This window comes from Alexandromys fortis, unplaced genomic scaffold, assembly GCF_014885135.2.
Source record: "Alexandromys fortis isolate MF-2015 unplaced genomic scaffold, M_Fortis_MF-2015_v1.1 scaffold_94, whole genome shotgun sequence".
Taxonomy (NCBI): domain Eukaryota; kingdom Metazoa; phylum Chordata; class Mammalia; order Rodentia; family Cricetidae; genus Alexandromys; species Alexandromys fortis.
Window position 1 is genome coordinate 3,735,708 of NW_026067979.1, and position 70,580 is coordinate 3,806,287.

Sequence of the window (70,580 nt, forward strand, 5' to 3'; positions counted from 1 at the left end):
ATATAGTGAATAAGTGCAAATAAAATAGGAGCAAAGGCAGTTCCTGGCATAGGTGGCCATCAATGCTCCCATTCAGGAATACAGGCACAGTGACTTTGATTCAAACTCCAGAAGGGACCAGTAAATGCTGTGTAACACTCCTAGGTCCCTCTTGAAGTCAGTCAAGATCATCCCTTACTCAACTTAGAGCATAGTGGGTGCACAGAAAACTTGAAAAGAATGAAGAAACTGTTCAGAACCTCAGAACCATGCCATTATCAGGGAAAGTATGTGGTTCCGTGTGGTGCTCGTGTACAAGGGATGGGATGCAGCTAAGAATGTAGACTGTGAACCCGGTGCTGGGTGGTGGGGGCAGGGCGATTACAGACCTGAAGGTATTTTCTTTAAAAGCCAGTTTAGCCAGAGCCTGTTTGTGTGCTGGGATGTGAACCCTATGAATGTATCATCAGCAGGGCCTTAGATGGACCTCCTGAGATTTGCTTTGGGCAGAAACAGGTTCCTACTTCCCAAATTCCCTGGGGGCAGAGAGACCACAAGACCACCTGCCACTCTGATGATCCACCCTCTGCCCACAACTGATGCCAGAGATATTTTGATTTTTAAAGGTATAGCACCAGCTTGCTCTCAAGGTGGAATGTCTAAAGCGCCAGTCCCTGGTCCCATCTGACCATCCGCACTGCTGAAATGGTAGCTAGTCCAAGTTCAAGTGTGCTGCGAGGGTACAACACAGACCACCAAATATTAAAGGTTTGGTGGAACAAAAGAAAACAAAGAACCATGTTATTAATTTTGTATTGATCACGTGCTGACAGGATAATGTTGGAATATACTGGAGTAAAACTAAGATTATATATATGGATCATATTATATTTCTACTGTGTAGTTATTCTAAAAGACACCTTATCCTGAGCTATAATCTCAGAAAGCCTGTTAAATTTAGATCTGGAAGGACCTATAAACTTGGATACATAGGACAATGGAATTTGGCAGGAAGGAAAGTGCAGACATGTGACATCACATGATACATAGAACCAGACAGTTGTCCAGTTGCCCATAAACCCACCAAACTCTCCTGTATTTGATTTAATTATTTGAGGACTCTGATGACAATTTCACAATATCTCAATATTCCGGCAAAGCAATTACTATAATGATAACTAACAGAGGCTGACAACTTGCTGTGTACCAGGGGCTATGCTAACTGCTTTATATACAATTTATATTGTAAATATATGTCTGTAGGCCCCCGACTATCCTCAGATGGTATGCAAGGCAAATCGTATGGGAGTCACTGGCCATGGGAGGTGAGGGGCAGGGAATAGGCACAGGTGTTGCCTCAGTTCCCTGCTTGAGAAGTAAAACAGCTGAGCCCACCCCCTGGTTAGGGCTGGCAGGAGACTCAATGTGCTGCGCATCCTTGCAGCGCACACCGGCCAGCGTGCCTCGTGTGTGACGTGTTCATTACACATTGCTTTATTGCCTGGTCCTTCTCCTTTCCCCTTGCTTCAGTCTTGGCCCCTTTCTCATTTCCATCACTGCTTCCCAGAAACGCTCCGCCATTTACGGCTACGTGCTGGACAAGCAATGATCGTTAGCCTCAGATGGACTTTGGTGTGGCGCCAAATGCCACTCAGTGACTGAGGAACTTACGAAGGGAGGTGATAATGCCCACTCCTAGGCTTGTCATGGGGGTTAAGGCCACGTGGGATGCAGCGGCTCTCCGGGGAGAAAGTGAGTAATAAAAGCTAGCCAGTGCTGCTGCTGCTGCTTCTTTTGACGCAGTTTCCCTTGTTTGTTCTCTGTTGTTTGTTTGCTTTTACGATATATTTTCTCTTATTCCTTATTACGCTGTCTTATTCTAGAGCTCAGGATGGCTTAGTTCTTGGAATCTTTTTATATCAGCCTGGGAAGTACTGGAATTGTAGGTATGTGCACTACGCCTGGCTCTGCTTTTCGGACTTCTAAATCTCAGTTTCAAAAATTACGGGTGTCTAGAGGCTAAGAATTGAACCGGGGCAATCTCTCCTCTAAGAGTTTCCCCCACCCCTACCTCAGGATAATTCCTGCCTTATGTCTCTGTAATTGCCTTAGGCTCTAAAAAGAGAAAATCTAGAAAAAAAAAACTTAGAGGCAGTTTAGAAAAAGTATAAGGGCACCATGTGGGGAGCAACAGAGGGGACTAGAAAAATGCAAAGATTTGAAGGGGGAAATAGGAAAAACAGAGGGAAAGGAGATGAATACAGAAGAAGGAAGTTAGAACAACACTAAGGATGTCTGGAAAACTAATAAAGAGCATATTATTATCTATCTATATAAAAATCACATATAATGCAATAAGTCTATGTATACGTAAACATATATCAATTAAATAAAACTCCTTCTATCTGGGCTGACATTGGTCCTCCCGAGAGCCATAGACTGTCAAATGAAAATCCCAACACCAGGCATGAGAAGCCCTCCTTTGAGTTGTTGCTTAGGGTTGTACAAGTGTTTTCCCAAACATAGGTCCTATTGGTGCTGTCCTTTCTTACTTCTCAGAGGAGGAAGTTAAGTCCCTATTGTTTAAGAAACCATGTACTTTGGGTGCAGGACCTAGAAGCCCCTTTCTTGGAACTGATAAATACTGATTTTCATGATATCAGAAGATGCCATATAAGCCTCCAAAGAAGGGAGGCAAACACCAATCCTACCCAGATGTGAAACCAACGAATCACAATAACCAGCAGTAGCATACTCTGTCAGTGACCTACAGCTCTCGAATTGGTCTCTGCGTCTGCTCAGTAAAAGGGAAACCATGCCCGGTACTGGACACCTAGTCTACTCACTGGCAGTGAAATCATAGATCTTGGAGGAGAACCTACAACCTCTGCCTCACTAAACCAGCTTAATTACTAACAATATGCTAAATATTTAGGTTGACATCAATGGACATGCTAACATGGAATAGGGGAAATTTGTGGTGCCTCAACCCTAGACAAAGAATTACGAGTAACTGGGGAATGCTGAAAGAGGGGGGGATAGGCACTTCCCCAGAAAAGAGCCCTTCCCAGTTGGTTATCTAACACCGAGCAGTCAGTCCTGAGACTATATATATATATATATATATATATATATGAGACCACACACACACACACATGTAAGTGAGAAGGTTCTATTTATGTATTTAAAAAAATCTATATGTAACAACTAAAGAAAGAGGACCCAGGTTTAATATAGAGCAAGGATGGTGCGTGGGAGGAGGTGGAGGGAGGAAAGAGAAGGGAGAATGAAATAATTGCATTATAATTTCAAAACCTAAAAACATTATTATGAAAAGTCAAATTTTGAAAAGATGTTAAGAAGCAACACCATCTTTAAAAGAGAGGCCATGATTTCTTTAAGTAGCATCCCTTACTAACTGATTGTTTTGCTTACGGTGAGGCCTTTCTGCAACCTATGTTGGCAAGAAGAAAAACCTTTCTCACTGTTTATCAATTGTTAGTAAAAAAAAATCTTAATTTTTTTTTACAAGTGAATCTTCTGGCCTCTACTAGATTCATCTGTTCTATATCAGAAAAGCCAGGGACTGTTTAACTGTTTCTTTACTCAGAATTTTTATATGTTACTTATAGATATATGTTTATTTAATTATACATTCTTCCAGCAGAATATATTCTTATGTTAGAAAAAAAGATTTTTTTCTCAAGCAATTTCTATAAATATTTGGAGGCCATTTTTGTTTTTGAAATTCCTATATGTCCCTGAAAGCCCAAAAGGATTTGGAGAGCTACTTTACCTCTACCTGTAGCAAATAAAGCCAAAGCTCCCTGAGCATCATCGTTCTCCGATGGGAGCTTCCCGGTGTCTCTGTTGTTTGTCTAGCCATTACCGTAGCTCCAGGAAAACTCAACAAGGGGAACCAGAGAGCAGCAGGCCCTGATACCATCTAGCCTGCTGCTGGCAGACATGGGTTTCTGTCCCAGCTCAGATGTTTAAGGTGACATATCTAAGGTGAGGCCACCTTTCTCCTCTTTGGATATCAGTGTTCATGTCTAAGAGGGAGCTAAGTTAAGTGTCAGTTCTGAAGACCTTTGCTGGAAAGTCTGAGAGGCACAGGCAGTGCTATATTCCTTCTAGCTGCATCTTCAGTGTCTAACAGGTACTTGGTACCCGATGAGGATGGGTACTTACTGAGTCAATGGGCTCCCTTAGCTTTGGCTATGGCCCCTGTGTGATAGCTGCTGCTGTGCCTAAACCACCTCTTGAGAGAGAGGAGGAATAAGAGGAATAGCAGGTGGACAGAACTGTACTGGGAAAGTGAAGAGGTTCTGGACACTTTTTTTCATCTGTTTTATTCCTAGACCTTGTATACACTCAGCCTGAACCTATTTATAGCACAAGATAATAAGAAGATAGATCACTTAATTCAGGTTCCTTAGTATACGGGAAAAGCAGTAATAGAATATGCATACTTAGTGTCTCTCCTTGCTTAATAAATTAAGACTACTTTATTTAGACTCCAGAGAAGGACCTAAGCCAATGCTTAGCTAGTCATACTAGTTAAGAGATTGTCATTGGCTGAAAATATTTATTTGGTACAAGTCTGCCAAGTGTTTGTCTTATCCAGGAAGGAAGGCGACACTGAAACAATCTGGCAGACCTTCTTAATAAAACTCCACTTCCTCAAGTCCTTTAAGAAAACCAATGTCTTCAGTCCATTCCTATGGCCATTAGTAGTTAGGGAGCACACGGAATCTCCTGCCTTGCAGAAGAAATGATATCCATTTGAGCATTTGATCCAGGGGGTTACTCAGGATATTTGGTACTTGGAAACCAGCAAACAGTAACCAATGACCTATTCAAAGGGTTGTTCAAGAGACTCCGCTCTGGGAAGGCAGGGGTTACTGCAGAAGTTTTTCAAGCCAGCTTCTTTGGTTCTAATGATATCCAAATCCCTGTCTTGAGCTTAAGGAGATGGGTATCTAAAGCTGTGAGGTTTTCATCATCATGAATTCTGTAACTAGATTTTCAGAAAATATTTGAATTTGCTAGAGAAAGGAAAGGTAGATTTGCGGCTGGCTCCCTCATAACAACCTGTGTGGACGCACAGATCCAGGCTTAGTATATGCTTTCTCATCTTTATGTGAGAAGGATAGTCCTAGCCATGCCATATTCCATCCTAGAATGCCCCATGAGTTTGTGGTTCTCAATCCATCTAGTTGGCAGTGCTGTCTGTTCTAGTATCAAAAATCAAAAGAATATTTGATTTTGTTTTCATGGTATAGTAGCTTTTTTTAAGCTTTTCAGATAGCTTGCCAAACATGTGATGTTGACATCCTTTTTTTTTTTTTTTTCAGATGAGGTACAAAGAGGTGAAGTGATGGGCCCAAGACTCTACAGCCAGTGAGAGAAGAAGCTGAGGTTTAGGGCCAGATAAACTTGCATGAGAATCTGGACTCTTGATCACTGTACCACTCTTTATGCATATATATGATAGGTAGGCTGGGCTCTAAGGAGTTTTTTTTTTTTAATCAAACAAATAGCTATCTTCAAGCAATTGTGAGCACAGGGCCCTCAGGAAGCAGGGGATTGGGCTAAAAGTGGAGTCTTGTCACGCATAGCTGGGTTCATCTTCCCTTTTATTTTCAGTCAGTGTATCCTTGGATAGGTGCCCAAACTCTTTTTTTTTTCAAGACAGGGTTTCTCCGTAGCTTTTTGGTTCCTGTCCTGGAACTAGCTCTTGTAGTCCAGGCTGGCCTCGAACTCACAGAGATCTGCCTGCCTCTGCCTCCCGAGTGCTGGGATTAAAGGCGTGCGCCACCACCGCCTGGCCCAAACTCTTTAAGCATCAGTTTTCTCAGGCATGAAATGGGGATGGGGAAGATTAAAAAGACAAAGTAAGACATGTCTTTAAATAGTGGTTAGCATATTGACATATTGTACAAATATCAAATTTGACGATATATAGTAAATAAGGGTTGACATTGGTATCTATTGGCATGCCATGTGAACGTCATTAATATAGTAATATGTAATAGTGAGGTATACTGTACACACACAATACACACACACACACACACAGGACCAATAAGAAGACTGTAGCACTAATTTCCTGAGACACACTTTAGGGAGTATTTGTGTAACCGTGTCAAAAGTCTTTTATTTCCCTCTTCTTCTCAATTCATGCCTACTTTTGAATTATAAAGTTGCCATGACTTGTTAAATAATATGTTAGCTTCCTATAGGGAAAGGGTACATATTTACAAGATATTGCATCTGGGGAGGGGCTTAGGGGTTGTGGTGTCACACGTACTGGTGTCAGAGCCTGGTTGGTGGCTCTGGTGACATGCTAAGGGCTACCCTTCCTGTACTACTAGCGTAAACAAAGTAGGACTAAGGGTTGGCTCAGTGGCGGTGTGTGCAAAGGCCCTGGGTTCTATCCTCTGTACTGAAAAACAGACACACAAATCAAAAGATGAAGCCCTGGCTAGAGAAACCTGTAAGAAAGCACCCCATTAGTGCTCTTGATTTGGGGTACAGCGGGACTTAGAGTTAATATCCACAAGGGGTAGGAGGATCCACACTACCCTGGAACTCTTTCTGTGGAATCTCAGAAGGCAGCTGAGGGCGCATCCAGAGCCTCAGCCACAACTGACTCCTCTTGCTCTTTTCTTGATTGGTATCAGCCACATGAACATTATCTAACATCTGAGATACATTGAGGAAGGGGTCACACACTCTAGGACCTTCTTGACCAAGCCTACAACACACATGGATGTGGGGCCCTGCAGGAGACAGTGAACGGTTGTAAGTGGGGGACCCCAAGCCTTAAAGCAGACCCTGGGTGGAGCTTCCTAGGATGGTGTGGGGGAGGACTTAGAAGCTTGGTTGAGGTCTTGGTTTCACCCTTGGTGTTCATGTCTCTTTTTTTCTTCCCAACCTGGATCGTGTTCATCCGTGTTAGTCGCTGAGTGTGCCAGCATCATTGTTTCCCTGCAACTCTGCATCCTGCTCTGCATAGGTCCCTGTTTATTGTGGCTGCCCTTCCAGAAACTTTCATAGGCTGACCTACTGGGTACCACCAGGTCCTTTATTTATCTAGGTGGGGCCATATACTTACTTTAGGCCAAGGATAGCTGTGAAAAGGGATGCAAGTTGCTGGCATGCCTGGACCACATAAGCATCCTTCTGAGACTCTAGGCCATCTTCCTTCTATTTGCTGGCATTATGCTGAAGCCCGAGGTGGCCTTGAAGAATATGTATTAAAGACAGTAGGAGCCATGGCAGCTAGGACCCTGAGCAACTGCGTGGAGAGGGGAACCCAGCCTGTAGCCTCACTGCTCTGTCAGAATGGCGTTTGAGCATGTAGCAGTTAGTATCCTTCTTAATACACGCCTATTTCTTCAACAAACAGTGTTTCCTTCCCTTGATTCCAGCTGATGTCTGACTCTTTTCCAAAACCCCCCTGGCCTCGCTGCCCTCAGGTTCTCTGCATTTCCCTAGCTCACATCGCTCCATCCACACATCTCCCGCTTTGCTACCCTCGGGCTTGTGGTGCTAATTGAGGAGGACAGAGCGTTCATGGCGCATCTCCCCAAATGCCTAGCACGAAGCCCAGCAAACAGTCAGCACACAGTCAATACTCAGTGATCGATCTGAGAGGCTGGACCGATCCATATCAAACTCCAAGCATCATCTGGGAGCTTTCTGATTAAACGAATGAGTCTGGCAACCCCTCACAAACACTACCCCTCAGCAAAGGCTGAGGGGGAGCCCCAGGTCCCAGCCTCCCGGCTGCAGAGTCCAGCTTGCTGGCCAGCTGTTGTCTGGGTTCCCGGGGTTCAAGGGGCTCCGGGCCACTCTCCAATGACTCAGGCATCAAATGACAAGCTGCCTTAAGACAAGTCTGTGTTCTTCCTATACCCAGGCTTTAAAAAATTCATGAAAATAAAAAGCCCCTCAAATAAAGTACAGATTCTCCCTCTTTTATTACCCAGGAAAGATGGAGCAGAAGAGTGAAATAGATGTGTCTTCCAATAACTGTGCCAGTATTTTTAAAATATCATAAGTTGTGGAAGCTTCGGCCCATCACTAGGGATCTCCAGTGTTAGCCGCATGCGTGGAGCTGGTGGTTCCCCTTCAGGAAGCTCTTCCTAATGCCAAGCAGCTGATATGGTAGTGAGTGATTCTGCCATAGTGGGGAGTGGGCAGCCCAACAGTCAGAATGATCTTAGAGATGGAAAATTCAGTTTAGCTTTTTTCTTTCATTTTTTCATAATTTTTGAGGCACCAATATTTTGTTTAATGAAAATAATTTAGATAACATTGATAAGCAACTGGCATTCATGTCGCATGTGTTTCCATGTGTGAACACGCTTGTCTTGCCAGACCTTTCCTGATGTTGACATACAGACTTCTGTAATGCTTACATCCTTGGCATCCTATTTCAACAACCGGTTTTTGCTTGACTTTCTGTGTTAACGTCGCCCCCTTTACTGACTTCACATTATTTCTTCTTAGAGAAGTGCGCCATTGCTCAGAAAACTATGCTTACTTGTTAATAGCTACTTTTCTGTTTGCTTTATTCTGCCACTATATAGTCCCTGTATACGAACATTTGCACATGTGTGTGACTATTCCAGAGGCTCTGTCTCTTCAGAGAGTCAAATTACCTCGTCATAGGCGATATAAAATTTTAAAATAGGGCAACAGCTTTTGATCTGAAAGGTTATAGCATTTGTCCTCTAGCTTAACATGCCGGGTGTTTTTTAAGTTCATTCAAGTTAATTTTTATAAGTGGATACAAACAAGACAAAGATAGGATGGGAGGGGGAATTTAAATAGTACATTTCTAAGGTGGAATGGTTTAGTCCAATCTATTCTGACTGAGCTTCTACTACTCTTTAGAAAAAAGACCTGTAGAACTCACTCTGGAGACTGGCCCGGCCTCAAATACCCACCTGCCTCTGCCTCCCAAGTGCTTTGACTCTCTGGCTTGTTCTTGGGGCCCCTTTTCCTCCTGCTGGGTTGACTTGTTCAGTGTTGACATGAGGGTTTGTGCCTAGTGCTACTGTAACTCATTATGCCATGTTTGGTTGATGGCCCTGGGAGGACTGCTCTTTGCCAAAGGGAAACAAGGAACCTATCTGGGGGAGAGGGGGGGCGGGGGTGGGGCAGGGAGCTGTGAGAAGTGAAGGGAGAGGAAACTGTGGTTGGGATACATTGTATTAGAGAAGAATAAATGAATTAATGAATGAATGAATGAATGAATACAAACAGATAGATAAACTTACTTTGGGGCTTAGAACCAGTTTCCACACAACGAAGACATGGCTGAGCGTCTTAATATGTATACTTGCATGGTGCAGAGGAGATAAGTTTGTTATTAGCATCTCCCAAAGTGGCAAAAGTAGAGTGTTCTGGAAGCAGTGTGAGTAAGGATATGTAATGGTGTGTATGTGTGTGTTTGTGCATGTGCGCGTGTTTGTGCATGTATGTGTTCGTGCGTGTGTGTGTGTGTATGTGTGTGTGCTTGTCTTTGTGTGTGTGTGTGTGTTTGTGAGTATGTCTGGCATCTACAATCATTGTGTAACTTGAAAGCCCCATGAACCATGTCTTGGTTGTTTGAATAGGAAAAAAAAAAAAAGAAGAAGAAATCTGTTTTTAAGCTGCTCAGTGGAGAGAAAGGGCAGGGTAAAGAGTGAGCCATTTTCTCACCAAGAAGCACCCAGAGCAGGGAAGAGCTGCATTAGGAAAGCTGTTTTCCCCCTGTGTGCTAATGTATTAAAATTCTTTTACTTAACGTGTCAAAAAATCTCTTTTCATAGTAAAAAATAGAAACTGTTAATATCTTTCCTCCTCTACCCCCTATCCTGCTCCATTTTCTTGTCTGCCTGCTAACTCCCACGCTGCCAGCTTGCTCTCAGATGACGAGGTCAGTCAGCCTTGGTGCAGGCTCAGAGGCTGCTGCATGGGCTGTCTATGGACCAGACCTTTGTTCAACCAAGGGTCACATGTTCCAAATTGCCTGACCCGTGTGGAAGAACTAGGATTGCCTTGCTCATGAATCCCGGACTGTGATTCCTTCTGGAAGAGGAGCACCAGCTGTTTGATGGAGAGGTGGCTACTGGTTAACCCTTCCCTTCCCAGACCATTGAGGTCTTATAGGTCATGGCGTGGGTGCGGGGGCGGGGGGGGGGGGGTGGAAGGGGGGAGGAATTTGCCCTGTAGTAAGTAGGAACCAGACTGGATCAGGAGGCCTGGCTCTGTTCGTGATCAGTGGGATGACATTGTCCAAGTCATGAACCCTCTCTGAACATCATTCCATCGGTCACAGGGAAATCCAGGGATGCTGGCATAATCCTGGAGAGAGAGGGGGGGGGAGAGAAAGAGAGAGAGATGCAGGGAGGGAGGGAGAGGGAAAACATGAAGTTGGGTGGGAGGGAGGTGAGTAGGATCTGGGAAAGGACTGGGGTGGGGAGAAAGAATATGAACAGAATGTATTATATAAAAAATTTCAAAATATATAATTAAAAAATAAACAAAATGGCTAAGAGATATCTTAGAAAGGGTTAAGAATACCCAAGAAAAATAGCAATGGGTTTTTGATCCTACTGCACGCACTGGCTTTGTGGGAGCCTAGGCAGTTTGGATGCTCACCTTACTAGACCTGGATGGAGGTGGGTGGTCCTTGGACTTCCCACAGGGCAGGGAACCCTGATTGCTCTTTGAGCTGACAAGGGAGGGGGACTTGATTGAGGGAGGGGGAGGGAAATGGGAGGCGGTGGCGGGGAAGAGACAGAAATCTTTAATAAATAAATAAATAAAAAAAAGAATTCTTAGTAATCAAAGACATGCAAATTAAAACTGCTTTGAGATTTTATCTTTCCCCATAGGAATGGCTAAGATCAAGAAAACAGCTGGCAGAAAATACCAGGGAGGATGCTGGGAAGAGGCACCCTCTTTCACTATTGGTAGCACTGCAAAGCACAGCATCCATGGCCATCAATGTGGAGAAAAGCTAATGTGAATCTACCATGCACACCAGCTATAACCCTGCTTAGCCTCTACCCAAAGGACTCAACAGCCTACTCCACAGATATGCTCAACCATATTCACAGTTGCTGGAAAACAGAAACAATCAAAATGTCCTTCAGTTGATCAGTGGATTATATTCATGCACAGTGAATTCTGTTTAACTGTAAAGAAAATGAAATAATTAAATTTGCAAGTAAATGGATAAAACTAGAAAATATCGTACTGAGTGGACTAACCCAGACCCCGAAAAACAAATGTCACTTGTTCTATTTCTCTTCTTTATGGAACTTAGCTCCAAATCTTAGATGTGAGTATATAACCTTCAGTAACCACAGAATTCATAAACATGGAAAAGAATCATGGAGAGAGGAGTAGAGGTGACTGTGGTGGGGGGTGAATGGGGACAGTAGAGGAGTGGCTGGGGACTGTAGAGGGGTGGGTGGAGACTGTAATAAAGTGGTATTAGTACGACACAGGTATTTTGAAGGGAGAAATGTAAGAACTTTGAACCTTTAATTGGGGAGAGAGAAATGAGGGTAATACAGAGGAAGAGGAGGCTGGAGAGATAATAACACTAAGGATGTTTGAAAAAGACACCGGGAAACATTATTTTATAAATGTAAATATATATTTAACTATGGATATATAAATTTACACACAAACACACATGAATAGAGTTACATCACATGGGATAATATATGTTTTACCCAAGAGCTGTAGACTATCTAACAGAAATACAGTGTTAGGCATGGGAAGCCTATTTTCAAATTGTTGGTCTAGGGAGTCCAAGAGACTCCTAAACCAATACAAGACATTGCCATCGTCCTTGTTGTTTTCCAGAACCTGAAGGTAAAACAGTATTATTCAGATACAGGGCTTAGAACACATGTTCTCAACCTTTCTAGTGTTGTGACCTCTTACTATACTTCCTTGTGTTCTGGTGACCCAAACTGTTGCAGGGTCCCAATGACTTCCTGGGGGGGGCGGGTAAGAAGGCGTGATATCAACAGCATAGACATTTGGGGTCAGGTAAAAAAAAGGCAAACATCAGACTCCTTCATTCAGCAATGGGGAAAAGCTTATACACCCTCCTCCCAGCACCCAGCCTGAGGTCCAGTTTGTTGACATTGTGTGGTTGCCCCTCATTGGCTAGGCACAATCAGGACCTCTGACAGAGCCTGTTACTAGGCCCTCAGGCAGACTCCAGGTTGGCTCATCTCTCAGCCTTGTAAGTCTTATCTTCCTACACCCAACCATAAAATTATTTTCATTGCTACTTCATAACTGTAATTTTGCTACTGTTATGAATCATAATATAGATATCTGTTTTCTGAAGGTCTTGGGTGGCTGCCTTGAAAGTGTTGTTTGACCCCCCAAAGAGGTCATGACCCACAGATTAAGCACCACCGGCTTAGAAGAATTGAGCTGGAAATAACCTTAAGGTCTTCTCCATGAAGATGAGCTTTCATCCAAAGGTGCTCTACAAGCCGCCAATGGATAAAAGTAATCAATAGTCCTACCCAGGTGTAATGTTCATGAACCTCAAAAATACCCGGCCTCAGGAGATATGCCCAGTGGTGCAATAGTGGTATTTTTATCTCAGGAGTAACAGCTGCCTACATGGACTTCAGGTGCATTCAATGGAAGGGAATTCATGCCTGGTACTGTAAACCCAGCCAACTACATGTTGTCAGTGGGAGAGAATTCACGCCTGATATCATAAATTCTGCTGAGTACCTGTAATAGACCCTATAAGGAGAATACTGCCATTTTATTAAACCAATAAATTTTCCACTGAATTCTAAATAATAACCCTTATACCTACAGGTAAGTGTAACCCTCATCCCTCATCAAAGAGGCTTCATTTGCAGCAGATGGAGACCATTACAAAGACAATTGGTCAAAATTCAGAGAATCAGTGAACGTGGGCTGCCGAACCCTAGTTAGTATCTGTAAGGCTACCCTCCCGTCTAAGATTGTAAGAGCCAGGGTGCATGTCAGTATATAGTTTCTTTTAGACACGGCAAGCAAGTTGCAGCAACAAAATACCAGCAATACAGCTGCCTATACAAAACCTGCATAAAGACAGCACCAGATGCCATGCCAACATGGACGAGGAAAGATTCACAAGGCTCCACCCATAGTTGAAAAGCTATAGGCAATCAGCGGTTGCCAAGAGAATCATTTTTTCTTCAGGGATAAGCTCTCTGAGAGGCTATCCAATCCCAAGCAGGCAGCAATACCTCATAATATTTTGGGAGTCTTTTGGATAACCCTGACCAATAACTCAGAAGAGGGCTTCTCATCTGGTGTTGGGGTTTTTGTTAGGTGGTCTTTGACTCATGGAGGAGGAAACATTGTCAACCCAGATGGGAAATTTTCCTTTGAACTGTATATTCATATTTATACACTCACTTAGGTGTAATGTAAGTATTTTTTTGTACAGAAAGTTAACAGTTGTGTTCATTGTAACACTTTCTCGACAACTTTACTGTTATTTTACCCCCCTCCCTCCTGTTTGGATTTCTCTCACCTCCCTGTAGAGTCTCCATTTTCCATATCAGATCACTCGGACCCTGCTACTCCACTCTCTCCTGATCCCCCACACCCACCCCAACAATGGTCCATTTTTTTCTTTTCTGGTTTCTGCGATTATTCCAGGATATCTACTCATAGCCGAAGATCTGGAGCTGGGAACCTCAGATGAGAGAGAAAACCGAGCGTTTGTCTTTGATCTTTTCTAGTTCCACTCATTTGCCTGTAAATGTCAGAATCTCACTTTTCTTCACAGCTGAATAATATTTCATGGTGCATATGTACGACATTTTCATTATCTGTTAATCAGCTGAAGGACATTTAGGCTGTTTCCATTTCTTAGCTATTATGAATAGAACAGCTATGACTACGGCCGAGCAAGTACCTAGAGAGCATGCTGTAGAGTGCCAAGGAGCTGTATAGCTGGATCATAGGGTAGATCTGTGTTTAGCCTTTTGAGAATTCTCCACAGTGGACGGGTCAGCTTGCAGTTCCATCAACAGTGAATGAGGAGTCCCTTTCCCCAATCCCCTCCAGCATTTGCTGTTGGTTGTTTTGTTGGTCTCTGCTGTTCTAACCCAGAAAAATAAAATTTCAAAGTTGTTTTGACTTGCCATTTCTCTAATTACTAGGCACAATGAACATTTTTGAGATATTTCTTAGCCTTTTTTTTTTCTGTTGAGAACTCTCTGTTCAGAGAGGACCTGTGGTTGGTGTTTAGAACCTATGTAAAAAATTCTGGGTGAAGAAATAGAAGCAGGCCCATTCTTGAGGTTCCTGGCCAGGAGGCCTAACCTAATCGGCCTCTCTCTGTGCCAATAAAGATACCCTGTCTGTAAAGCAAGATAGGTGTCACTTGGGGCACAACATTGGAGGTTTTGTTCTGGCCTCCATCACATGTGCATGAAGTTGCACACATCAAACACACATACACAAATGCACACACACACATACACATATACACACATACACACATGGGGTGGGAGAGAGAGACTATATCGATGCCTAACAGAACTTGAAATTGCTCCTTTTTGAACTTACATGAGGTGTCACGCACTGCACCCACCATGAGTATATTGTGAGCGTCACTCACACTGTTGCCTCGTGCAGAACTCATTCATGCTCTTTGCAAGATGAACGCTCACTATGTTATGAATAGCTCTTATTTTGACCATGAAGGCGTGTCTTGTGGTGAGTGGGTTAAGCAACTGAAAGCATCCGGTTTCTTGAGGTGAAGAAAAATCTCTTTGATAAATAGAAGGTGTCGTGCCTTTATTTTAAATAAACAGTACAAGTCTGAATCTCTTGGATGACGAGAATGGTCCCTGTCCCTGTGATGAACAGTGGGTTTAGCACCAGAGTCTGACCTATACTCTATTCTTGAGCAAGGGAAGTAGCAGTGCCATTAAGGTAGGAGGAGGTTATTTATGAAGAGTTCTTTTGCTACCTCTTATAATTTATTTTATTTCTCTGTGCCTCACTGTTTAAATCTGAAAATGGTGACATATGTATTTTGTTTGTCTTGTTCAGAAACCAAAAAAGGGATAAAGTTAATGAGAGAATTCTGAGAGATTTAATATGTAAATGTAATTTTCTTTGTTAGAAGTTGTAGTAGTCAAGATTCTCTAGAAAAACTTATAGACTAAATCTGTCTTCTTTCTAAAGAAGACTTAAAGGCTATGGTTCAACTAGTGAAACAATGACTGTCTACCAATGAAAGGTTCAAGAGGTTCAGTTTAGGAGGCTGAATGTCTTCAGTAAACACTGGACTCTCAAAGAAGTAGGCTGTAAGGCAAGTGAAGGAATGAACTTGCTAGTGAGAGCAAGAGCAGGCAGAGGCAAGAGTGAGAGAAAGATAGAAAGAGCTTAGATAGATGGATGGATGGATGGATGGATGGACGGATGGATGGACAGACAGACAGACAGATAGCGCTCTCTCCTTCCTTGTCCTTTATATAGGCTGCAACAAGAAGGTGTGGTCCAGATTAAAAGTGGATCTTCCTACCTCAAAGGTCCAGAATAGGAGTGAATCCTCCCACATCAAACGATTTAATTAAGATAAAACACAGGCATGCCCGGCCATTTAGGCTTTAGTGTGTGATAGGTATAGTCAAGTTGATAACCAAGAACAGACATCACAGTTGTATAAAAACCATAATTTAAGTAGGCAATAAATTGCTTCGAAGACTCCAGAGAAGAGCAGTTTTACACTGTAGTGTATCAGGTATGAGTGACAGCATCCTTACTCTGTGTACTTGCCAATTATATACATCCGGTCATCAAGACTATTGGTATGGAGAACCGCAAACAGGGGACAATTGGCAGCAGCGCCTACACCATGAAGTACACTGTATGAAATTCTGATTCCTTTTATTGAGAACCACCAATATTTTCATTTTTATTAAGAGCTTCATAAGAATTAGGACAGCTGGATAAGGAGCGGTTTAGATGAGATCCAGCATGTTTAGGGTAGTATCTTTTTGAGTCAAAAGGGGCCATAGATCTCCAAATACATTGTTATCATTCATTTTCCACAGCCTGTCCTATTGCTAAAGACACAAGTTGCTTATGTCATCAAACATGGAGAAACTGAACTGGTGTTCAGCTAGCAGTTTTATCTCCTACTGACTGGCATTTAAAGTGCTGGAAGGTACTTTTTACATTACCAGAGGAGAAAATAATTATCAGTTTCACCTAGCTACAAACCCTACGACCTACAACAGAGACCTGTCTATAATATATGTTGGTGCAATAGTGGCGTGAAGTTATGGGAACTCTGATCACTTTTTAAAACTGGATTTAAAACTTACTTTATGATATGGAGCCCACTCCTGACACTATTAAGTGGCCAAGAACCAGAGACTGGACAGGTAATAGACCTAAGGGAAAATCTACTACTAATATGTTGCTTAAGGAACAAAACAATAAAATAACTCCATCATTCAACCCTCCTCAGAGATACTTTCTCCTTACAGTAGATGAGAATTGACACAGAGAACCACAACTGAACAATGAAGACAGTGAGAAACTTTGGAGCACTCAGCCATACGTGGGATGTGTTCCCTAAAGTTCACGGATCTGTGCCGAAGAGGAAGCAGAATGATTGCAAGAACCAGAGGCTGTTGGTGACTCCAAATAAAACCATGTTTTCCAAACACAGCAAGGCTGATACACATATGAACTCAGGGACTGTAGCAGCACACAAGAGACCTGCACAGGTTCCACACAGACAAAATCCCAGCTCTGAAAAGGGAAGTGATCACAAAGTTCCACCTCTAACCAAGAATATTCCTAATTGATACCTTCTGGGCAGAAAACCAGTTTTCTCCAATGGAGTGACAATGGATATGTCAACTACAGTCCAGGCTAGGCCCTATGCTGCAAGAGCATTTGGCCAATACAAAATGGACTCTATCTTTGTGTGTGTGTGTGTGTGTGTGTGTTTGTGTGTGCACTTTTGGGTTTTGCTTTTGGTATTTTTTGTATCATTGTATCTCTTTAGTTTATCTGATTTGATTTTTGTTGTTACTATTGTTCTTTGTTTTCAAGAGAGAGAAAAGACATGAAGTTGAGTTGGCAAGGGATCTGGAAGAAGCTGGAGAGGGGAACATATGATCAAAATGCATTGTATTATATATATTATATATATTCTTGAAAAGCAATCTAGAATAGAACAGATATGAGAAAGAATTTCCTAAGTATGACACCTCACCTCTCACTCATTTTAAACCTGGGGGCATGGACAAGTCACCCAAAGTTTGAGTGCTGAACTGAAACTATTGTTTTTAACAGTGGAATCCATATCCCTTGGCACACTTAGTCACCTACATGCCAATAGCTTCCTCCTGCAGGTAAGTGTGATTGAGGCTTTCTCCGTGGTTGTATTGACTTTCCAAAGAGCCCTGCTTAACCCAGGCTGAAAGGGAGCTGTGCTAATGGCCCAGCCTCCGTATGCCTCAAAGCACAACTGTGAGGTATATTCTCCACAGCATCTTACATCGTCAAAGGCACTGAGCTTTTGGTTTCCTGGCAACCCCATTATTAAAATAACTCATTGGTCCTGTCACCTCCATGTCTCAGTTCCCTACTCTTTCCCCTAAGAACACTTCTTAAGTAAACCATGTGTACCAAGCCCTTCTCTTGTCCCACACCAAGTACAGAACTTTTGGTTGTTTCTTCAGGGGGCAGGGTAGCTTAAAATCTTTTGTTGCTTTAACAGTTAAGTATGCATTTCCATTCCTAAAATATAAGAAATGAAAAAGGAAGAAAAACATGTCTCAAGGCCTTTTTCAGAATTAAACAATGGAAAAGCCTTCAAATTTGCATAGGCACACATCAAAAAACTGTCTAGAAAAGTTACAGGATCAGATAGCACCAAGTTTGGATGCTTCATGAAGCATGCTTATGTTGACACTTTGGTGTGGGAAGTCCTTCTGTATATATGTTACTTTTATTGGTTAATAAAGAAGCTGTTTTCGGCCAATGGCTTAATAGAATATAGCCAGGCTGGAAAAAATGTAGATAGAGAGAGTAGGCAGAGTCAAGGAGAAGCCATGTAGCTGCCGCCAAAGACAGATAGGCCAGAACTTTGCCTATAAGCCACAGCCACATGGCAATACACAGATTAATAGATATGGGTTAACTTAAGATATAAGTGTTAGCCAGAAATATGCTGAAGCTATTGGCCAAAGAGTATTGCAAATGATATAGTTTCTATATGATTATTTCGGGTCAGGGCAGCCAGGAATGAATAAGCAGCCTCTGCCAACAACAATTTAGTTCAGAGAATTACAAAAATGAATCCTATGATGAGAAATTCTGACTGCCTCTTATAATGAAAATAATCAACCACCAGAATTCTGAAAATCCTTGTAGTGAATCCCAACACAGATTCCAGAGTGAAGCCTACTGCTCGCTTTACGCCCATGGCATTAATGTGACATTATAATGGTAGTTGTTTTTTGTTTGTTCTGTGAGCCAAGCACTGGGCTGTCTCCCTTGAATATCACATGTCCTCTAATTCCGACAGCAGCTTGTGAGGCAAGCTTATTTTGCTATCTACACTTTGCACAAGGCAAGTCTGTGCTGAGAATTTAAGGAGCTTGCCAAGACCACATACTTACTTGCTTTGCAACTGAAATTCAGGCTCTGATGTTTTAACCTTCTGTCTTTCTGAAGAACCATGTGTTCAGTTGATTTCTTTCTTAGTGAAATTTGCCAAATGTGGTTCTTCTCAAAGGTTAGATTTTTATTTTATTAATTATAACTTTTTTTTGTAAAAGTCGTACTTCCGCTTTCTACTTTCTTAGGATTATTTTATTATTTTTCTCGTTTGAGAGTTCAGTTCATTTAATTTCAGCTTGCACTCGAGTCCATGTGTGAGTGTGTGTGTGAGTGTGTGTAAGTGAGTGAGAGTAAGTGTGTGTGAGTGTGTGTGAGTCTGAGTGAGTGTGAGTGTGAGTGTGTGTGTGAGTTGTGTGTGTACTGCGAGTGTGAATGGGTGTAAGTGTGTATGTGAGTGGTGTGAGTCTGAGTAAGTGTGTGTGTGTGTGTGTGTGTATGTGTGAGTGTATGTGGGTGAGTGTGTGCTGGTATGCTGTTAGGGTTTTGTGTTGTCCATTGACTTCTGAGAACCACCTTGGCTTCATTCCACGACTGCTTTTGTTGAGTAATACATGTTTTGTGATTTGCTTGTGTTTCTTCACAAGCTTGCCCTAAGAGCCCATTGAAAATCTATCTGAAAGATTTCAGGTATAGATTTATTTTGTCTTTTTGTTTCAGATTTCCATGGGTATCACATGGTTACCAGTAAATCTATCCTACATAATATCCTCCTTGTCCTCATAGAATATGGGAGGTTCTAGAACTTCCATCTGGATTGGAAGAAATGTTCCGCCTCTATTGTCCACAGACCTTTAATAGGAAAACAAAACTTCCTGTGTTGGCTAATCTTGATTGTCAACTTGACTACAGCTGGAACCAACCAAAATCCCAAGCAGTGGGGAATGCATGTGAGGGAGTTCTTCAGTGGACCGTTTAAGGCAGGAAGACTCACCCTAACTCTGGACCACAAGTTCTGGTGGCAGCCTATATAAAAGGACACAAAAAGAAGGTTTTTGCTTTTTGCCTGCTTGCCCTCACTCTCCCTAGGAAGCTCATCTGCCCCATTGCTGAGGCACTCCTTTATTGGTATTAGGACCCACTTCTTTCAGATGCAATGGAGATGGAAGACCAGCTACTCTCTAGGAATCCTTTTGGATGCCAGCACCAGAGTGCGGACTGCTGTGACTGTCATTCTCATGGACTGAACAACTACCTTTCCACTGGGAGACAGTCATTGTTGGACCACAGTCTCAAAGTCATTCTAATAGAGCCACGTTTGATAATAAGCAAATATACGTTCACTATATCCGTTCTGTTCCTTTAGGTTAGCATACCCCATTAATCATTTGTGTTAAAGACTGGAAGATTAGATAGTGTGGCCCACACTTATAGTTGTAGCACTTGGGAGGCTAAGGCAGGAGGATGACAAGTTTGAGGATTGCCTGGGCGACATAGTATGATACTGTAGAACAAAACCAAAATAGAAAACAAAAATCCAAAATAAAACAGAAGTACAGGAGGTACTTCTTGCCATTAATACAGATCATTAAAATCAATCTTCAAATACATTTTCCAGCATTAGTAATGCCCAGTTTGGTGGTATGTTCAAAATACATCATGTGTGTGTGTGCATGTATATTACATATATGTGCATGTATTATATATATATTGCATTTATAGCTATGCCCTTAATAAAATAATTAGCACCATGTTTTAATGTGGAACTGCCAGCAATGAAAGTAAGAAGAATTAGAGCTAAAATAGTGGTGGTCACATGTCACTAAGCACCACAAGGAAGGAAAGGAAGCTTGATGAGGTCCCTGTGGAATGAATGTAGAAAGTTGGAGTGGAGTTGCCGATGAGGAGGGAAGTAATGTCCGTCTGTAAGTAGTCAGGGTGAGCAACATACATTCATTTGCATTAGGGTAGAAACATGACAGGTAGAATTTGACTACAGAAAATAATTCGGACTCTAATTCGGGAAGAAATTAGCAGATGGGACCAGCATGGTTAGGGTTAATAGTATAAGAAAAGAACTTTGGTTTCTCACAGGAAGTGAGAGTCTCTGTTGTTGAGGTTCAGTGAGTGTGCTAAGGAGGTTCGTTCTTCAGTGATGAGCCAAGGCACTAGAAAAGAGAGAATAGAGTGGCAACAAAGGGGTGGTATAAGCCTGCGGGATATTTGGAAGAAAGAATCAGGAGCACCTGGAGACCAGCTGCACGTGTGGGTTTAGACTAGGAAGGGCTCAGAGGATTCCTGGATCCCAATCCGGGGGAATGAGAAGTGGTATTCAAGCAATAGAAGGGTGGGCCTGAAGAGAGGACCACAGTGTGGTTCTACATATGTTTCAGAGAATTATAAGAGGAGAGGTGTGAATAGCTCCGACTGAATAAGACAGGGGTAGTAGAAGGGTTTCAGAGAAATCTACAGAAGGCAGGAAGAGAGAATTTCCAAGAAGTGTGGGCGTGGGTGTGGGGGGGGTCGTTGTGTGACATGAGGGTGGGAGGGAGTTGTCAAATGTGTCAAATGCTGTAGAAAAACGTGGGCAGGGAGGTTAGCTAAAGCACTTGAGGTATGACCTTAAGGAATCCTGTGTCAATTAGTGTGATGGTGACAGATGACTGGGCAGAGTACGAAGCTTTAGGGGGCAGAAAAGGCAGCAAAGATGAGGAGCTATTGGCCCAAAGGACATGAGCAGTGTCACTTTACCCAGCCACCCTTCCCTTTTCTTTATCTGAAATCTTTAAACAAAGATCTAAGAAGTGGAAGCAGCCTTGGAGAGGAAGGCACTTTGAGGAGTTATGTCTGCCAGGTGCCACAGAAACTAAAACTGTGCTTCAAACTTTCTGGGTGGGACTCACTGATAGGATGGCAGGTGACAGTGGGCAACTGACCACAAGGGGCGGAGTTAGAAAAGAAATGTCATTCTTGACTAAGATGGTTGGAAAATGGGTCATATCCATAGTGAAGGGCACAAAGAAACCAAGATGATCGAACTATGGACAAATGGCTCTGAGTGCTGGGGCAGGGTTAGAAAAACTGGCAGGTTCAGGGGCAAACTCTTCATTGGAGAAGCTGAAAGTGCTCATAACTTTGGGGGACATTTGGGGGGTTTCCATGGTGACCATAAGCCGCTACTCATGCCTCTATAAATTCCTCTCAAAGGTTTGCTTGGAGAACACTATTGCCGCATCACGATCAGGGGAAGGAAAAGCTTCTCGTTTTGATGGGCCTGAGAGTTCAAACTCTTTTTCTTCCAGGTCAAAGTCAGCCCAGGACAGAAACTTCATTAGCTGTCCTTCAGCTCTGAGAAGAATCCCCGGAGGACTCAATATTTATAGCTCGGGATGCATAGAGCTTCTCCAGAGGGAACGCACTGGGTAATTTCAAGTCTCTGAGGCCTTTCTCCTTTCTGTCAGGCCACTAGAACACAGTGAAACTTGTCAGAGACACATGATGATGTGTACTGAGGACAGATATGCCGATCGGAGCAGAGGAGAGCGTGGGTTTATACCAAGTGCATTCGGTAAGTCACTCGTGCTCTTTGGCTTCTGCTTGCCTTCTCTGTAGATCATGGACATAGTACTGGTGTAGAAAAAATAAATTATCTGTGCTTTTTAAACCCAAATTCTCTTCGACTCCAAGAAGAAGATAGTGTCATCAAGAGACGGGGAAATTAAAGCAATATATCTATTTTGGGGGAGGGTCTTTTCCTGCCTCGGGGACATGGGGTCTAGTAACAAATACTACAATCAAAATTCTGACTTAAAAATCATTGGTATAGGACTGGGGTCGCTGCTCAGTTGATAAAGTGCCGGTCTCACAAATGGGTGTGTGTGTGTCTGAGTTTGAGTTTCAGAACCTGCATTAAAAAGGCCAGTCGTGGTGATGCATGCTTATATACCCAAAGCTCTGGAGGTGAAAACAGGTAGATCCCTGGGGCTTGAGGGTCACTCAGCCTGTCTTACTTAGGGATCTGTAAACTATCGGCACCTGAAGAATGACAGTTGGGGATTTCTTCTGCCATCCGTATGTGCATGCACACACATGAACACATACACACACATATACACACACATGCATATGAACAGACATGAAATAATTGGTGCAAAGTACCATCTAAAATTGACTGTAGGATTTCTGCCCCCAAGAAACAGAAAATGCAGATGTAGGCGTGATCAGTCTTCAGATTTCATGGGATGGATGGATCAACGACACTCAGGGTTAGTTCACAGACAGATTGTAAACGCTCCCTTCTCAGGGTCAGATGGCTTTCCATTTGTAGTGTCAGTCCCCCACAGAGTCTGTAAAATACATGCAATCCACTGTAAAATTAAATAACCTTTCTTTTTCTATTTGAGCTAATTAATTGATACTATACTCTAGAAAACTCTATGAGCATTGTGTTGGTGGGGTGTGCATGCCTGTGATCAGAGACCAAATAGATATTGGTTCTCACTTCCCACCTTATTGGAGGCAGGTTCTCTTCATTGTTTGCTGCTGATTAGCGTCCATTAGCTGCAGGGGATGCTCCTGTTTCTACCTCCCTTATTGCCAAAGGAATATCGAGATTACAGGTGTACTATCCACCCAACTTTTACACGGGTTCTGAAACTGAAACTCAAATCTTCATGTTTACACAGCAAACTCTCTACCTATACTGAGGCATCTCTTATCCCCGAGCCAGTAGCTTTTTGATCAAGAGAGTTCAGCCTACAGAGTTAGGAAAAAGTCAGGCCTCACTCTGAAGGGGACTATACCCTCTACACTAGTTGGGGGGGAGAAAGCATGTTCCTGTAAAAAGGATGGTCCCAGGATGGTTTGCAAAAAAGTATGTAAAACAATAGGTCATGAGCTCTATTGCAGAAGAGGTAAGCATCTGATCCAGAGAGGCCCTGGAGTCCTTCCCTTTTCATGGAGACACAGATTAGTCAGAAATAGAACTTACATTCTGTAGGATTCTATCACGAATTAATAGCATCATCAAACACCATGTGAACAGCACATCTGAAAGCTACTTAGCAGAGCCAACCAATATCACAAGTGAGGTTTGATGCTGCCTGTTTGAAAATTGCTCCTTTTAATCATATGCTGGAAGCATCAAAATGTAAGAAAAATAATTTTTGTCTGAAATTAATTAGGATTCTCTATGGTTGGAGGCTTTCTCAATAAAAGAAATGGAAAAATATTTGATGCCACATAAAAGATGATGTGGAATAGGGTTGTATATGGGTATAACGACTGTTTCAACTAATTGATGCTTGAAAACCATCCAAAGCTTTCTTTGGGAACACTTATAATAGGGTCCCATTGGGGAAGAGGATTCCTTTTCTTCCTGAGCTGGCACTATGAAAGCCATTTAGAAGGCAAAAGAGCACACGGAAGCTACAGATTCAAGTTTTTCCAAAGGTTGACTTTTGGGAAGAAAACTGTCTCAAGGCAAACTTGAGCCAGTGGAAGCTCCTAGCATCAGCCTCTTCCAAGATGTCCTTCTGCCGCATCCCGTGTTTACATACATCCCATATCCATCCAACCATCGTGGTCCCATCCTCTGGTATTATTCACTTTTGGCCAAGTCTCAACGTTTTCTGTCAACCTTCTTCCCTACATCACATCCCACCCTCTCAAGACCCTTATCACTGTGAGTTGTGTGTGTTACCATTTTGCTCACCTTCCCTGTTACCTGGGTACCCTGTCCCTTTAAGAGACAAGCTTTGCCCATCCCAAATTTCCCCCCACCCAGGCAAGTTGATATCTCCTTGTCTGTGCTCTCTCTTAGTCTGCCCCTCTTCTGAAGAGGTAACTATTGCCACCTCACTTCCCCCACTCTATTTATCTCTTCACTTCATAATCCCCTCCCCCATTAAATAAACTCTATACCCAAGCTCTCTCTGCATGGTCTATCTCTCTGTCTCTCTCCTGATCACATGATCTCCCACCCAGCAGTCAGGGGACCTGCCATGGTCGCCACGCCATGAATCTTTCTGTGTGTGCTATGTTACTTCTCACTTTATTAACTGAAAAGCAAACCTTCTGCAGAGAACAATGCAAGGTTAAGAGTGGCTCACGGGGAGGAATTACAACTGCTCAACAAGCAGTTCTCTGTGATCACAGCATGCTCAATGTTGGGCTTTAAAGTAGAGTTTTCATGGTCTCATGTTGGAAGCTCTACCACCACCTTCCCAAGAGCTTTTGGGAATGTTGCTTAACCTCTGTGAATAACCATTTATTTTCATTTATGAATGATAAATTGGGATCTGTACTGCTCAGGATTGAAGAGAATAAGAGACAGTGAATGCCACGGGCTCAGTCTTATGCCTAGAACGAAGTAGATGCTTCTTAGAACTAAACTGTGACTGCGTAGGTCACTCGTCCTGCCTATAGACATGCCATTTTTATAAAGTCATCAGATTTGGTTGAAAAGGTAGCAGAGATGAAAATGACTGAAGAGGATGGTGGAGCCCATGTGGTACAAGAGTGAAGGAGGAGTACTAAGGATGGGAATGTATAAGTGGGGATGAGGGAGTGGAGTGGTATGGAGGTCCTTCTGTCTATGTGTTGCTTTTATTGGCTAATGAATAAAGAAACTGCCTTGGCCTGTTGATAGGGCAGAACTTAGGTAGGCAGGGAAAACTGGACAGAATGCTGGGAGAAGAAATGCAGAGAAAGAGAAGCCATGGAGCCACCAGAGACATGCCAAACTTTGCCAGTAAGCCACTGCCATGTGGTGATACACAGATTAATAGAAATGGGTTAAATTCATATGTAAGAGTTAACCAATAAGAAGCTAGAGCTAATGGACCAAGCAGTGATTTAATTAATATAATTTCTGTGTGATTATTTTGGGTCTAAGCTAGGACCAACAAGTGACCCCTCCTCACACTACAGATTAGTGCCCAATGTGGGACTACCCTCCTCCTCCAATGGAGAGATAAGGGGGAGGATGAAAGGGCTAAGCAAGTCAAAGGATGTGCGAAAAAGACATAAGGAAACCTGATATTTTGCAAGCTAAAAGAAAAAGAAATTCAAAGTTTGAAAAAATAACAAAAACAAAAACAAAAAAAAACCTCTAAATCTTGATTGTTTCTCTACCAGTCAATCTCAGGCCCGTACCCTGGCTGTGTTTCCATACCAGTCCAAAAAGATGATCTCAGTACACAAAGATCCCCTAAAACACATGTAGATATTCTTGTCGTCAGAATATCCACTTGCTAGACCTGGATGGAGGTGGGTGGTCCTTGGACTTCCCACAGGGCAGAGAGCCCTGATTGCTTTTTGGGCTGATGAGGGAGGGGGACTTGATTGGGGGAGGGGGAGGGAAAGGGGAGGCGGCGGTGGGGAAGAGACAGAAATCTTTAATAAATAAATAAATAAATTAAAAAAAAGAATATCCACTAGCCCAGGAGTTAGACCCACTATTATTAGTGTGCTCCATCCTAAATTGTCTGATCTAGAATATGTTAGATTTAACTTGAGAATTAAATAAGAAGCTCTTGTGGAAGCCTCTGAAATACACATTTCTATTTAAGTGTTGGCTGTGAGGGATATCATGTCCAGGTCAGCCTCTCATGTGTTGAGGGAAGCTAGATCTTCAAATGTGCCCAACTTCATAAAAGGCCCCAGAAGCAGAGGATCTAGGAGATGCTTGTGTGGGATTGCCTGGGGAGACTTATTTCCAGGAGACTTTCCAGAGTGTTTCCACATCACTGTTATGTAAAGACATTCCCATTTCCTGAAGACGCCTCAAATTCTTCTGAGGAAGTCTTAGGAGGTGAAACATGGAATTTTCCTTCCTTCCTGAGTAACGTAGAAAGCCCGCCATCTCAGATGCTGACCCCTTCATCTAGGGCAATACTTCTTTCCATAGACGTGAAGGTGGGAGGGCTGGGTTTTAAAATAGAGCCTCTCAGCCCTCCGTGGAATGCTCATTATTTTAGCATTTCCCCCTCAGCTTTGGATACTCATCAAGATTCTGGGACAACAGAAGGAACCTTGCCTCATTGTGACACAGCATGATTGCAAGAGGATGGTGATGATGACCCTTGCATTTGCTTCAGCAGAGAAGCTCAGTGATGTAATCTAATTCGTCACCTACCAAACTGCTGACTCAGCACCAGTCAGGGACCAAGATGAGAGGGAGCTCAGTGATGGCACATACCACCGAGATACCTTTAAACATTTCTAAGAAGTCTTTCTTGTTTTATTGTATATTTAGCAGATATTCACTATCTGCTTGAGCTTGGCAGAGGGGCTAAAGAGACATGATGTTATCCAGGGATTCCTTAGAGAAAGCAGGCTTGCAGTGATGAGAACACTGGACCTGATAGAAGGTGTGCGAACTCTGGGTGGAACCTGCAGTACTGCAGGAGTGCAGAGGAAGGAACAGCTACTTCAGAGAGGCAATCTGGAGAAGCGCCATCAAGACGCAGAGGATGAGACGGGTGGAAGGTGGAGCGGGTGGGAAGGGACGACCTGACCTGGACTAATGATGTCACACGGAACTGCATGGAAAGAACTGGAGACAGACATGAGGCGTGGCCATCTTCTAAGGCTGGAACTGCAGATTGGTAGAGCAGAGGAGGAAATGGGGCTGAAGACACTGCAGAAGGCAGGGCTTAGAGGAAGGAAGTGCCTGTGATAAATGGAAGTACCCTTAAACAAGAACCTGTTTGCTCACAACTGCTTTCAAAACCCAATGAGCACCTGGAACATGGTAACATCTAATAAATATTTGATAAATATCAGATGTGGGAAAGCTTCCAAAGGAAATAACATGAGTTTTATTATTAGAGCTTTAGAACAGAAGGTGTTGAAGTAAAGGCTTGACAGAACACTAGGGGTTTTCCAAGGTTGGGTGTTACTGTTAGTTGCCCAGAGCATCCCTTCTCGTCTGGCCACAGAACTACTCCTTGAGCAGTACCTAGTCATTTTGTTTCAGACATCCACATCTCTGACCACTAAGATGCAGTAGAGTTTGGAATATGCCTCAGGCTAAGCCAATGAGAACCAAGGGCTTTTCTGACGGGATGTGTGTACTTCAACCGATTTCTGCTCAGATTGCTCAGTAAGGGGTCAACTTGGAGTGATCAGCAACAGCAGTGAACAGTATAACAAGCAGACAGGACAGGAAGAACTGACAAGTGGAGAAATGGAGCTGTAACTATGTCCCTGGCTGTCTTGGTTGTGCCTGAAACTCCCACAAGTCTCCATTATGCAAGTTAGCGCATCTCTCCTTTAGCTTAAGTCACTTGGGGGTAGGCTTTGAACAGTGCTATGCCAGCCTTGATGAGTACAATCAATTAAGAGCCAATTTCAAGAGTTTTAATGACTATTACAAGCTGACAGCAAGATAAGCAAGACTTTGACCTGCACTGCAGAGGCACCTGGATGGGCATTGTCTGTCTTACCCAAAGGTGTAGTAAATGTAAAGATATTGCTATTCATATTACATATGCTGTGTATTCTTGCTTTGTCTGCTTCTAGAGGGACTCAGCACACAGATGGCCTTGTGAGAAGGAAAGGGATATTTTTGTGGAAGGCCATTGTCATTCTGAAAATTTCTTAACTATAGTCATTGTTTTCTTGTTCCATAATAAATCTCCTTTAATTTTAAACTTCCCAAGGGAGTTTTGGTTGTGGGCTTAGCAGTGTCTCCTCCTATCCCACTCCCATGCCATGTTTACCCAGAGAAGGAAGTAGAAACTTCTGAGTTGAAAGAGAGGAAAAGTTAGTAAGAAAGAAGAGAAGACTTTCATTCTATTGAAAGTCTTTCATTCTATTTCCTTTTTTGAGCTTCTGCTAAGGTCTGGAAATCTGAGGGCGGGTAGAGACTTCTGTCTCTCACTTGACAGGCAAAGCCCTGGAACTCAGGGTTATAAATAATTCCTTCCAGTAGCAGAGTAGCAATGACATGAGATGAAGTGAGAGGAGAAGAGAAAACTAACCAAGATTCTGGGTTTCTGGGGGCCAGTGAGAGTGAGATGGACAACCTGCAAACTGTTGGTAAAGCTAAAACCAGTGACCACCTGGTCACCTGGAAAGGGGTGATGGCGTCAGGGAAGCAGAGGACAGAGATGGCGTAAGAACCCAAAAGGGTCACCCTCTTTGGCTCCCATGACAAGTCATAGCCACATTGCATTTGGATTTCCAGGAAGGTTCCAGAACATACAAACAACTCATTCTAATTGTCTTGTGAGATTAGCTCTAAAGGCAAGCTGAAAGTTTTTAATGGGGTGGGGGGATCGTTCAAAGGGTATGATTTTCTAGAAATCGACAGCAACTTGGAAAAGAAAAAAAAAGAAGTGCCTGGAATAGACATGACATCTTAATCACTGGTACCAAGAAGCCATAATGCCAGACTATAGAAAGCTTAAATAAAACTGTAGCTTTTTTTTCTTTTATTAAAGAAAAAAAGCCCAGGAGTACAATACCAGAACAAGAACTAATTTGGGAAGCTCGCTGGTGTTATTCTGTCAGTCACACCAGCCATGTGGATAAAAGGTTTTAGCACATGAATAATTTCAGAGAAAGGGCTGCATTGCTTTCTGTTTGCGGGACATTTACAGGAAAATAAACAGGCTGGTATATATTATAGATGGAGTCAAAACCAGCAGGTGAAAGGGAAGACCCTGGGACCCAGTTACCAGGACAGATAGGGTTGCTTAGCAACTGGGCAACTGGAGAATTCTCTCTCTCCCTTTCTTTTGTTTTTCAATTGTTGTAACCTTTGATCAATTTTGACTCTGTAAGAAAAGCCTTGGATATTTGGAGAGAAGGGCATCTGCTAATTTGTAGTAGCAAGGATATAGAGATATGATAACAATTCAGAGATATGATAACAATTCGTCTCTCTGATTTCATGTAAACATGAACATCTAAACAAAACAATCTAAAATTCCCTTTGAAGCCTTACTTCGGATGGCTGGGTCTCTGATGAAACAGAAGATACACGATAATTGCTTCAGATAATATGTGCTGTCTGTTGGTTACTCTTGATTTTTCTGTTGTTGACCAGCTTTGGAACCCTTGTTATTGGTTCTGAATCAAATCCCCAAATCCTGATGCCTTGGGAGTTTTTTATGCATGTTTTAAATGACCCTGGAATCAGGGAATACAAATATGGAAAGGGCTTATATGTACCATCTTTTTTGATTCCTTTCTTTATGGTCTAAATTTAAATTTTTTGTATGTGTGTACATATGTGTATGCGTGTGGTGGATGGTACCTGTGTATGGAGGTCAGAGTTCAACCTTTGACATCATTCCTCAGGATGCCGCTCACCTTGTTTGTTTGTTTATTTATTTATTTGCTTACTTGTTAAGATAGGATTTCTCATTGGTCTGGCTTTCACCTCTTCATCTAGACTGGCTAGCCAGCAAGCTCCAGTGAGCTGCCGTCTCTACTTCCCCAGTGCTAGGATTACAAGCATAGGTTCCAATAACCGGGTTTTTCATGAGGATTCTGGGGACTGAATTCAGGTCCCGTTTGCTTGTGTGTGGCAATCACTTAATTAACTGGGCCAGAGCCTCAGCCCCCTCATTCAAATTCTTAGATGCCAATGTGCCAGTGTCGACAGGATCAGCTACATGCCAATGTCCACAGGTTCAGCTACATGCCAGTGTCCCTGGGTTCAGCTACATGCCAGTGTCCCCAGGTTCAGCTACCAAGCAAGCGAGTTTATACTTTCTTCTTCCCTCAAGGACCTTGGAAGCTGTGAGGACAGACCTGATCAGATTCATATGCTCAGGATGCAAGGAAAACATGGCACTGTCTGCATTCAGCTTGTTGATACAGGCTGTGCACTATAAGTTCCCCAGGATCCAGCTACCAATAGCTGAACTGCAGAGGTCAAGCCCATTTCCATGAGAGAGATTAACTTTCCTGAATCAATCAGTCAATGACTCCTAATAAATTAATGGTGCCTAGTTTGTCTTAGGTTGAAAGAAATAAGCATGAGAGATGGTTTTGAAGGAGGTAGCAAGGGAGGAACGAAAGCTGGGAAAGTTGGGGACCCTTGCTTTCTGAACTCTGGCTCTCCCTCCTCGGGGTCATCTGCCACAAATATATGGCGATGTGAACAGTGTGGTTCCTGGGCTCATTAAAATGGAAAAAGATGAGCGACGACGTTTGGAGGCACAGCCTCGGAATGTGTATTTCTTACAGAAGCTGAGGCTCAGAACGTTAATTGTGCATGGCTCAGTTTATCTGAGAAATTTCTTCCCATAGGTAGGGCCCTGGTCAGGGTGGGTTGTGTCAGAGTGATGGTGGGATGCCATTCTTTCACTTTCTCTAAATGTCTCAGTATGGTACCGTCCCATAATACTTAAAGGCAAGCTATTATTCCAAATCAGCTCACTGCACGTGATAGGGGCAAGAGGAGGGGTGCCTGCCCCCGCTTCACTTTTCCCTCTGAATCCATGTTCAGATACGTGGTCACTCCACTGTTTATTAAAAACACACAGCAGCTCTGCTGGGGAGAGGATATACACTGTCCTCCTGCCCCCACGGCTGCCCTACCCCAGCTCAGCCTGACCTAGATAGGCGGGTACCCGACACCTGGCACAATTGCTGCTACCGGAGCAACTGTTGGGGCGGGGTAGCACTTTGGACTCCAAATATCTTGATGTTTGCACTAAAAGTTGAGCCTTAACTGTGGCCTCCCCACCCATTTCTGCATTCCAGGGGACTTCTGCAAACTCTCCCAGGGCTCATTGAGAGCCCGGAGAATCCCTAGGAGACCAGTCTCAGATTCAGGGGCACAGAAAGAGGAAGCAGTCCTGTTTCTTGCGGGCTGTCACTGATTCCCTGCGCCCAGGAGCAGATGAACAGTAAATGGAATTGCTTCATTACTGCTTCTTTGTCAGGAAGGATTCGGTCTGAACACCCCAGGATGCCGAGACACTGTTCCTTCCCTTACTACCAAAGGAGCCAAACCCCAGAAATAAATAGGTCAATGGAACAGCTGAGCTGTTAAAAGCCCTACCAACTCCAAGCCGCGGCAGAAGGGCATGATTTCGAATGGTTGGGTTAAACGTTTTACAGCTGGGGCTGTTCCATCCTGAGGTCTGATACCGTCTGGGTGAACCTAACCCAGGTATGGACAAGAACCCCTCCTAATGTACTCTTCATGCCCCGGTTGGTGCTAGAGCCGGGCAATTCCGTGTGAGGTCAATTTAATTCAGTAAACCGTATCCACAAAGCTGGTAATTCTGCGATGTAGAGCAAAGCAGAGAGGCCTGGCAGATGCAAGCTGTGGTTTCATTTCAACTCGAGTTAGACTCATGCAGGGGCCATGTGTAAGACCCCTGTCTTCAACTTCACTTTTGAACTGGGAATTTGGGGGAAGAAATAAGGAATGTGGTACGATGGCATTTTGAGAAAAAATGGATCATAGAGAAAACAACAAAAATATACATTCTCAAGTTCATAAACTTGGAAATATCTATTTTTAAAAAGGCATTGATGGGTGCATCTCTCAGCCCTCATCAGAAAGCCTCCTGCAAAAGATGGCAATTAGCACGGGAGCCACAGGGGGTCAAGGTGCAGTGAGCAGGAGGAAAACTGTGGAAAGCCCTAGATGGGCTGCCTACATCACACCCCTCCTACTAAGGCTCCAGGATCATGGTGTGTGTGTGGGAGGGGGCGGGGGGCTGTAAATTACAACAAGGAAATAGCGTTTTCTGGAAACAACAAGGCAGCTGCACATAGGCACTCAAAATGGCTGTGACAGCATGCCAGAAGATCTGCATAAGATCAAGCCAGATGTTATCCTGGCTTGGAGAGTGGAACTAGGCACCAAGTCCTGCCCCTTAGCTGAGGAACTACTGGCATTTTATAGCTACTGGGAGAAAAAGAGATTTATTTATCTTTAAGGAGGTGAACCTGTAAGTTACCCAAGTTCCAGTGGATAGTTACATAGGCAAGAGTATATGGGCAGCATATGTTAGACTCAGCAGGCTTTAGAATAAGATGACGACAAAGAAGGAAAAGGAGAAGGACACAAGTTGTGTGGGTAGGGGAGGGAGTGGAGGATCTGGGAGTTGTTGGGAGAGGAGTTAATATGATGAAGATACATTATATGAAATCCCTAAAGAACTGATAAAAAAATTTAAAATATTTAAGTGTGAGTCAAGATCATGATTGCTGTAACTTTAGCTTTATCACCTAATGGGGACAGTATTTATTTGCAACCCCCATAGAGACAATCATTTGGTTACAGAACACCTCTCTAATGTACTTCTTACCTTTGGGTCATAGCCAGCTACACAGATTTGTATTTGGAAAATGCATACTTAACTAAAATGCCACCTGTAAAAGTTGAGTTTGATTTATCCCAACCTCAACTACTTCCCCAAAAGCCTAGTCTCCTGAAACCACCTCACTGGGGGCTGGGATTTCAACATACAAATTTGGTGGGAACACACACATTAGGGTGCTCCATTTTACAGTACAAGGGTCATGAACGGCAGCTTGCTCATCTCTCAGTTGATCAAGTCTGTTTTCATTTATGAAAGAGGGAATTTCATCCTAGGCTTGCAGTCCATCTCCTTGAGCCCAAATCTTTCTTCAGTAAGTAAATTTGAGTCACTTAAACTTCTGGTGCCTCAGAGGTTATCATGAGGGGCAAGTGGGAGAGCTCAGGTGTAGAACTGAAACCAGTTCCATTCATAGTGAATTCTCAGCAGATATGGTAGGATTGCCTTGTGATATTACATTATCTGCTCATTCATGGCCATGGAAAGTGGGCTTTAAAGTGGGACCATCAGATGAAGTAGAGAAGGATTCAGCTTCCTCTCACAGGACAACTGGACCAATGCTCCCTTTGGCTTCAGTTATTTTCACTCGTGATGAGTAGCTCCATCTGTCCTTTAGGATCTGGTGATGTACTGAATGGCTCCATAGTGGTCAGATCACCTCTTCTAATATTAGTGGTGGGTTGGGACCAGAGAGGAGGCTTGGAAGTTCAGAGAACACATACTGCTTTTACAGAGGAGCAGGGTTTGGTACCAAGCATCCACATCAGGGGGGAGGAATGCCCACAACTCTAGTTCCACGCCTGTGACCCCTACTTCTGGCCTCGGTAGACACCTGGTTCATGTGCACGTACTCACATACACACACACACACACAGGGTCACATAATGTAAAACTAAAACTAAAAATTTTGAAATTAGTCATAGAATATGAATTACAACAGAATCCCGTTGTAATCCTCTGGATTCTATTAAAGTAATTGTTGAGACTTTCAGGCCAGCTTGGTTACAGCACTAAGTTCAAACGACTCCAGGGGCTGGAAAGGATGTCTGGAGTTCTCAGTGTCCATTACATACATCCTGTGCTGACTGTCTGAAAGTGGGAATATTATTCTAGAAGTGACTCTGGACGTGTGTTGAAATAGGAGCGGCGGGGCTACGTCCCCAACATCCCGGCCGCTTGCTAGCTCATGCCCGAAATAACAACACACAAATTGTATTCATTTAAGAACTGCTTGGCCCATGAACTCTAGCCCTTACAGGCTAATTCTTGCACCTGGACTAGCCCATTTCTAATGATGTGTGTAAGCACCCCAAGGTGCGCTTACGGGGAAGATTCTAGCCTCCGTCCATCCTGTGTAGGGCTGTAGGGGAGAGCTGAGCATGGCGTCTCTGCTCCAGAGAGCAGAGCTGTCGGGTCTGTCCAGGAGCAGAGCAGAGTCTGACCTCACTTCCTCTTCCGCCCAGCATCCTATTCTGTTTATTCCACCCACCTATGTTCTAAGCTATGAGGCCAAGCAGTTGGTTTATTATAATTAACCAATTACCTTCCTCCATCAGACGTGGAGCAGATAGATGAAGCCGACTGGGTGCCACATGCTAGGAATGCACAGAACCAGTGATAAGTGTAGTACACATTGAGGACACCCATTCATAAGAACACTTGAAGTATTTAAAGTTTCCTGGGCCTCTAAGCCTTCTCTAGACTTGGAAAAGTCTAGCCTGTGGCCAGAATTAAATCTTGACCAAGGAGCCACATTTAGAACCTAAGCAGTTTTGTTTTTAGGCTAAGCCTCCAGTCACACAGGCACAGACACAGTGACTTCTCTGAGCCCAATTTGTAATACTGGGAGAATAATAAAACCTGCCCCAAATAGTTGTGTGGCTTCAATGTACTGGGCACGTGGTAATTATAAACTATTATAAACTCTACATTTTCTTATTTATGGGTGATATCTAGTTAGCTAAAGATTCTAATTAGGTATGGTAATTTAAATGCAGAGACCAGCTTGTGGGGAGCCCAATCCCAGTGGAAACATCTATATCACAGATCTTGAATCTATGGTTCAGGGAGCACCATGGAATAGGGGGTGGAAAGATTATTAGAGTCAGGAAACCAGGAAGTCTGCTGTGAAAATCTGGGTTGCAAGATCTGAACAATGGCAATATCAGTAGACAAGCAAAGGCAGAAGTAGAAACCCTCCCAGGGTCATGGCCTAGATAAGGAACTACAGGCAGCTGATGTCTGCGGAGAGATGGAGACGTAACCTCTCCCAGAGATGAGCTCCCAGTTGGTTCCTACACAAACGGGTCAGCCCTGAACCACATACACACAAACAACAAAAATGGGGTAGGCCGATCATATTTATGTATTTGTATACACATGCCACGTGCAACAATGATAATTGGGGAAGAAGAGGCTATCAATATGAGAGTTGGGGGGTACATGGAAGGAGTTGAAAGATGAAGGGAGGGATTTTGGAAGGGCTGGAGAGAGGACAGGGAAAGAGGAGAGAGGTGCAATTACATTTTAATTAGAATATATAAAAGATAAGAGACTAAAAAAAATACCCAAATAGTATTGCCACATAGAATAGAAATTCCACCACTGAGTCTATATCCAAAGGAAGAAAAACCAAATGTATACACAAGATATCTGCAGTGGAGCATTTGCAGTAGGCAAGATACAAGGAGTCAGCCTAAGAGTTCCCAGTGTTATGTCTGTAGAACTGTCAAGCATGGAATACTATTTGGAGTTCAGAAAGGGATATCTGTCATCTGCAGCAGTATCTATGAACCCAGGGGAATTGAATTCTGAATTCAGGGCAATAGCCAGGCATAAAAAAGACAGTGTGTAATGGATTCATGTGTGGAATCCAAGACTTGAACTCAGAAGAAGAGAGGAGGAGAGTGGTTAATAAAATAAGTAAAATTTGGGGGATGTTGATCAAAGGATGTCAACTCAACATAAACAAGCTTGGGATGTGTTTATTGTACAGTGGCAACTGTGGCTAGTGACCTTGTACTGGAGTCTAGTAACCGTGCACTTTGGATAGTGATCTGTACTTTTGAAAAGTGACCGAGCACGTGAATCTTGCCGAAAGAGTAGACTGTAAACATTCCTGACCTAAAATAAATGACGAGCAGATGAAACTTTTTTTTTTTATCGATGTAAGGAATATCCTGGCATCAAAGACTGTAACTAGGTGGATTCTGGCTAATTGAAATGAGTTCATATCATATAATAGGCAAGTCTTTTAAATAAAGAGATCTGGTTTTCACTGTCAGGAAAGTGACACACTGCATCGTCAGCCTTCAAAGTGTCAGGCATTTAAACATTTGCCATGATTTTCCTTTTGTTGAGCAAGGCTTAAGTCCAATACGAGCTGTTGGTGACCATTAAGGTAACTAATTTCCACATAAGAAAACCACTCCGATTACTGAAAAAAGAGGCCCTGAATTTTAAAGAGGGCAATGAGGGGTATAGAGAATCTGAAAGGAGAGAACGGAAGGGAGACATGATGTAATCACATTATAATTTCAAACAAATAAAAGAATTATTTTAAAAAAAAGTTTGCCCTGGTGTTTCCAGAGGTGTCACACCCATAGAAGGGTGCCCCAAGTCCTGACTGGCTGGCGAGAGATGGGGAAACCTTCCTCCTCCTGCAGTGATTACCTGACGCTCTCAGGCTCAGTCGCCAAGGCCAGCTACACCACAACAGGTAATTTCCCCTGGGCTTTTGCTGAGTTCTACAAAGGATCGCTCTTTTGCAGTGAGAGCGAGGTTCCAAGGATTGCTTCACAGGCTGTAACGCTCGCTCTCCGAGTCTGTTGGGGGTGTCAGCGTTCTTATTATGAGATAGCTTATCCCAGCAGGAAAAGATTGGAACTCCAGGAACTGGAATTGAAGTTTTAGTTACTGGGGCAAGATAAGAACTGCTGAGGGCCCATCAGGTCATGGGATTGTGGGGGGCAGGGAGGGTATTTTATCCAGTGCCCAGAATCAACATGGCTGCCGTCCAACTCCATTAGCTGTTATTGGAGGGGACACAAAAAGCGAGCGACTAATGTGTGGTTAGTCTCGATGCCCTTTTCCGTGTCATTCTTATTATGATTGTGATATATGATCCATTCTGACCTGTTCATAATTGTCCTAAATGTCATCCTTCAGACACTTAAGTAAAGAAATAAATTTTCAATTAAAAAAAATGGCACTTGGTAAAAGGAATTTAATGCAGAACAAATTCTTAGGGAAGTAAGTTGGATGGAGACAGTCACAGGTCCATGTGCCTCCCGGTCTCCCCCTCCCCTTCTGGTATAGACTGTAGAGAATTCAGAGAGGCGAGGATTTAGAAAGTCTCCCTTTCTTGTGTTTGCCTTCCTCTTCTCTGCAAAGATGGTCATAGGTGTATCAGTTTCCTGATGATAACCACAGGTCTGTGTGTAAATGTGGAGTAGAATTCCACATTCTCTATATTGCTGGAAGTAAACATATTTCAAGATATGTTGCCGCGTGTTGGCAACCAGCTTTTCTTGTGTAGTGACAGCTACCACCACGGAACCTTCCCGTTGCTTCTTTTCTCTTCAAAGAGGAAAAGCAGCAAACCCGTGTAGGAACCAGAACCCCCAGTAATTAGCACACCCTGGCCTTCTACTCCTCAGAAACTCATTTATCAGTTGTGCTCCTAGTTTAGCCAGTTACTTGAAAAAGCAAACATTCTTTATCAGGCATGTCTCTATTTTAACCAATTACTTTATTGCATCTTTATTACAAGTCAAAGGTTAGGCAAAGTCAATGCCCGCCGTCTACCTGGCTCTTAGTCACAGCAAACACTGCTGATCAAGGAAGTTTGGAACTAGGCTTCTTATTGTCTGAACTGTCATTAGTCCCCAAGTAATTATTATAAATGTCTTTTATATGTCAACCATTATGTTGAAAGTCTTCCCAAGTTCAAGCCCATGAGGGGAAGTCACCTCTCACTTGGATTTCTCTGATAGTCCTGAAAAGATTATTTCCTTAACCTTAAATGGATATGTATAAATCCATTTTGTCCTTTATCCTTCTGAGATAAAGCTAATGTACTGACTGGCTATAAATGGAGGTGGGCAGAAATATAAGCATTAATTACATAGAATGTTCACTTGGGTCAAAATTTCAGTTTGCGTTTTATTTGAAGTTTGAAACCTATTTAGCTATTTGACTATTTGTGTTAGCTCAGTCTACCCCAACAGCTGCACTTACAACGTATTTCATTATGGGCAGAAGACAGAAAGGAAAAGAAGCAAAAACGATTGAAACAGAAGAATAAATGTAAGGGTTTGGAATGGTTCTAGTGTTTACGGAAAGGAATCATGCTCCATGTTAGAATTTCTGTCTTAGTCTGTGCATTTCGTAAGAGAGACCGAGGTCTAGAATGAGGCTTCTGGAAGTGGGCAGTCCTATGGGGCTCCAAACTGACCATCCTGAGTTAAAAGTAATCACTGCTTTGCTCAGATGACAGAGGTCTGCTGGACTTTCTGTAGACAGTGCTGGGACCTTGAGAAAATCAGTACACCTTTTACAGCCTGAATGCTCTCATCTGCTGGGTGAAAGGCCTCCAAGTGTGGCCTGCAACATTACCTAGTACTTATCAAAAAACAGGGATCCTGGGGCTGGGAAAATAGTTCAGTTTGTAAAGTGCTTGCCACATAAGCATGTAATCTCAATTTGATCCCATATAGAACCCATATGCAAAAGATGAGCATGGTAGCATGTCTTTTAACCCTAGCACCGAGAAGGTGGAGACAGGTGGGGCCTCAAGACTCTCTGGCCAGGTATCCTAGCTAAATTGGCAGGCTCCAGGTTTATTGAGAGGTCTCATCTCAAACCTTAAGGTAGACAGTAATTAAGGAAGACACCTCTCATCAATCTTTGGCCTTCATGTATACATGTACGTATACATACACATATAGAATATGCAATCACATCCATATACCCCCCACACCCCAAAAATTTATCGCAGCCCCATGAATTTAGGGCTTATTTACTATCCCAAAGTACAAGTTGGCGAGTCAGCAATCTAGCGAACACACAAACAGATGCGATCTATCGATTGAAGATTGACCAACACAAAACTTGTGGTGCTGAGGAATGAGCTAAGTCATGCTGCAGCGTCAGCTTTGACTTGTTTGAGCAAGAGCTTCCACGCCGTTCACTACTCCAATGCTCAAAGTCTCATAGCTCTCTATCACACTATGTTTGCAAGTACTCAACCCCTCAGTAGATTGTGAACTCTCTGAGGTGGGCAAGGTATCTTCCTCAGCCTCATGTGTCCAACGCTGAACCATGTACCTGGTGCACAGTAACCCAACATAGTACTGTGTAAGAGCAGCTACAACAAAGTACCAAGGTCTATTCAGCTTAAACACCAGACATGAATTTTCATATTGTCGTGGAATTCTGCAGCCAGAGAGCAAGCTGTCAGCAGGGCTGGTATCTTCTTAGGTCTCTCTCTCTGGCTTGTGAGATGAGGCAATCCCATCCCCGTGTCTTCATGTCATCTCCACTCTGTACACATCCATTCTGATCTCGTCTTTTAAGGACTGCAGTCTTATTGAATTAGGGATTAGCTAAATGGCCTCATTCATTTAACGATCACTTTAAAGGTCCTATCTCCAAATGTAGTCATATTATGGGATACTTCCTGTTGCTTAATATTTGAGTGTATGAATTTCTGAGGATACGATCTTGCCTATAATACCCACCAATAAATGTTTGGCCAAGGTCTAAATGGATGAGACAGTAAGAGCAACCTGTATCTGTGTTTTAGTTACAAACAAATCCTGTGTCCCTTGTCCCTCCCAGACCCATATAAACAGGTATGGAAGATTTATTGGACAACAAACAAATAGGAAGACTCATTTCAACAATAAGGTCAGGCTCCTGATGGCTAAACCTGTATTTGAAGACTCCTCAGAAGGTCCAGCAATGGCACAGGCTGCAGTTGGGTTTTTTACCTTCCTACATTCCCAAGCTCTGTCAGGCTTAGAAGTGGCCCTTTGGCAAAGGAAAGATTCTCAGGAAAGATAAGATTTTGCTCTCCACTACATTTTCCATACAAACGCCCATCTCCCATTCCTAAGTGCATGTACACTTGAATGAGTGTCTGTTGAAAGCCTGCACCTCAATGGAGCTAGGAAGTCAAAGAGAAAATGACAGAGGTGGCCATTCGTGTTCCCTTCCACAGATGGGGAGATAGGGCCATCAGCCTAGCTTCCCTGATCTGAACTTTTCCTTTTCTGTCATTTCCTCTCTGGGGCACATAATTCAGCGGTCACTCTCCAGAACCTTCCCTCTCTTCATCCTGCATCGTTTGTCCTCCCTGGCCATCAGCTTTGCCCCTGTGTGAGCCTTTGTACCTGTGCATACAAGGTGCTCAGTCATCTTGCTGAACTAACCCCCGTATCTCACATAGCCTGCTGCCCACTGAACTGTAACCATGCGCTGGCCACCATGCCCTTCCACACATGTCGTCTCCCTTCATTCTGTGCCTCTGTATACTTTTTACCTGCTTTCAACATCACAGAAAACCAAGGCCCTGTTTGCATGATCAGAGGACTGGCCCCAGACCATAAAGAGGGATACTAAGTGATAACACCAAGACCCAAAGCTGAGCAGATTGGCTGGCTCGGGTCCTGGCTGTGCTTCGTGATTGCCCTACACGGAATGGTGCTTACACAGACGCTGAAAACAAACCAGACTCGATTCCAGGTTTCCTCGCTCAGTAGTTGCTTCCCGGAGCTCCCAGGAAGGCAATGAGCATCCTTTAAAACCATCTACCCACACTAAACAGCTCACATTTCTGAATGCCTTGCCTTTGGTTCATTTTAGGTATTTGTGTTAGAACTGCGTCACTCCCAAACCTCCCTATCCTCCCACCAACTTCAGTCATTACAAGAATTCAGCACTTTCAAACCGTGCCCTTTCTAAAGCCACAGAGGCAGCCCATGATGTCACGTCTAAAAGACTCTTCAAGGTACACAGTTGAAGTTGAGTACACCTTTCCCCTAGTAGAGGGCAAAGAATTTCACCCCAGTGAGCAGTTCCTCTCTAGGTATCTCTCCCTCATGGTAGAATTTACTGCCAGTCCAGATTCTCAAAGCGTACTTTAGAAATCCTCGCCATACTGAATATTTTCGTTCACATCGGCCATTTCCCTCTGTAGGAAGTGTTGATTACCCCTGTGAGGAATTTCACCCCTTTCAGCTGGCCAACAAAATTCTGTGCTTAGGTGTGCGTCTCTATCCCATGCCTCTGGGAACCAGGTGTGTTCTCCGGCCGGCTGAATGTGGCTGTAAATTACGCCCTACTTTCTGTCAGCTCCCTGACACTGAAATCATATTTGCTGTCAGAGGCGACAGGGGCCACGATGATGATGTATTTGAAGCGCTCCAGAGTGACTAGGGAACAGGCAGGGCAGGCTCCTCTTGGAGGCCTGCTGTCACCTTGTGAGTGGCCTGTGTAGTCTAGTCACATTTTCCCCAGGAGAGCAATACAAGAACTTCTACCTCATCCCAAGCTGGCGAGCATGGCCATCTTCCATTGAGGTCCCTTAATAGGCTTCAGATGTTGCCTGGATTCTACCTCTTAATTGTATTGTGTGACAAAATGCAAAATCCATCTCCCAATTACTTCCACGCCCTGGGTTCTAAAGCATTCTGACTGCATTCAAGTGGCTAATTTGAGCTCACAGACAACAGGCTTTATTTTCTCCAGGTGACTGATCATTTCTTGCCATTGTCCCTGCTGCCTTCCCTCACCTTCCACCAGATGTCTCTTTCCCTTTTCCTCTTTAGGAACTCAGGCGAAGAAGCACCCAACAGGTAAGATGCTCCACTTTGCGGCCTTGTGGCTGCCAGAAGCTCACTGTGCTGCGGCCCTGCCCAGCCCTTAGCAAGCAGTCTGTGTAGCCTTTCTTCTGCGTTTCTCTAAACTCCTCTCCTTTTTCTGGAGTCCTGCTCTGTAGGTACTGGCTTCTAAGACACCGTTGTTGGAAATACATCTGTCTTCCACTTCACTGGCATTAGAGCGTGCTTCTTAGGGTTTCTGGTACACACTGAAGACCAGCTGAGACATACAGTCCCATGGACTCAGCAACTACTGGGCAGACAGTCATTGTTGAACTAGTTGGACCACAGTCTGTGAGTCATTGTAATAAATCCTCCCGTATATGTATGTTCATCCTATAAGTTCTGTTTCTCTAGAGAACCCTGACAAATACACACAGGTTAGCCTTGAACTTGCTATAATCCTCCTCCTTCAGTCTTCTGAGTGTTAAGGGGTTTGAAAAGTACCCCCAACCAACTCCTTCCTTAGGCATCGAGTTTAGGACCCCATCCTGATGAAACTGCCGACTTCACTGTGTCATGTCCTCCAGGTGAATATTTACCGCCAAATTTAGAGGGAACAATTCCTTCCTGAAGAGAGGATGGCAGACCTGGGATTCATCCATTGAACCTACATGACTCCAAAATCTCTACCCTGATGCCCATAATTTGCCATTGGTCCAAGGAGGAAGCATTGTCTGACCCCAGTCTCTAGGCCTAAGTTCCTGGAGTCTGGGACAGGCTGGAGTAGGATCCAGAGTAATGTTTCCCCACAAGTAGGAGAGTATTTATCTCCCCTCCACTCTGACTCCTGAGGGCTTAATTATATAGGACCTCAGATTACCCTCTTGGGTTTTAGAAATGCCCAAAAGGCAGAGAATATTATCTAATTTCCCAGAGAGTAACTTTAATAGGATTCTTGGGAACACTGGTTTCTTCTAGGATCTGGTCTAGGCAGAAGTTCCTATGAACCCCAATATTTCTAAACTTGGGCTAATGTTCAACAGTGCCAAGGAGATAAAGCTGTTTAAATGAGGTCGAGAGAGAAGACAGATGGGAGGTATCATGTTTGGGCCAAACAAAAACTACGCATCAATAAGAGTTAAGCCAAGAGGCAGAAGGTGAATAGCTGGGATCTATCACATAGCAAGTATTTAGATGCTGATTTCAAGGTCAAGTTTTCTTTCTTAATATCCACTGTGTTTCCCTATGTAATGAATGTGTTTAAATGTGAACACAGTTACTTCATTTCTTACCATCATTTCCATTTTATTTCCGATTCACGAACAATTCATAGGCGTGCCCATCTGAGCACAGATTCCAAATTTATGTAAATGGTGAGGCAACAGCTCATACCCAAATAACAGCCATTTACCAAGCCCCCTCATCCATTCCAACCCCTCTGGAGTCCACAGGGCTCATCTTGCATCTGTAATTCCTTTTCAACATACGTGCTTTGAATTCAAAGGAAACAGAATTGGCAGGGGATTGATTTCTTACCTTTTGAAAACTAGAAGAGAGGAAACCCGGGAGTGTCTGACTGAGCAGGCTGGACAAGAATCTATCAGGCTAGTCCTAGCCAGAGGCAAACATTAGCCATAAAAAACTAGTTTTCTTTCAGAACAGTCCCACTTGTGGCTGCAGAGGTGGCTCAGAGATTAAGAGCACATACTAGTCTTGCTGAGGACTTGACTTTGGTTTGCAGTACCCATGCATAGTAGCTTATAACTATCTGTAATCCTAGCTCTAAGGGATCTGATGCACTCTTCTGGTCTCCATGAGAGCCCTTGATATGTGGCAATCACACACACACACACACACACACACACACACACACACACACACGGCGTGTGCACACGTGCATGCAGGCACACATGCGTGCAGGCAGGCACACATGCACACTCTCTGGAATAATAAATAATAAATCTTAAGGAAAAGAGCAGCCCTACTGTTTTTTCCACTTGTCCATCATTCTCTGCATCTGAAAATGCTGAAGGCTGCTCCTTTGCCTTGTTTCTCGTCTTCCTTCTACGGAATGAGGTCAGCAATAAGCACCAGGGTAGAAGCAGGATGGAACTTTGGCTTTAATGTCAAAAAACCTTGAATCCACTGCTGAGATATTTGGCCTTGGAACTGGTTTCCTCTTTCCATGCTTGAGGACAGTCAGTCGTAACTCCTTCAGCATGGCTGTGAGAATGAAATGAAAACAAGAACATCATTCAGGTTGACTAGGTCAAGCTCACTGAAGATGGTGATGACGATGGCCAGTTGGGGGCAGTGCTTTTGGTTAAGTTTTGCATTGAAGGTAACTCCAGATCTCAAGTGTGAGAATCGCCTTGGGTAGGCCAAGGTGAATGCAAAGCGACAGGATATCCCTGGCCTTAAACTGGCCATTGTTGGTCCTTGATCAGATTGGAAAGTGCTGGCCCTCGGACACTGGTCTTGCGAGCAGGTTCCATGGAGAATCCCAGAACTGGATTTGACTGGTTCTTTTCCTGTGACGTCTGAATTAGCAAGTAAACTGCACGTATCACACAAAGTTTTAAAGACAGCTGTACCTACGTGGGTGCCAGGGTGCCCGTGGCCCACTTGCAGATAGCACTTCTCTGGCACACTTTATCCCAGAGCCTGTTTTCCTTTCCCCGCCCCCTTCCCTGGTCAACATGAGGGAGTAACTGAGCTAAAGGACAGGGAAGGGGAAGAGACAGAAGGCATCTGGGATTGTGTCTGTTGTGATGGCCCCCTCAGCTCCCAGCTCCTCCACCCCCTCCCAAGGGATAGATAGGGACTTTCAACACTCTCTGGGAGATTTGAGAGTGGTTCACGCTCATAGAAGCAATCAAGTCACCCTAAGGAGGGGACACGAAACTGGGAGACAGGTGACAGGAAGGCAGAAGGGAGGCAACCATGCAGCACCGTGAATTCCTAGGGCTCAGTGACAAATTGGATAAATTGCCTGTGGGTAGCAGACATGATGAGAAACAGCTGGATTTCAGTTGCTATTCCCACCCAGAGGCAGGAGCCAACTGGGGATGGTGATCAAGTTAAGGAACCCATTTCTCTCATCCCAGAATCCCCTCGATGGCTCCTGTTTTCACCCACTGTGGGTGTGTCACATGAGGTGTGAATGGTGAATCTGTGCTAGCGGAGAGAAGACTGACAGACAGCTCCTGGTGACTCCGTGCATCAGAAGATCCAGGGGGAGGGAGCGGAAGGGCAGATGAAAGACTGACTTTACCGGAAAGGAACTAAGTGTCAAAATAGCCTCCAGTCCAAGAGCAAGATACTCGGGCTGAGGGGAGTGGAGAGTGGAATGCATTAGATACGACAGTCAACTCTTGACCTGGATTGACAAAGAGTCGATGAGACTTCTTAAGCCACTGTGTCCCAGTTAGGATTACTATTGCTGCAATAAAACATCATGACCAAAGCAACTTGGGGAGGAAAGGGCATGTCTTTTTTCTTACAAATCTCAGGTTTGCACTCAATCCCAGCGGACAAGTCAGGGCAAAACTCAAGGCAGGAACCTGGAGTCAAGAACTAAGCAGAGACCATGGAGGAATGGTGCTTCCTGGCTTGCTCCTCGTGGTTTGCTCAGCCTGCTTTCTTATATGCCCCCGCCCCCAGAACCAGCTGCTCAGAAGTGGCACCTCTCAAAGTGGGCCAGACACTTTCTCACTATTCAAGAAAATGCCCATAGGCTAATCTGATGGTGGCATCTTCTCCATTAAGATTGCCTTTCCTCAGATTGCTCTAGCACGTGTCAATTCGGCAAAAACAAACCAAAAAAGCAAACAATGACAAAACACCACCAATAATAAATGCGAAAGATGCCTCCCTCCCCCCCCAAACCCTTCACATACTGGAGGGCTCTATTTGGGGGTTAATATCTACAAGAGAGTGATGGAAGGGGATGAGCAAGACCGAGAAGTGGGAAGAGAAACGTCTGGGCACAGCTGGTGCTGTGGGGTAGATTATATACCCTGGTATCATATGCTGGAACTCTAATCCCCAGGACCTCAGAACATGGCTGTTTGGAAACTGGATTGTTTCACGTGGGCTTAGTTAACATGAGTCCATTTTGGATTAGAGTGCCCAATTCAGTGTGAGTCATGACCTTTATAAAAGGAGCATCCATATCTGACGAATATGAGAATTATGTTTATCCAAACCCAGTTATGGTAAACAAAAGTCAAGAAACAAATCATGAAGGTCTTTCCTAACACCTTCAGGGGGATGGGGATCCTGTGGATAGGTTGATTTTAGATTGCTGGCCTTCAGGAATATTGGATAATGAATTCTGTAGTTCCAAGTTACTGAGTGTTTCCTAAGTTACTGTGTGAAGGGCTTTGCGCCGGGGATGCTCTCCAAGGACTTCCCTGTTGAATCCATAGCCGGGCTATGGACTTCTCCCGCTCATATGCTTTCACCCCCTACTTGGCTAGTTTTCATGGCATAGGGGCTGCCATCTGAAGCACACCCACTAAGGCGGACCTCTCCAGCTACTCGTATTCCTGGAAGGTGAAAACTGTCAGCCACCAGCCACCAACATTTCCTGCCAACGGTGAGAAAGGGGGGAGAGAAATGAAACGCTCACCCTATATACAAAATTCCAGAGGGTTCTAGGTCTCAGCACTCAAAATAAATAACATTAGGATGGAAAGTTACAAACCTCAAAATTAATCTGTAGCCCCTTGTGTTGACCGGTATCTCTCAACGTTGTACACACGTGAGATTTGTAACACGGATGCTTTCAACTGATGGTGGCTACTGTGTATCCCATCATGGCCTGGCTTTCGGCTACTGGAGACAAGAGTGTTCTAATCCCACAGTGACCATATGGGTCCCATATCAGAGTGCCCACCACACTGAGGAAGAAAGAAGGAAGTTACATATAAGGCTTGGTGGTCAGACCCCTGCATCCTAGATGTTTACCCCCTGTCCTCTATTTCCTAGAGGAAGTCAGAGGAAGTATTTCCAGGGCAAGAAATGATACAAGCAATGGAGGAGTTCATCGGTAGAGTGGACAGTGTTTGAACAAGGCCCGTGATGCAAAATTAAATCTATTTGCCCTTCATTGCCTTGTAACTGCCAACTGGGCTTCAAATAGCTGGAATCAGCACAGTGTTCTTGAATCTGTGTCTACGGGCATGCAGCTGCTTCTGGACTTGGGTCAGGAGAGAAAGAATCTGCCTGGGCTGCTGAACAAGTTTATTGTGCCACCACTGGTACAGTCTAATCAAGGTCATACTATCCACGGACAGAGGGGCTTGCCATCAACCCTGCCTTTTGAGTGATATAGAGCTAGTACATTGGATGTTACCAGTTGCTTTAATGACAAATATTATAGGTTTTATGTCCCTGGTGCTGAATCTTTGAACTCAAGGCCAATAGGCTCTAGACTAGGATGGATGGATGGATGGGCTCTTAACATTGCCCTCTGGCCTTCATCCAAAAGCCAGCCTCTCCAAGGCCACCCGAGTAATTCCCTCCTCTCCTTTTCAGGCTTTGATTTCTGCCGCTCCCCTATCTGCTGACAGAACCTGAAACAAGAGACAATCTTTCTTCAGCAAGCTGTGACAATTTCGTAGCTTCACAGATTCCAGGTGATGGCCTTGGCTTAGTTGTCTTTGCAAATGAGGGTCCTCATGAGTGACAGATGGCTCCACGCACTGGACATTTTATCTAAGTGGAAGCATGTCCTGTAACTGTTTGACCGCGCTGTTTTGCAGGCAATGCCTTGGGATGGCACTGCCCCTGGGTGGATCATTTCTGACGGATGAGAGCCACTAGCAAAGGCCTAGTTCCTCCCTTCCTTCTGCTGAATGATTGAGTCTGCATGTTGGCTTTGAGCTCCAAGAGTCCCTGGCCTTCTCAATAAACATAGCAACGGAGGCTATCTGCTCTTCTTCCCAGCAAGCCGAAATTTGGCAATATTAGCATATGGATTTTTTTTTAAAAAAATATACTTTGTCATCACAAACAATGTCAGATATATTTTTCCCAGAGAGCTGTCCATTCCCACTCCTCTCTGCGTCAAAGTTGTCAGACCCATAATTTATTCATACTTTTGACCTCCAGGGAGGACAATATCCGAAGGGTCAGGGAGCGTTATTGGATGTCAGGAGGCAAATTCACTGCCCCAGCTCCCTTTACAATGTTACATTTAATCAGGCTCACATGAATGTGGCCGAGGCCTCCCTGCTGTAATTACCCCTGAAGGGTTCCCCCTCCTCATTAGTGATTATGCAATATTTATACATTTCCCAAAGTCCTCGACATGGAAGACGGCCGGAGCTTGCTGGGTTTTCTCTGTAAGCAGGTAGAAGTCCTGCCTTTTGTTTCTTTGTTTGAATCTCCATCATGACCTCCCCTGAGTAGCAACACTGTCAAGATGGGGGTGAAAGATCCAGGAAGCATCCAACTGTGGGTTGGTTCATGTCGCCTGCGTGGGTGCTTTCACGGCCACTCACACATGGGTTATTCTTCAAAGGCTCATAATAAAGCTCCTTTACTCCGAATGTCAAGGCGCAGGCAAACTCGAAGTATAACGATTTTTTGAGAACTGTGTGGAGAGGTCTTAGGGGGCTGGAGGAACAATTAATCAATGCTAAATAATAACAATAGTTGCTCTGACTCGTGGGCAGAATAAATCCTTCATTTCTGACCTCCATCAGGCATAGCTCAGATGCGTACAGCCAAGCTTGGATGCTCATTAGAATTCTCACCAAGTGTGTCCGGCATGTTTTCCAGTGTGTTCTATTTTTACAGTCATTTTTAGACAGCCTGGATAGAATTCTGGAAAATCCTCCTTTGTGGTGATTGTGTTTTCTTCCCATTTTCTATGGCTGCCCAGGTCTTGATTCATTCAGACAAGGAGCAAGAGTCCGATCCGGGCTATAGAATCAGGCAGACCCGTGCCTGTCTACTGGCCCTTCCCCTTGGTAACCTTAATTACATCATATAGCCTCTCAAAGCCTTAATTTCCTCTCTCACAAAACAGGAAGAAGAATTGTGACTCCTCCTAGGGCTGTTGAGAAGACGTGATTCTGAATATATCTGAGACAAAGACCACTTGCTCTTCCGAGCCGCTGCGAGACAGAGCCAGTGATGAGGAGCGAATGCTTGATGAGGTCTCCTGGGCTCAGATCAGGTCTTGGGTCCCTGTGTTCAGGGCAGAGGCTTCCCCAGAAAGGACAGGAGAGACACTGACAACTGGAGTTGGGGAGGATGCAGGGATAGAAGAAAAAAAGGCAAGCAAAATGAGGAGTGGGTGGGCAAAGCCTCCTTCCTAGAGTCCTTCCTTTAAAATTTCCCATGGTCTGAAACACCGAAGAGTGTTTCGTGTACCCAGACCCTTCATAAATCCCAACAAAGAGCCCTGGATCCCAGAGATGGCAGGAGGCAAAGATTTGGGCTTTAAAAGGTGGTAACTGGTGATAGAGGAAAGCCATTGGCAGTGCTGTGGTCCCTCAGTTGGTGTTCCGAACAGTGCAGTTTCTATGGTGTAGAGTAGATAATTACTATATCAAATGCTACTATGCTCTCTTAGCCCGTATGAGATGCGTAGGAGTCTGATTCCGATCAAACCAGGACTGCAGGAACACAGTGCCCTTGGGGAGGAACTGATAGTTCAGAGGTGTTGGTGTTTCCTGAGAGAGGGACCACTGAGAAACAGACCCCACAGAGATTCCTCATATCCTCTTATCATGCCCTGACTTGGGCAGTCTTATGTACCTTGTACGTGCATTAGTGTAAGTCTTGGCATTAAGTTTACTTTTTTAATTGAAATATACCTGATATTGCTTCTAGAAGCCTGAGGATGGGAGAGCTGCTCTCCTTTGATGTTTTGTATCTAGTGAGCACAGCTTTCCTTCCTACCTCCGTCTTTACAAACTCTTCCCTCTGCTCTGAAGATCTGAATCTCACCTGACACTCCAGGACCGACTCAGGTGATGTTCCTGATCTTACAAGGCATGGCTAAAAGGCCATTATTGGTTCCACATGCCCACTGAGCTGGAGGTGTCCCATTTGTGGCATATGACATTTTCCTCAAGGAACAATGACAACAGAGTAGACCTGTGGTGATCACAAAGGATGTGCCTCCGCCCTTCACAGGAGCCTAACAATTCCCATTCAGCACCATGGATGATGACTTCCAAGCCACCACAAAATACTGTTCGAAAAGTATCCTGGCTTCCTTTTCCCTTCCCTTCCCTTCCCTGTTCAAACACTTGTTTTCCATTGGAAGCTGGTTTTCCAAAGCAACAGCGCCCCCCTCCATACTTGAACCACTGTATCATCTAGCACTGTCTAAAGAGTTTCCTGAGGCAGCAAGAACCATGCCAGCTGCGTTGTCCAAGTGCTGCAGTTGTTGGGGACTACCTACAAGTGGCTAGAGCAACTGAAGTTCTGACTTTATAATATTCCCTAATTTTGATTCCTTAACTTTTAACTACAATCCCCACATCTCAGGCACAGACATTGGCAAGCAGAAGGTCCTACATCGGGGTGACTTGTATCCCTCTTAGCTACACAGCTAAGTTTCTGTAGACATAACCTTAGCGGTCACATGACTGAACATACAGCTCATCAGAGTTCCAACTTACCTCACAGAGAGGAAAGAAGGAGGCAGAAATCTTGACATGCCAAAAGTCAGTTGTGTGGGTTTTTTTTTTTTTAAATTTTATCCTCAGTTCCATTCCTTTGGGTGAACACATTTTAAATTTTCTGAAGCCCCCAACAATCTTAGGAGAGATAGTGTCTTTTAAAGAACGTGTGGCTAATTAATATTGGAAGAAGAAATAAGTGGGGTCTTTGTGAAACTAAGCAACAGTTTCCGGACACTTTGAATTTTAAAAGCTGGTGACAATTGGGGTGAGGACATCAGGAGATTGGGAAGAATTTATTCAGTAGACGCACAGCAAAGTAGATGCTCTAAGTCTCTTCTCCTTCTTCCAAAAAAATTCTGGAAGCTTTTTTTGAGAGACAACGGGGGATATTATCCACGTCGTCTGGTTTTATGGTTTGCATTGTGTCCCCTCAAGAGATCTATTGAAATCCTAAGCCTCAGCATTTTGGGATACAGTTTACTTGGCTGTCATCCCAAAGACAATTAGTTTGGATGAAGTCTTCCTGGCAGAGAATGTCCTGTGGTGCTGTGCCCCCAAAGCAGATAGTCCAAAACTCCTTACTTTCTATTGAAGACTTGGCGTCTAACGCAATATAGATGCTCAGGGTTTGCTAGGATGAGAAATTAGTAAGTCAAGGCAGAGAGTTTCCTGAGATCCCTCTGCTCCATGGGGATCGCTAGGCCATTAAAAGCTTCCAGGGAAGGAGTCCCGTTTTTCTCAAATGGTGCAAGCCACTGGCAAGGTTCCCATGCTCCTAAACATAACCTCTCACCCATGCCTCTAAACAGCCCTAGTGAAAATCACTGGGACTCATGCACGTATAAACACACACACACACACACACACACACACACACAAAACCAAACATACAAGTTAAAGGAGGACAGCTGGGGAAAGGAAGGAAACCAGAAGGACTGGGAAGGGGACAATAACAGGTAATGAGGGAATACGACCAAAACATATCTTATATGTACATAAGTATGTAAAAGAAAAAATAGTGAATCAGGGCTGTGAATGGAGGGCTGAATCCAGGCTCTGTTGCCTGTGTGCGCCCAGTGTTTATTGTGGAGCCGTATACGTGAAGTACCTGAGCATTCTCTTTTGTTCTTTTTCTTTTCTTCTTTTTTTTTTTTATTTGTTTGCTTGCTTGATTGTTTTTGGAGACAGAGTTTCACTGTCTTGGAACTTACTCTGTAGACCAGGGTGGCCTTGAAATCACAGAGACCCACCTACCTCTGCCTTCTGAATGCTGGGATAAAAGGCACATGTGCCATCACTGCTCAGCTGAACTCTCTATCCATATTGTTTTTATCCTTTGCATCTCATATGGATGAGGGAGAAATCAAAAGAGACCAAGTTGGGCTGGGGCCACTGGGATCTGCTCCTGACTTAAGGGCCCCGAGTCTCCATTTTCCATTTGCTGGCTGGTAGGACAAACAAGTCAAGGCGTGTTTCAAGGATGACGGCATACTTATTGCTCTAAAGACGGCATGGAATATGGGGAGACTTGGTATTTTTGGTTGCTACTGCCTAGAGAAAGTCTAAGCTAATGAGTTGGAGTTGAAAATAACCTAATCAAATTCCAGGCAGGCAACAACTCCACCGAGAACAGTAATCCCTCAACAAAAACAAACAAGCAGCAAAATTCATCTCCTCTTAACAGGATGATCCTCCACCCATCCACACCTTCTGTCCCCTTTCAAACAAAACAGACGAAAAATCTTCCATGTGGCACTGGACTTGATTGGGATGTTTTTGATCAAATTTGAGCAGGTCTGCCTCGTGTAGTTTTTCTGTTCGCCCTTGTTAAGGTCTCCGGGCTGTCCCCAGCCTCCTGCAGCCCCCACAGAAATGGTAACTTCAGTTTAACCCAGACACCAGACTGCAAAGCTGCTCATTTGTCCTCTCCTCCCCATGGCCTCCTGCTCCTGAGCCCTGGCCCTCTGTGGATGTGAAGCGAGCAACTCCCTTCCTTGAGTTCATCCTCGCTGAGAAGCCAGGCTCTGTGAGATAGAGCTGTTGCCTTCCTCTGCCTCCAAAGGAATATTTATGGATCCAATTTCTACAATTTACATCTTTCACTTAATATTCTGGTTTTCTTTCCCCAAGGCTTCCAGTATTATTCCTGTCAGAAGGGATGTCTTATTTCCCAAATGTCTTTTGCGTTATTAGTTTCATTTATAATTTTTATGCTTTCTATTGAGTCTACATACATATTATTTCCCTCGGATAACCTGAGCAGCCTACAATGAGCTGATGGCTAGCATCTTTCAGCACTGGTTGTGCGTGGAAACCTCAGTCCCATTAACTCATCTGCCATCCCTAAAATGTCCGTGGAGATGCTGTCGAGCTTTCAACTTTGATTCTTGTCTGTTCCGGACAGTGGAGGACTTAAAAGGGCAAAGCTGAAGCTCAGAGAGCTGCAGGGCCCTTCTGTCACTTCCGTTTGGACCTGAGAAGCATGGCAGCATAAAGACACCAGCAGTGCCACTCAGAACAGCCAAGTCATGGGATCAACCCAGGTTGTCCATAAACAGAGGGACAGATAAAGGAAATACAATAAATGTGATACACATGTACCCATACATTTCATTCATCCATGAGGAAGAATGATATTGCATTGCTTTCAGGAAAGTGGATTCAACTAGAGATTATCAAATTAAGCATATTAAATCATACGTGGACATGCAAATAGGTTTTTCTCATCTACAAATCCCAGGTTTTGTGTGTAATATATATATGTATATATACACACATATGTCTACACATACATATACACATATGTATACATAGACACACATGTGACATGAAAGTAGAAGCAAAGGTGTCTAGAGGAAGAAAGAGGACAATGGGTGGTGGGAAGGGAGAAAGGGGAGAGGGGAGTGTGGCATTAGGAAGTGAATGTGGTCTAAGTACATCATATACTGGGATGAAGCTGCTGTCAGGAAATCACAATGAAGAGATGCAAATGAAATAAAATTGTAACTGTTTTAAAGTAGAACAGAAACCGTTTTCAATTGGCCATGAAAGGTACAAAATGAAGTGAAACCCCAAGAGTATCCGTGGACGCTACAAAACCAAGAGGACGGTGTGCAAGGTCACACTTGACAGTGACAGTCACTGGATGCGCCCTGTCACTTCTGAATAGGCACAAGTCTCAAAGCGCCTTTCTGTGTTTTCATTGACCAGACAAACGGATCCATCGTGGGAGCAAATCAACCCTCACTTTGGGCTGAAAGGCACTGTGTTTTGAAGGGATTTTGATTGGGGGCAAGAAGATTGTGGAGGGCACATGTTCTGGTGACTGGGAATGGAGCTACTTGTTTGGCCCTTGGGCAGTCCCAGGTGCATCAGGTGACTCTGTCAGCAGTTGCTGTGCTGTGAGCTCTTGCCTCTGTCCAGTCCCGACTCACCCTGTGTCTTTTATTAAGGAGCTACCCAGCCTGTATCTATGTCACCCCTCCATCTCTCCTGCTTTTGAAAGAGCAATAAGCTGTTGGTAAAGGTGGCACATTGGGCCCGAGTGGGCAGGGTACTCCTGAGTTGGGGACATATGGGCACCGTATGCTTCATTGCTAGACCGCCTGCTACTTGGCTTGTGAGGTGACAAAGTATTGAGGAAGCCATGTATGAGGTCCAGCTTGCAACGGACACCCTGGCTCATCTGAGGTGACTCTGTCTCATATCCATCTTGGAGTGGGCTCAGTTCCATGGACCACAACACTCCAAAGGCTACTGATGCTAACATACCCCAGAAGATTTAGATCATATGACTGAATCTGTATCTTGCAGACACTTGGTGCTTAGTAAGGTTTACAAAGTCCTTGAGAAAAAGTTCTTAAATACAAATGGACAACCCCTGTCTTACACTTCCACACTGTAGTCCATCACTGAAGGAAGTCAGGACAGGAACTCAAACAGGGCAAGAACTGGGAGACAGGAACTGATAGGGAGGCCATGAGGGGTGCTGCTTACTGGCTTGCTCAGTCTGCTTTCTTAGAGAGCCCAGGACCATCAAGGGTGGTTCATGGGTGGCAGAACCTACATGGGCTAGGCCCTCCCCCATTAATCACTAATTAAGAAAATTCCCAGAACTTTAAGACTTTGAAGAACGAAATAGAAGAAGACACCAGAAAATGGAAGGATCTCCCTTGCTCTTGGATTGGGAGGATCAACATAGTAAAAATGGCAATTCTTCCAAAAGCAATATATAGATTCAATGCAATCCCCATCAAAATCCCATCAAAATTCTTCACAGATCTGGAGAAGACAATAATCAACTTTATATGGAAAAACAAAAAACCCAGGATAGCCAAAACAATCTTATACAATAAAGGAACGTCTGGAGGCATTACCATCCCTGACTTCAAACTCTATTACAGAGCTACAGTATTAAAAACAGCTTGGTATTGGCATAAAAACAGAGAAGTCGACCAATGAAACCGTATAGAAGACCCTGACTTTAATCCACAAACATATAAGCACCTGATTTTCGATAAAGGAGCTAAAAGTATACAATGGAAAAAAGAGAGCATCTTCAACAAATTGTGCTGGCAAAACTGGATTTCAATCTGTAGAAAAATGAAAATAGATCCATGTCTGTCACCATGCACAAAACTCAAGTCCAAGTGGATTAAAGACCTCAATATCAGTCTGAACACACTGAACCTGATAGGAGAGAAAGTGGGAAGTACACTACAACAAGTGGGCACAGGAGACCGCTTCCTACGTATAACATCAGCAGCACAGACAGTAAGGGCCGCATTGAATAAATGGGACCTCATGAGACTGAGAAGCTTCTGTAAAGCAAAGGACACTGTTGCTAAGACAGAAAGGCAACCCACTGACTGGGAGAAGATCTTCACCAACCCCGCAACTGACAAAGGTCTGATCTCCAAAATATATAAAGAACTCAAGAAACTAGACTGTAAAAGGCTAATCAACCCAATTATAAAATGGGGCACTGAGCTGAACAGAGATCTCTCAACAGAAGAAGTTCAAATGGCCAAAAGACACCTAAGGTCATGCTCAACTTCCTTAGCTATCAGGGAAATGCAAATCAAGACAACTTTAAGATACCATCTTACACCTGTCAGAATGGCTAAAATCAAAAACACCAATGATAGCCTATGCTGGAGAGGTTGTGGAGAAAGCGGTACACTTATCCATTGCTGGTGGGAATGCAAACTTGTACAACTACTCTGGAAAGCAGTGTGGTGGTTTCTCAGAAAATTTGGGATCAACCTACCCATGGACCCAGCAATACCACTCTTGGGAATATACCCAAGAGAGGCCTTATCACGCAACAAAAATATATGCTCTACTATGTTCATAGCAGCATTGTTTGTAATAGCCAGAACCTGGAAACAACCTAGATGCCCTTCAATTGAAGAATGGATGAAGAGAGTATGGAATATATACATATTAGAGTACTACTCAGCAGTAAAAAACAAGGACTTCTTGAAGTTTGCAGGCAAATGGATGGAAATAGAAAACACTATCCTGAGTGAGGTAAGCCAGACCCAAAAAGAGGAACATGGGATGTACTCACTCATATTTGGTTTCTAGCCATAAATAAAGGACATTGAGCCTATAATTCGGGTTCTTAGAGAAGCTAAATAAGAAGGAGAACCCAAAGAAAAACATATAGGCATCCTCCTGAATATTAACCTTCATCAGGCGATGAAAGAAGACAGAGACAGAGACCCACATTGGAGTACCGGACTGAAATCTCAAGGTCCAAATCAGGAGCAGAAGGAGAGCGAACATGAGCAAGGAACTCAGGACCGCGATGGGTGTACCCACACACTGAGACAATGGAGATGCTCTATCGGGAACTCACCAAGGCCAGCTGACCTGGGTCTGAAAAAGCCTGGGTTAAAACAGGTCTCACTGAACATAGTGGACAATGAGGACTACTGAGACATCAAGAACAATGGCAATGGGTTTTTGATCCTATTGCATGTATTGGCTTTGTGGGAGCCTAGGCTGTTTGGATGCTCACCTTACGAGACCTGGACGGAGGAGGGTTTTCCTTGGACTTCCCACGGGACGGAGAGCCCTGATAGCTCTTTGGGCTGACGAGGGAGGGGGACTTGATAGGGGGAGGGGGAGGGAAAGGGGAGGCAGAGGTGGGGAAGAGACAGAAATATTTAATAAATAAATAAATAACAAAAAAAGATGAAAAAAAAATCAAAAAAAAAAAAGAAAATTCCCTACATCCAGATCTTGTGGAAGCATTTTCTTCCTTTCCCTTTTTTTTTTATTGATTTTTATTGAGCGCTACATTTTTCTCTGCTCCCCTCCCTGCCTCTCCTCTCCCCCTCTTCAACCCTCCCTCAAGGTTCCAATGCTCTCAATTTACTCAGGAGATCTTGTCTTTTTCTACTTTCTACTTCCCATGTAGATTACATCTATGTAAGTCTCTCTTAGTGTCCTCGTTGTTGCCTAAGTTCTCTGGGATTGTGGTTTGTAGGCTGGTTTCCTTTGGGAAGCATTTTCTTAATGGAGGTTCCCCCTTTTCAGATAATTGTAACTTGTGTCAAGTTGACATAAAACTATCCAAGCACACCCCACATGCTTTCTCATTCGGCCTTTTTTTTTTTTTTAGAGGCTTAGTCAAAAAGGATGGATTTTCTATTTTATAGGTCATCTTTTCAGAGAAGATTCTTGGAAATTAATTATTTTTCTATTATGAAAATGAAAATAATGAAAACCTGCCTGTTATTTGGGGGTGGTTTAACTGAATACCCAACTTGGGCCAGACACATTAACAGGTCAGAATTGCTAGCAATTTGGCCAACCCCTATGTTCATTTCCCGAGTAATAGTAAATTAGTAATAACTGAAAGGAGGAGGTGGATTTTTTAAAATATACATTTGCTAGAAAAAATTCTATGCATGACTTTTTAAGCTCCTAGTAGACCTAGGTTTCTGTTGAAGCTTAACTGTATGTTTGCATGTCTATTTCCTCACCCTCAATGAATAAGTAAGTCTCTGAAACTCACTTTCTGTCATGTTATTAGCACTCGGTCTGCTGTGGGGTCTTGCAGTCATTTTTTCAATTAAAAAATGCCCAGTGCTCTATTAACCTTTTGCCTGCCACTCCATCCTTCACAGCACCATTGCCCGAGATGGCTAGCCACTTATTAGAAAAGGGCAGATGGTGCTGTGAGCCGCCCCAAGTCCTCTGCAGATGAACTTTTTATTGCCTTTTCATTAAAAAATATGAGACGGTTTGTCATACTCACAGACACTTGAACTTCCTGAAACAGCTTTGTTCTGAGAGATGAGACGTAACTCCCAACACGCAACATCCTCCAGCCAACTGAGGAAGTCTCTCCCTTGGGCAGGGCTTCCTGTGGGAAGAGGAACTCTAGGCTAGTGTATGTGCTCGGCTCTCTTACTTGATGTCACACCTTAGAGGAAGCTTTCTGGCGTGGACAGTCAGTCACGCTACCAATGTTCACGTCAACTCAGAATATGGCAAATTTAGGATGTCGAAACCCAGCCCCGTTGTTAACTTTGTAGTACTAAGTGAGAACCAGTGGCTTGGCTTTGGCTTTCCAGAACACTTAAGAATTTCTTTTATTTCCCATTCCAAAGTAAACACAAGGGAGAAGTACCAAGGGCAAATCTTTGGAAATCTGTCTTGCGATAGTGATTTGGGTGTAGGGCTAGGTTGGGCTAAACTCTCTATCAAGCTGCACCTGATAGAGATCTATAAAGGCTTCTTTTCCTTCTGGTCAACTATAGGTGGGGCCTGATCCAGTAAAAGAATGAAAGGTCCTAGTTTTCCTGTCCTGTGTTTCCTTGCCCTCTCAATCTGTGAGTTTCTGGCCTTCTCAACCCTTCCCCATGTAAAAGTCCCAGGTCCTTTATAATTCCTCCCCACCTGAGTCCTAGGACCCTTCCAATCCCTCCCTCCATACCCCTCCCCACCTGAGCCCCAGGACCACTGAGTGCTGTGAAGCGATTCTTTCACTCACATCTGATTGGACGCAGCTGCTGGGCTATTCATTTAGCTTTTCCAAACTCTGCTCTTTCCTGGTGGAAGAGACAACACCGCCAGGCCATTGACTCCCATGTGTCAGATGTTGTAGGATGCAGTTTGGTGCAGCGGTTGATAGGATATCATAACTGCTTAAGTTCTGGTTCTGTGGCATACCACTAGCTCTACACACTTGGAAACGTTATCTGATGTTTGAGGTGAGTTTCTCATCTGTTAAGTTGGATATAACAGAATTCACGTCATGAGGAAGGAGGTTAGGGAGAGGACAAGAGAGGGTAGCAGTGTTTGAATATGATTTGGAAATCTATTATACCATGTCATAATGAAAGACATGTATAATGAATATATGCTAATTAAAAGAACTCATCTCATGAAGTTACTGAATAAACTTAATGAGATTATTGTGGAAATGCTCAGTCTGTTCCTATCATGTACTTACGCTCAGTAGAGAGCAGCTCCTATCAGTTTTTGTTGCTATGATCATCTATCTGCCTATTTAACACTTTGACACTCCCTCAAAGTAGATCTTGAATGGTTTGTTAACGATGGAGCTGCAGATTGGTGGGAAAGCTGTGGCGCTATGGCGCTCACACGCGCATCTCTGGCTTTCACAGTGCACTTTGCACCGTCTCTTCTATTTCCTTCCCACTCCTGCCTGGATGCTCAGCAGATGGTGAATGAGTCTCGGTCCCTGAAGCACACACTTCATTTCCTCCATCTCTACTCCATTCCAAATTGCTCATTATGCTAATTATCCCGTCCTTCTCAGCTTGCAGCGATTGCACTATAGTTTTGTAAAAATGTTTGTTATTCATTCATTCATTCATTTCTTTGCTTATTGTTTTAAGATGGAATTTCATTACACAGCTCAGGTACTATGTAGTCCAGCCTGGCTTTGAAAATACAATATTCCTGCCTCAGCCTGAGTGCTATAATTGCACATATGTGTTCCCACGCCAAGCTATTTCATCATATTATCGCCTTGTATAGTCCATCTCTGCTTCTCCATTTGCTTAGCATCAATGAAAAAATTTCCCTATTAACATCCATACTCATTAGCGTCCTGCCCAGTGGCATGATGGGACGAACTCTTACCAGTTCACAAGAGCTAATTGTTCCAGTTTCAGGAAAAGTTTAAGACAGCTGACATCACACTGATAGTTTCAAATCAGTTGTTGTAGAAATATTTGCCCTCTGCACATCCACAAATCCCAGAAATAAGAACATAACTTTTGCTTCTGGAGAGTACATTGTGATACATCATTGCAAGCCCCACATTCCCAGCCAATTTCTTCTCCCCTTCGAAACCAAAGTTCTTGAGAAAGAGATACACTTCTCCACCTCCCTGCCCACTTCCACCAAAAACAAAATGAAAAAAATATATACTTATTTCCACTGTTCGCCAAGGTCAGCAGTGGTCTCAGTCCATCTGAGCTCAGTCACTGACCTTATCTTCTTCTGCATAAACATGCTTCTGGCTGCTGCCACCTTCTGCCTCTCTGGTCACTCACTGTCACTTCTCTGGATTCTGAGGTCCAGTCCTTGCGCTGCTTTAGATTCCCATAGCAGATGCTATCTGTGCTTCATTGCCTCATCCCTGTCACACTGAGATCCAGCTGTCTACTGGGATAACTAAACACACCCTCTCTATTGACTTTTCTGTATTCTGTCTGTCTGTCTGTCTGTCTGTCTGTCTGTGCCCTCTTTTTCCCTCTGCTTCTCGGCATTACCCCCAGCTAAGCTGCCTGCAGCATCTTACGTTTCAGATGCTTTGGGAAGGAGACAGGTGACAGAGCAGAATACTTGAGTTGAACTTTTAAAGTTAGACTTGTCACATCGGATTCTAGACCTGTGCCATGTAAAGACACCACATCTTATTATCCCAGAACAAGGTCACATAAACAGTGTCATCTTAGTAGCCATAGACAAATGTCATCTAAGGAGCAACACACTCATGAGCCTAATCTATTGCCTTCTGCATGTGTTCTTGCTTCTCTGAATGAGTATGAACAGACACACCCTAGCATAAGCCATTCTTGGTCCAGGCTGGAAGCCTTCAAATTTTTGTTTTCTACTTTAGCTTCCCCTTCAAATTGTTCAAGTCATCTAACTTTAAAATGGCTCTCAAGTCAGTCCTTTGCTTTTAGGGTAAACTGATAAAAATTCACTAAAGATTTCTTTTTCCTGCAAAGAAACCATGCAAGCTCTCCTTTTACATACATACATACACACACACACACACACACACACAAACACACACACACACTGGCCTGGTGGAGTCTTGGGCACAGATACTCTGAAAACATTGAGGAAGTGCTTGGCACTATGACTATATAAAAAAAATCCTTTTCTCAGGAAGCAGCTACTGTGTCATAAGGCAAAATCTTCAGAATTATGATTCAGTTTGGTAAGATTTTGTTTTGAAATACCAACCAATTAAAGAAATAGTAATTAACTATGATAACACCTGTAGCCCAGCAAATGAGCTTTGTTCCCTTAGTTTCTGAATCTGAACCCAGTTTACCACCTTTAGGGTCCTTTGAGGCTGGCAGCAAGTAGATGCTTGCTTCTGGCATCCCAGAGCCCCCATATCAGAGCAGTGCTCTGTCTTCATGACTGCACAATAGAAAATGTCCCTGTGGAAACGTTAACAGGGAAGAATGACACGTACCTCCCGAGACAACCACATTCCTTCTTCCAAGAATTTGAGAAACATTCAAAAATATTTTCTGCTACCCAGACTGGCTCGTAAAACTGTTGGCGGATGTAAATTGCCTTGGTTTTTGAGCCAGTGGCCACGGGTTGGCTCTGAGGAGCATCAGTAAAGCTAGTTAGTCTGTGCTGGGTGTGGTGGTCCACACTCGGGAAAACAGTACTCTGCAAGGGGAAGCAGAAGGAGTCTGGTAGGGGCTACATGATGAGATCTGAGATCTGTCTTTAGAAAAGGGATTCACATGAAGAAAGATGCAGGGGCGGGGGAAGCGAATGCAAGTAAAACCACTACCCTGGGCTGTGATGAGTTTAGTCGTTTGACACTGGAAACTGCTCTGATGTACAGCCTCTCACATCCACAGCCTTCTACATCTAGGAACCAGTTCCCACGACACATTTCTACAGACAGACTCTCTGGTCCTGAGATTATTCACATGTTGAGGGTTTTTAATGCATGTTGACAAACGATTCTCAGAAAAGTGTGTATCAATCTTTAATCCTGCTTAGTCTATGTCTGGTCCTTAAACTCTTGCAGTTTCTAGATGAACACACCTTCCACAGCATTCCTGTTTAATACATGGAGTGCCACCCAGATTCACTTATAACAAGAGAAATGCAAATTAAAATTATCCTAAAGTTTTACCTTCCTTTCACCCATGGGTTAAATTCCAGGCATTTGATAAAATACTGGTGTAAGTATATAGAGAAACAAGCACCCTCGTACGTGGGGTAAATTGGGAGGCAGCTTGGCAACAGCTTTCTGATTAAGAATGTACTGCTAGTCCCAGGTACTCCACTTTTTGGTGTCTATGTCTTAGTTACTGCAGAATTTATTTTTATTTTCTGCATGAAGCCAGGACACAGCTTTTCTTTGTATCCAATGGCAATTAAGCCCCTCTAAACTCTCTGTTGACTAGGTCTTATGTGCCTAGTTACTGTCAGAGAGTGTGCGATTCTTATTCTCAAGCCTGTTTCTAGACTTTGTGTTTTATGCATTTATGTGTTTTATCCATTTATCTGTCTGTCTAGACCTCAGCAGACCAGACCAGCACAGACTAAGAAACCTCGATGAGTTCAGAACCTTGGGTTTCCACGTAACCTCTGTCAGGACTCTGGGAGGGAACTGAAGTTCTCTTCTTGCATCCGTATCTCTTGCTTTATTGTGTGATCGCTTATGGACACTGCCGTTGTGTCTGAAGATCACATCATTTGTCTCTCATCTCCGAGCCCTTTGCATCAAAGCAGAGTCTTCCATTTTCCACACTTCTCCCTCGTGCCTAACATCAGCAAGAACGCATGGTATCAGCAACCAGCTCTGGAATGAAGGAAGAATCAGTTAAACTCCAGCTTGGCTGTTCCAACAGCGCTTTTGTATTCTTTTTGGAAAAGCCCTATCTACTTTCACCCTTTTAGGTTATTTGCCACCAAAGTGAAGGTAATAATCCGGATGTCAAAAGACAGCATGAAAATTGAAGTAAAAGATTCTCCTAAGCATTCCTGGTACAGGTTTGCTATGTAGAAATGCTTCGGTAAAAAGCTTCATTCATTCACTCGCTCATTCAAGATTCATTTTAATCAGTATATATAAAAGCTGTCATTGGCTCATTCTTCCATGATCATGAACGTACCTATGCAGAGCTAGCTTCTTCTATAGTGGCTTCTTGAGCTGGAGATTAGGTATTCCTAATGGGTTCCAGATGGCTTAGAGCAAGATAGAATCCAAAACTTCCTTAACTGGGAGTTTGGATGATGTTGCGGTGTATGTAGTGAGAACAACCAGATGAAGAACACTGAGCTTAGAGAGTACAGGGCTCTGGTACATGTATGTGTATTCCCCCTCTCTCCCTCTTTCTCTCTCTGTGTGTTTGTATATGCATGGGTGTTGGGACTAACTGAGTCCTGGCCTTCAGCTGCTCTTCCCTGCTAGAACCTTCTAATTGAAGTTACTAGAAGCTGTGCCTAGCTTAGAGGATCAGAGGATGGGATTTTCACCTGTTGGCCATTAACTGCAGTGCATTTAAGCCTCCATGGTGCTATTAAAGATGGGCTTTTGGTACCAGTGTTGGAAGATCTGTGTGTCGGTCTGTCTCTGCGTGTGTATTCTCAACCTCCAGCCCCTTGCCTGAAGCTCGCGAACTGGGTTCTAGCACTTAGAGCACAGACGGGGGCCACCATGCGTGGCACATGGGTGCCTAAGTTCACTTGTGTATATGTGTACATATATGTATATATTCATGTGTGTGTATTCGTTCCTTGTTTATTTCCAGAAGTAACCACAGAATGCATACTCTGGAGATCCAGAGAAAGAGAGCGTAGGGTGTGGCCCGGTAAGTGGTCCATGTCATCATCTCTCGCCATCCCACTCTCTTCTCCTACTTTCCTCTCCTCTCTCCCGCACTTTCTACTTTCTCCAGAAGATTCAGAGTTGTTACCTCTCCCAGAGACTGTTATATCTGTCAGCTTCCAGAGATGGGAAGATGAGTCAAATGTCCCTTCTTTCTCCATAAGCATGGTGGACTCTATTGGCATAATAGGGGTAGAAGATACAACAGGGTAATGAGTGCAAACATGAGAATGGAGAGCTAGCTAGGGGAGAGCCTGCTCCCACATCAGACTTTCTCTGCCATTCTGCTCGGGGTCACCCCTTGATTCTATATGACTGTGTATCTGCATGTCCACGTTTTCTCTAGATAGTCACTTCTCCAAGGGAAAGCATTGATCATTTTCTATCTACAGGTATCTGGAATGTCATGGACACTCAGCAAACACTCGCTGCATATACATAAAAAAATGAATGGATGCCATGTGTGTTCTGTTGGCCAAGAAGGGTTGAGCCTTTTACAATACTATATGTTCATATCGCTCAGCTCTTGTAGGACATGGATAAGAGTATGCTGAAGCCCTAAATATGTCTTGGGTATCAGCACAGGTGTTACTGGCTTCTCTTTCTTCTCTGAAACAGCCACATGGAGCATTTCATCCTGGCTTCTAGTACCCATGAAGAAGTTGTAGGTCTGTGATGGAGTATCCTCATTCCTGTTCCCTAGATGAAGAAGCTTCCTTATCATGCTATTTATAGTATTTCAAAAATGGGGCGGGGGAGATTTCAGGGTAAGTTCAATGGGAAGTAGAGTAAGCCAAAGGAGATTGAGCCATGCTTCTTCTAGCCATGTGACTCTGTGCCACAATGTCACTGTTATTTAAGTTACCTTTAAAAGGAAGCAGAGACCCGTTCCAAAGAATTCAAATATGTGGGATGTTAACAACAGTGCTGAGCATGCAGCTGATACTTGACAAAATTATCAGTAAACAACACCAAGTTGTGTGTCCACAGCTATGCTGGAGCAGATGAAAAAAAGGAGGGTAGCAGCTGAGGCCAATCCCTGGACTTCACCCTTCTGATCCTGGAAATCCCATCATTTTAAGGATGAGACCTTGCATAGGACTGTCCAGACACTGAGGGAGTAGGGTAATTCGATGCGCATGCTTCTTTTGCAAGTCGATAATCACAGCACGAACAAGTTCTCAACTCGATCAGTGAGTGAGAGAGCTTTGTGCCTTGTGGCTTTGGGATCTGGATGAGGTTCTGGCGATAGAACGATTTTCATATCGATTACACAGTGTACATTGATTAAACTCCTACCGTCTGCCAGGGGATCCGAAGAAGAATCACATATAAATCTGATCCCCTGAGGAGTGCCCAACCTACTTAAGCAAAGAACTCAAGAAAAGTTAAGTCTTGATCCAAGAATTGAGGACTAGTTCAGCAGGTCCAGCATGGGGGTTGTTCGTGACACTTACCTTGTGAGCCACAATGACAAGAAGGGAAGAGGGAAGTCAGGTCTTTGAGCTGATAAGAGAAGGTGCCACAAAGCTGCTCAGGATGGAACCTGGACTCAAAGAAGGACGGGATCCTGGAAGAGTAGAGAAAAAAAGAATTTGTGTATTAGAACCAGAGTAGGCTTGCCTGGATAGAAATTTACGCAGTAGGGGAGCGGTGTGGTTTCACAGACCTAGCTCTGAATGTCAAGACAAGAAGGCTGGAGCAGATTCTGAACCACACGAAGCTTTTTAGCAGAGAAGTAACACCAGACACATTTCTAGAATCTTCCACTTCAGTCCTTTCTGTGGATATGAGATCACACTAAAATGCTAACCGGCCCTCAGTGGAGACTTCGGGTACTTCACCCCTAGGCCCAAGTCAGGTTTTCATCAGGTTGATTTCTTCAATCTTTAGTGATAGAGTCTCTGGTCACAATAGGAGGTGGAAAACAGAGACCACATTAACATTTCTCATAAAGTTACTATCAGATCTGGGGCAGGGCTTGTTTCCTGACCACAGGGTTGGGACCGATATAGAGATCAGAGTTCCCTCTGAGAGGGCAGGGTCCTCAATGTGGATACAGAAAGCTGGTGTGAGCCAAAGTATTTGCCTTGAAGGGCATTTGACGTAGTCTGTCAGAATAGATGCTCTTTCCCCCAGTATTCATCTTCGAAATGGTTGACAGGCATTCAAATATGAAATAGTTCTTCAAGGCGTCATGAAAAGTTGCCTTTAACCTCTCCAAAGCGATAGACTGATGTTTGTCCGTGAACATCAGTGGGCTGGGCAGAGCTGACAAATGGCCACGGAGACTTTGATTGATAGACTCTTACCTAGTGAGTCAAATGGCAGAGGGGCGGAATAATTGATGGAGTGAGCAGTCTGAGCAGACATAGCCATTTTAGCCCCGGCTTAGAAAAAAGCTCGCTTTGACCCCTTCAGGACCCATGTTGAGCCAGGCCTGGGGACTATCCAAAGAGCTAAATAAGAAAGGTAGGGGATAGCAACCCAATCTGGCAATCCACAGACCAGACAAGATTAACCTTCAACTTCAAGGGAATTGACAAAAAGAGCAGAAGGAACCCTTAAATTTTCTTTCACATTCTGCCCCCCCACCCCGTGAGTTGAAAAAAAATATCTCTTCTGCAAAATATGTGGGCTCATAACAAACTCAGACTCAAGGAGAGTTTTTGCCATTTGATGTATCATCCCCTTTATTTAAAGTGACGAAAGAGAGAAAATGTTTTTCGAAGTGATATCATTTATCTCATGATAATCAATAAAAACGTCATGACCTAATATATTAAAGAAAACATTTAAGTTCAAACAGAGCAAAAAATGCAAGAGTCTTAGAAATATCGCAAGGCCATGAGGAGAGTATAGGGGCCTTCTCATTTGTTTAGGCAAAGTGTGTTTAGCCACCTTAACTTCCCAGACTTTGTCTCTTTCTTCCAAGATAACCGAGGGCTACTGAAGCACAAGGCCCTCTGAATTATACACCCTGTTGCCTATCACTGACCTTCATTGCCGCCAACTGTGCAGCCTCCAGTTCTTACTTGTCCCAGGAAGGCAGTCCTGCAGGTTTGACTTCCTGGATTCCTAGGCCGGCGGATGAGGGGACCTCAGGCTTTAGCAGCTTCATCTTTCCCTTCCACTGCTCTGCAAGGGAAATATTGTTTACTCACGAGCTCCCATTTTGCTTGGCAAGAGAGGAGGTGTAAAGGACGAGGCTCCCCTTCCGTTCTTCCACCTGCGCACCCCACTAGTGTGTGGGAGAAGGCAGCCTCGGAGTCTGCCCGAGAATCGCTTCTGAGTACTTTTCCATTTCCCACACTTTCTGACCCAGTTTAGCAGGCATTGTCCCACATAAAGTGAGCATGCATGGGTCCGCCTTTCCAAGAAGAGCGTTGAAACATTGAGAGGGAAATCTGGCATCCTTGCTGGCGGAGGGGCAGAGCTACCCTGCGTTCTTTTAGAAATAACAAGTCTTCAAGGGAGGTGCAGCAGAGGAGCTAGTAGCTTTCTTTGTGACCTGAGGGGTTTGAAGCCTGACTTCCGTGAAGCATCTTACTTTCTAAGATGTCTGAGTGCCCGTCCCAGCTCTGTTCAGTGCATACTGGGTAAACAGTTCTCACTCTCTCTCCACCCCTTCATCCCTGTCTTTTTATTACCCCTTCTCTCTTTCTCCCTCCTTTATTTCTATTCCTTTGTTCTGTGTTCCCTTCTTTCTCTGTCTCTATCTCTCTCTGTCTCTGTATCTCTCTGTTTCTGTATCTCTCTGTCTCTGTCTCTCTGTTACTCTCCTTCCTCCCCCACCCCCATTCTCATCCCTGAGCCTCACCTCAGCATCTTCTCAGAAGAGACAAGCCTTCTGAAGGGCCACATTGAATCAGTACACCCCAACTGGAATCAATAGGATGCTTCCCAGGCCCAGGATGCGCCTTGTTTGTCCACTAGAATGTAAATTGCACGAAAGAAGGAATTAGTAACAGTTTTTCCAGAACACAGTTCTCCAGACACAGTGGTTTTGCAAGGTATCTGTTAAATGAATGAATAAATGCCTCAGTACGCTCACATTGTGTTCATTGCCAGGAGAAGCCAAACACACTTTAGAAAGATTAATTAATATCTTCAAAGTCTTCCAGTGAAACTGTTGTAAATTCTGAGATCTATTTCAGGTCTGTATGACTCCAGAGTCATGACGACACAGGAGAGAGTTCAGAGAGAACCTCAGAGATGAGCTGAGACTCCATGTTTCCACTAGTTCCCATCTTCCCAACTCGACACCGAAAGCATTAGAACAGGTGGTTCATGCCCTCCCTCTTTAACATGTGCCGCTCTCAACTACAGACCAGGCATCAATTTAGCTTTATGATTGGATCATGGGAGATCTTATAACTAACTAACTTACTCACCCATTTGATGTTGGAAATGCCTTAGGAATCAAGGAAAGCATCATCGAAACAAATGTCATGTTGTCACTTTGGCTTGACCCTCTCACCCTTCCTCAGGTGAACTCTGTGTATTCCTGGCTTGAAGACAAGACTTCATACATTTTTACAAGTGATATTTTCATGGGAAACTCTGGAAGGGTTGTAGGAAAATTGGTCCCTCTTGGACTCTGTGCTGGCTGCATGGAGCTTCCTGCCTACTGCGGCCAATAGCCAAAGGAGTTGGAACATTTGGATACTGTCTTTGTTAGGGTTTCTTTTGCTGTGAAGAGACATCATAATCGTGGCAACTCTTAACAAAAGAAAGCATTTAATTGGGGCTGGCTTACGGTTCAGAGAATTAGTTCATTTTCACCATGGTAGGAAGTATGGTGCCAGGCAGACATGATGCTGGAGAGGTCTACCTCTGGCAGCAAGAAGAAAGGCTGAGCCGGAGGGCCTGACTTGAGCTTCTGAAACCTCAAAGTCCACCCCCAGTGGCTTCTTCCTTCAAAAAGACCACAGCTACTCCAACAAGGCGACATGTCCCAATCCTTTTGAATAAAACCACTCCCTATGAGCCTATAGGGGCCATTTTCATTCAAACCACCACAGATTCCTAGGTCAGTCCTGGGAGTCTGAGGGAATTATTTCTTTTCTCAGCTCCCTTTCTCATCCTTCTTTTCTCCTTGCTCTTTTTCCTTTATTTTTCTTTGCCTTCTCCTTTTTTCCTTCTTTTTCTCTTTTATTTCCTCCTCTTATTTTTCAAGCCAGGGTTTCCTTAAACTGAGCAGCTGGCTGTGGGACCGTAAGGATGGCTGAGTGTGGGAGACTGTGGGAGAAGACTGCTTTTTTCCTTTTCTAAGCTACAGCCTCTGGATGTTTGCTCTGTAGGAGGATCACGAAGAATCTGTTGGCCTAGAACACAGGATCTCTGTCAGTTTGTCACCTCCGAAATGGGGGTTGGATTGTTCGTCACTCTGCTGGGCTGAACACAACAAAGATAGGGTCTAATCACCAAGAGCTTGAAATGGTGATGGAGACACCATGGCACAGATGCAATCAAGAGGTATGCAAGGTACCATGCAATATGCAAAATTAGAATACCAGAGGGCATTTCCTCAGTGTTTTGAAGGTTCCTGAATATATGATCTGCTCAGGAAGTTCCCTAAAAACATTTGGCAATTGAGGTATCCCCTTTTGACTTCTTTCAGGTGTTGTCAAGTCATCACTGACTGGATCCTTCCATTATTTTTGGGTCTCCAGGATCATGTCATGCATTGACGTAGGATGTTAAGATGCCTGAATTATGTTACCATAAAATGAAAAGTGTTTTTAATTGCCCAGAGAATCAGCAATGCCTGCCTGACCTTGTTTGTAGACCAACACAAACAGCTCCAACCCTTCTAACCATTCATAGACTGTACCCACTGCAATGGAAATCTCCACTGCTTTCCAGAGTTTAATGTGGATAACAGAGTATGAGTAGATACACGGCGAAGAAATTGGCAAATTCTCAGAAGGCTTTGGGGATAAAAAGCAGGAAGGTTGTGTTAGACATTCCAGAAAAGACTCATGCCACCGACTTGGGAAATCTGGGAACAGAATTCCTTGTCTTCTGTTTCCCAGTTTTGGGTTAACAAATAAAATTCTCTGCCAGAGGATGAGAAAGAGGGAAGAGAGTGAGGCCAGGGTGTTCACCCTCATTATCACCTCCTCCTCTCTTGGGTCATGGTCACTCTTTGTAGCACTAAGTCTAACAAAGAGCACACCTTTTATGGGGCAGCCTTTTTTTTTTTAAACACAGTGACAGCTGCTGCCCTCTCTGAGCTTTGAAGCCTGCTTTCTTGTTAACTATTTAGTCCTAAGAGCAGATTCTCTTTCTACTGCACTAACCCAGGCTTACTCGTCATCTCTTGATGGTTTCCTTTAATCTTGTTCCGATTTGGAAAATGTGTCTTTGTCTCTATACCTGGATGGAGGGTGTCACCTCGGACCTGACCAGGCTGTTCCTGACACACACCTCTGCCTATCATGATGCTGCATGGATCTATAAAGTCAAAGAGATTCGTGCAGAATGAACGGCTTAGCATCACCGTGTCTTAGTTCACCCTTATGAGAACCCTAGGACAGAGGTGAAGGGGCTGCAGGTGGCCGAGTTCCCCAATTAATCAGTTCAGGGTGGCAGTTTTGGTCTTACTAATGTCAGACCCTAACGAAGAAAGGGATAACTCCTCTGGCTTGGGCTTCTCTCAGAGTCAGGGCCTTGCTTAGCGCAGGCCTCAGAGCTTTGGCTCCACCTGTTGCCGCCCCCCCCCCCACTGTGCTTCAGAGTCGAAAATGCTGTGCCCAGTCAGCAGCAGTCTCCTCTCCCCTCTAATGAAGCATGTTCTGTGGGGACCTGGGGGTTCCATTTCGATTTTCAGGGCCTACAAATGAATAACACGCCACAGCACATTGTTTGCCAGAAATTACCGGGAGCTCTGCTCTTCTACGTGCGTTCTGCCTTATACAGAAAGAGGCGGAGGCAGCAGCAATCAATGGGTTTTCCATGGTCCCTGACCATCTCCTAGCTCTTATTTTACTGGTTTGATTTTGCTTACACAGTCCCAGCTGTGATTATCAATATGCGCATTGAAGCTACTCCCGGTGCTGGCTATAGCAACAATAATAAGATGGCGGCGGCGGGGGGGGGGGGGGGG

The 70,580-nt window shown here is 43.9% G+C and overlaps 1 long non-coding RNA gene across 1 annotated transcript; it reads left to right on the forward strand.

Moving 5' to 3' along the window:
• The first annotated feature begins 21,210 nt into the window (after nt 1–21,210).
• Nucleotides 21,211–49,529, forward strand: LOC126511090 (uncharacterized). The gene is made up of 3 exons (XR_007594604.1): nt 21,211–22,180; nt 47,276–47,376; nt 48,774–49,529. It is a non-coding gene; the product is annotated as an uncharacterized lncRNA (long non-coding RNA).
• Nucleotides 49,530–70,580: the final 21,051 nt, after the last annotated feature.